Raw genomic sequence first — 52,065 nt, 5'->3', positions numbered from 1 at the left:
CGCATGCAGCAACAAAGACCCAACGCAGCCAAAAATAAATTAATTAATAAATTAAATTTTAAAAGAAAGTACATATGCCAAAAAAAAAAAGAATTATATTTATTTGGTCGTGCCATGCAGCATGTGGGACCTTAGTTCCCTGACCAGGGATCGAACCCATGCCCCCTGCAGTGGAAGTGTGGAGTCTAAACCACTGAACCACCATGGAAGTCCCTAAACATTATGTCTTGAATACCTGTTAGAATAGTTGAGAACAAATGACAGTTTAAACTGGATTCCCAAATATATAAACCAGATAAAAGTGCCTTGGTTCTGACGGATGTGGGGGAAGGTAGGTCAGTCAGCCCAGCAGGAAACAGAGTCTAACTCAGCTGGTTCTAGAGCAGTGCTGTCCAATAGAACCATCTGTCATGATCAGATTTCTATATCTGCACTGTTCAAAGTGGTAGCCACTATCCACATTGGCTACTGAACACTTGAAATGTGGCTAGTGCAATGGAGGAACTGCATTTTAAATTGTATTTAATTTAATTATTGTAATTTAAATTCAAATACCTACATGTAGCCAGTGGTTATTATATTGGACAGCACAATTCCAGAGGCTTTAATATAGGGACTCCTGGTAGAGATACGTGTATGTTTAAAGGAAGCTACTAAGAGGACTTCCCTGGTGGTGCAGTGATTAAGAATCTACCTGCCAATGCAGGGGACATGGGTTCGAGCCCTGGTCCGGGAAGATCCCACATGCCATGGAGCAACTAAGCCCATGAGCCACAAATACTGAGCCTGTTCTAGAGCCTGCAAGCCACAACTACTGAGCCCGCATGTTGCAACTACTGAAGCCCGCGCGCCTAGAGCCCGTGCTCCACAAGAGAAGCCACCGCAATGAGAAGCCCAAGCACCAAAACGAAGAGTAACCCCCACTTGCCACAACCAGAGGAAGCCCGCGGGCAGCAACAAAGACCCAACGCAGCCAAAAAAAAAAAAAAAGAACCTACAAAGAATGTTGCCCCCAAGGACTAAAGGAGAAGAGGAAGAAATAGGGTCGCTGAACCCCAGTGAAAGCTGGAGACATAGAGGAGGAGGTAAAATTCTGATCATCAATTCCAGTGTGTGTGTGTGTGTTTGTGGTTTGGGGAGCTCCATGCCAGAAACGGGGACAAAGGTCAAATGTATATTTCTTATTGCAAATCACAATATCCCAGGAGGCCAACTCACAGATGCTATAGACATGGGTAGGGAGATAAAGCCACTGCCAGAGGCGTGATCCAGAGCAGGGAAGAAATGTCTTGACTCTCTTCACTCTCCCTCTGATCTCCAGGCTGTCCTACCTTTAGCTGAACCCAAGTGGGAGCCAGAGGGCAAGGGAGCCTCCAGGGCAGAGAGCAGGGCAGAGAAGGGATCTGGCGAGGGCAGATGTCAACCAGCCCAGGGTGACAAGCCCCAAAGCACCACCTCTGAACCCCAGGGTGGAACTGTGTCCTAGGTGGGACAAGTCAAACTGAATAAATTCCTGGGGTAGGGGCAGGAGGGAACCCTTGGAAGTCATATGGCTTCCATATTCTTAATGGCTGAGGCAGGAGATGAAAAATAAATTTAACTCTGTGCCAGGGCTTGCCATAAGCTGAGTGACCTCACTGATATTTTCTTGTTTAACCTTATAACAGTCCTGGAGAGATGAGCACCATTACCTTTAATTTAGGATTGGGATGAGGGCAAGTAGTTGGTGACAACTATTGGTGACATTCTTCCAGACTGGAGGAAGGCTGCAGGGGTGTAATACTGAGTACTCCACTAATTGTTCCGGGGCTGGGATGGATCCAAAATCATGTCTTAATGTTCAATGTCTCCAACTTTCATAATCTAGTATTTTGATTCCTACCACCTCTGGCTTTGCAAAGCACACAGATCTGCCCTGTCTCCGTGTGTGGGAATCCCATCAGACCTCCAGGCCCAACCTTGGACTCCTGATTCTCTAGCTGTTCTCAAAGCTCAGCTGAGAAACAACCGAGGGCTTTGGAACCTGAATGAACACCAGTTAAATCCTCTAAATGTTCTAAATTATAGCCCTGGCTCAAATTAGATCAAAAGAAGCTTATATAGATGACTCTAAAGGAATGTTGAAAGATTCGCACTAGGACCTGGTTTTTGTTTTTTTTTTAAACTTGATTTTATGATTTTTAGTTTCCTTTTTTTTTTTAAAAGGGTCTTCGTTTCTGTGCGAGGGCTTTCTCTAGTTGTGGCAAGCGGGGGCCACTCTTCATCGCGGTGCATGGGCCTCTCACCATCGCGGCCTCTCTCGTTGCGGAGCACAGGCTCCAGATGTGCAGGCTCAGCAGTTGTGGCTCACGGGCCTAGCTACCCCGGGGCATGTGGGATCCTCCCAGACCAGGGCTTGAACCCACGTCCCCTGCATTAGCAGGCAGACCCCCAACCACTGCGCCACCAGGGAAGCCCTAGGACCTGGTTTTGAATGCAGATTCTACCCCCTTACTAGCCGTGTGATCTTAGGCAAGTCACTTAAACTCTCTGAGCCACCATGGCCCTCTCTGTAACTGGAGTAACACCGATCTCACATGTCAGTTCTGGTCCTCTTCTGTTAATCAACACTCACTCTTGAGGTGAGCTCATCCAGACCCACAGCTTTAAACACCAACCAAATGCTGATGGCCCCCAAATTTACACCTTCAATGTGGGTCTCTTCTGGGAGTTCCTTACTTGCTCATAGAGAATTGCTTACTTGAAACCTCCACTTGGGTGTCTAATAGGCATATCAAACTTAGCATGTTTGATCAATTCTATATCTTCTCCCCCAAACCTGCTCCATCCCCAGCCTTTCCATATCAGAAAACGACAATTTGGTTCTTACAGTTAGTCAGGCCAGAAACCTTGGTGCTGTCAGATCCCCTCGCTCACACCCCCATATCCAATATGTTAAGAAATCCCATTGGTTCTACCTCAGAAGATAGTCAGCAGCTGACCACTTCCCTCTCATCGCCCATCATCCTGGTTCCCTAACCCTAAACCTAACCCTAATCTCTCACGTGGGTGCGGGAGCTCCCACCCTTGCCACCCCCCCTGCCACCCCCCATAGTCTGTCTTCTCGGCAGCAGCCAAAGGCCCTTTTCAAAGACAAAGCCCCCCAACGGCTCTCCACTGCAGACACACTGGCTTCCTTGTGGTTCCCAGAACAGCCAAGCATGATCTGGTTATAGGGCCTTTGACTTGGCTTTGTCCTCCATAAGAGCAAACACTATAGATTTGTCTAGATTCTGTCTCACCTCAGGAGACTGTCACCTCCAGGGGGACAGGTGACAGGTTCATAATTATAAACTATGCCTGACACATGGTTAGGGTTCAACAAGTATTTGTGGAATAAATGAACAAATTAAATAACCTTGTAGGTGGATCCCTTATTCCCACTTTAAAGGTCAGGAAAACTGAGACTCAGAAATGTGCCTAAGGGAATTCCCTGGTGGACCAGTGGTTAAGACTCCATGCTTCCACTGCAGGGGACCCGGGTTTGATCCCTGGACAGGGAACTAATCCTGCAAGCTGAGTGGTGTGACCAAAAAAAAAAAAAAGAAAAAAGAAAGGTGCCCAAGTGCACACAGTTAATGACATGGATTCAGGCTAGAATGTCTGCCTTCAAGGCCCAGGTCCTTACTCATGACTGATGCATTGTCGGTTGATGTCATGGACATCAACTTACATGAGGGATGTTCTCACATGAAAATTAATTTTATAAGTGAGTGCCAGGAAAACACTGACTCCTCTGAGGAACGACTGTGTTTCTTCCTCTTTGACTAGGAAAACTCACCATGTAAATTGTCCCTTTAAGGGCCAGCCCCAGGAAGCTCATAGTCAAATGTGAAGTGGGTTACTCTATTTGCTCTTTCTTAGGCTTGGAATTTTTCCTCTCATTTTTGTTAACTTCACCAGTTTTTTAAAATTTTAATTGAGATATATTGTCTTATAACATGATATTAGTTTGAGGTGTACAACATAATGATTTGATATTTGTATATATTGCAAAATCATCACCACCCTAAGTCTAGTTAACATCCATCACCACACGTAGTTTTGTCTCTTGTGATAAGACATTTTAAGATTTACTCAGCAACTTTTAAAAAGGCAATACAACATTATGAACTGTAGTCAACATGCTGTATATTACATCCCCAGGACTTACTTATTTTATAACTGGAAGTTTGTACCTTTGACCCCCTTCACCCATTTCACCCACCCCTGACACCCCCGCCTCTGGCAACCACCAATCTGTTCTCTGTATCTATGAGGTTTTTTGTTTGTTTTTTATTTTTAAGATTCCACATATAAGTGAGATCATCCAGTATTTGTGTTTCTCTATGTTTCACTTAGCATAATGCCCTCAAGGTCCATCTGTGTTGTCACAAATGGCAAGATTTCCTTCTTTTTTTATGGCTTAATAATGTTCCTGTATATAAGTATATACATCTCTCTTCCTCTCTCTCTCTCTCTCTCTCTCTCTCTCTATATATATATATATATATATATATATGTGTGTGTATATAACACTTAGGTTGCATCAGTGTCTTGGCTATTATAAATAATATTGCAGTGAACATGAGGGTACAATGTATCTTTTTGAGTTAGTGTTTTCATTTCCTTTGGGTAAATACCCAGAAGTGGAATTGGGTAGTTCTATTTTTAATTGTTTGAGGAACCTCCATACTGTTTTCTATACTGGCTGCAACAGTTTATATTTCCATCAATGGTGCACAAGGGTTCCATTTTCTCCACATCTTTGTCAACACTTAGTTCTTGTTTTATGATAATAGCTATTCTAACAAGTATGAGGTGATATCTCATTGTGGTTTCGATTTGCATTTCCCTCATGATTAGTGACGTTGAGCATCTTCTCACGTGTCTGTTGACCATCTGTATGTCTTCTTTGGGAAAAAGTATATTCAGATCCTCCGCCCATTTTTATTTTATTATTTATTATTTTTTAATTTTTAAAAATATTTATTTATTTATTTATTTATTTGCCTGTGCTGGGTCTTAGTTGCAGCATGCAGGATCTTTTTTTTTTTTTTTTTTTTTTTTTTTTGCGGTACATGGGCCTCTCACTGTTGTGGCCTCTCCCATTGCGGAGCACAGGCTCCGGACGCGCAGGCTCAGCAGCCATGGCTCACGGGCCCAGCCGCTCCGCGGCATGTGGGATCTTCCCAGACCGGGGCACGAACCCGTGTCCCCTGCATCGGCAGGCGGACTCTTAACCACTGCGCCACCAGGGAAGCCCATGCAGGATCTTTAGTTGAGGCATGTGAACGCTTAGTTGCAGCATATGGGATCTAGTTCCCTGACAAGGGATCGAACCCGGGCCCCGCTGCATTGGGAGCATGAAGTCTTAGCCACTGGACCACCAGGGAAGTCCTTATTTAAAAATTTTTTTTGGCCACACTCCATGGCTTGCAGGATCTTAGTTCCCCAACCATGGATTGAACCAATGCCCCCCTGCAGTGGGAGCATGGAGCCCTAACCACTGGACTGCCAGGGAATTCCCCACCTATATTTTTTAAATTTATTTATTTATTTATTTATTTTTGGCTGCCTTGGGTCTTCATTGTTGCATGCGGGCTTTCTCTAGTTGTGGTGAGCGGGGACTACTCTTCATTGTGGTGTGTGAGCTTCTCATCGCGGTGGCTTCTCTTGTTGCGGAGCATGGGCTTTAGGCACCTGGGCTTCAGTAGTTGTGGCATACAGGCTCAGTAGCTGTGGCTCGCGGGCTCTAGAGTACAGGCTCAGTAGTTATGGTGCATGGGCTTAGTTGCTCTGCGGCCTGTGGGATCTTCCCAGACCAGGGCTCGAACCCGTGTCCCCTGCATTAGCAGGTGGATTCTAAACCACTGCACCACCAGGGAAGTCCCCGCACCCATTTTTATTTTTTTTTTTTTTTTTTTTTTTTTTTTTTTTTTTTTTTTTTTTTTTTTTTGTTTTGCGGTAGGCGGGCCTCTCACTGTTGTGGCCTCTCCCCTTGCGGAGCACAGGCTCCGGAGCACAGGCTCAGTGGCCATGGCTCACGGGCCCAGCCGCTCTGCGGCATGTGGGATCTTCCCAGACCGGGGCACGAACCCGTGTCCCCTGCATCGGCAGGCGGACTCTCAACCACTGCGCCACCAGGGAAGCCCCCCGCACCCATTTTTAAATCAGATTCTTTTTGGTTTTACAATGTGGTTGTATGATTTCTTTATATATTTTGATATTAAACCCTTATCAGATATATGATTTGCAAATATTTTCTCCCATTCTGTAGGTTGCCTTTTCATTTTGTTGATGGTCTCCTTTGTGCAGAAGCTTTCTAGTTTGATGTAGTCCCACTTATTTATGTTTGTTTTTGGTGTCAAGTCCAAAAAGTCATTGTCAAGACCAATGTCAAGGAGCTTATTGCCTATGTTTTCTTCTAGGAGTTTTACGGTTTCAGGACTTACCTTCAAGCCTTGATCCATTTTGTATTATTTTTTTGTGTATGGTGTAAGAGAGGGGTGCAGGTTAATTATTTTGCATATGGCTGTCCAGTTTTCTTAACACCATTTATTGAAGAGACTTTCCTTTCCCCACTGTATATTCTTAGCTTTGTTGTAGTAAATTAATTGACCATGTTTTGTGGATTTATTTCTGGGCTCTCTATTCTGTTCCATTGATCTATGTGTCTGTTTTTATGCCAATGCTATACTGTTTTGATTATTTTATCTTTGTAATATAGTTTTAAATCAGGAAGTGTGATGTCTCCAGCTTTATTATTCTTTCTCAAGACTGCATTGGCTCTTGGGGTCTTTTGTGGTTCCATGCAAATTTTAGGATTGTTCGTTCTGTTTCTGTGAAAAATGCCACTGGAATTTTGATATGGATTACATATAATGTAGATTATTTTGGGTGGTATGGACATTTTAACAATATTAATTCTTCCAATCCACGAGCATGAAATATCTTTCCATTTTTGTCTTCTTCAGTTTCTTTCATGAATGTCTTACAGTTTTCAGTGTACAGATATTTCATTTCCTTGGTTAAATTTATTCCTAGGTATTTTACTCTTTTTGATGCAGTTGTAAATAAGATTGTTTCCTTAATTTCTTGTTCTGATAGTTTGTTATTAGTGTATATAAACGCAACTGATTTTTAAAAATAAATTTATTATTTATTTATTTTTGGCTGCGTTGGGTCTTTGTTGCTGCACACGGGCTTTCTCTAGTTGAGGCAAGCAGGGGCTACTCTTCGTTGCGGTGCGCAGGCTTCTCATTGCAGTGGTTTCCCTTGTTGTGGAGCACGGACTCTAGGCGCATGGGCTTCAGTAATTGTGACACGTGAGCTCAGTAGTTGTGGCTCACGGGCTGAGCTACTCTGCGGCACATGAGATCTTCCCAGATCAGGGCTTGAACCCACGTGCCCTGCATTGGCAGGTGGATACTTAACCACTGTGCCACCAGAGAAGTCCCCACAACTGATTTTTGTACATTGATTTTGTATTCTGCACTTTTATGAGCTAATAAGAGGCCCACAGAAGGGGACAGGTGGGATTCAGGGCCCACTGATCCAGCTTTCACAATGCCTCCAGGATCCCTTGCTGTTTGACTCCATTCTCTCCACCCACAACATTGTCAGCATCCTAGGGCTGGTTCTTCTCAGAGTTGTAGGATGTGTCTTTAATCATGGCTGGTGGGAAAGAGAAGTCATTTCCCTTATATTTTGTTTTTGTTTTTGTTTTAAGGAAGAACTTTTGAACCTCATGAAGCTTGCATCTCAGTGGCTAGAATGGGGTCACATTCTCTTTCCTGATCTAATCGTGGATGGAGGTGGTGGTAGTTACTTTAGATTAATTAGACTTTCTCCTGGAGCTGAAGGAGGGGGTCAGTGTCCCTGATGTGCAGTGGCCCTGATGAACAAACTGGGGTTCTATTAGAAAGGAGGGAGGCAGGATGGATGACAGGGTTGGTTCGTCTGGGTGCTTTCTTTTCATGTTTCAGTGCTTTTTTGAATGTCTGGTATTTCTTTAATGTCCGTTCATACTTTGGAGTGAGCTAATAAATAGCTAACTGGGGTTTTAGCTACTGGAGTAGGGCTTCCCAGTTTGAAGACTGAACTTACAAATTTTTCCTTTTTTTTTTTTCTTTTGAGAAAAAACCCTTGAATTAGCATCAGACTTTTCCTCAGCAAAATCAAGTATTCAGATCCTAAAAGAAAATGAGTCAATGACTTCTAGGTTCTAAAGAAAATATTTTTTAGCCTACCTATAATTCTATATCAAACAAATGTGAGAATAAAATAAAGACATATTAGGGTGCAAGATTATTTAGAAAGTTTAACTTCTCAGGAAGATCACTGTCTTAGGAAGTGACTTGAGGATGTGCTCCAGCAAAAATGAGGAGATAAGCCGGGAAAGAGGAGGATGAGAGGTATAGGAAACAGGGGATCTCACTTGAGAGAGAAATAACCACCAGTCCCAGCATGAAGCTGTACAGCCATAGGGAGAGGCAGGGGGACAGATAGGCCACTCAGAGCAAGCAACTAGGAAAAACAATTAGAAATTCTAGGAAAAATTAAAAGATATATAATTAAGGGTGGGTAATCATAGTAAACTATTGGTTGTGCACTGAACAACATTTATATAATCTTAAAAAGGAAATAAAATTAATAGTTTTCCATTTTTAGACTCAAACTCTGGACCAGACAGTGCTGATCCTGAATTTCTGAGATGATGGAAATATTCTACCTCTGTGTTATCTAGTATGGTAGCCATTAACCATATGAGGTTTTTGAGCACTTGAAATGTGGCTGGCTAGTTGCTACCAAGGAGCTGAATTTTAAATTTTTTTTTTTTTTTTTTTTTTTTTTTTTTTTGCTGTGCCATGCAGCTTGAAGGATCTTAGTTCCCTGACCAGGGATTGAACCAGTGCCCCTGTAGAGGAAGCATGAAGTCCTAACTACTGGACTGCCAGGGAATTCCCTAAATCTTTTTTTTTTCTTTTAATTTGAAGTATAGTTGATTTACAGTGTTGTGTTAGTTTCAGGTGTACAGCAAAGTGATTCAGATATGTATATTCTTTTTTTTTTTAATTTATTTATTTTAGTTGTTTGTGGCTGCGTTGGGTCTTCATTGCTGTGCGTGGGCTTTCTCTAGTTGCGGCAAGCAGGGGCTACTCTTCTTTGCAGTGTGTGGGCTTCTCATGGCAGTGGCTTCTTTTGCTGTGGAGCACGGGCTCTAGGCGCGCGGGCTTCAGTAGTTGCAGCACACGGGCTCAGTAGTTGTGGCTCGTGGGCTCTAGAGTGCAGGCTCAGTAGTTGTGGTGCACGGTCTTAGTTGCTCCGTGGCATGTGGGATCTTCCTGGACCAGGGCTCGAACCTGTGTCCCCTGCATTGGCAGGCAGATTCTTAACCACCATGCCACCAGGGAAGCCCCAGATATGTATATTCTTTTAAAAATTCTTTTCTGGGCTTCCCGGTGGCGCAGTGGTTGAGAATCTGCCTGCCAATGCAGGGGACACGGGTTCGAGCCCTGGTCTGGGAAGATCCCACATGCCACGGAGCAACTGGGCCCGTGAGCCACAACTACTGAGCCTGCACATCTGGAGCCTGTGCTCCGCAACAAGAGAGGCCGTGACAGTGAGAGGCCCGCGCACCGCGATGAAGAGTGGCCCCCGCTTGCCACAACTAGAGAAAGCCCTCACACAGAAACGAAGACCCAACACAGCAATAAATAAATAAATAAATTTATTTAAAAAAAAATTCTTTTCCATTATAGGTTATTACAAGATATTGAATATTGTTCACTGTGCTATACAGTAGGTCCTTGTTGTTTATCTATTTTATATATATCAGTGTGTATCTGTTAATCCCAACTCCTAATTTATCCCTCCCCCATCCCTTTCCCTTTTGGTAACCATAAGTTTGTTTTCTACATCTGTGAGTCTATTTCTGTTTTGTAAATAAGTTTATTTGTATCATTTTTTTAGAGTCCACATAAAAGTGATATCATATGATATTTGTCTTTCTCTGTCTGACTTATTTCACTTAGGATGATAATCTCTAGGTCTATCCATGTTGCTGCAAATGGTATTATTTCATTTTTTTTATGGCTGAGTAAGATTCCATTGTATACATATACCACATCTTTTTTATCCATTGAATTTTAAATCTTAATGAATTTTAATGAATTTAAATTAAAATAGTTCCACATGGTTAGTGGCTGCTCTAGACAATGGACAGTGAAGCTCTAGACAATGCAAAGAAGAGAATGCAAGTATTAGCTACTTTAAGCATTATAAAAGTAAATGTAGGGACTTCCCTGGTGGCGCAGTAGTTGAGGGTACGCCTGCCATTGCAGGGGACACGGATTCGAGCGTGGTCCGGGAAGATCCCACATGCTGCGGAGCAACTGAGCCCGTGCGCCACAACTGCTGAGCCCTTGCACCACAACTACTGAAGCCCACGTGCCTACAATCCAGGCTCCACAGCAAGAGAAGCCACCACAGTGAGAAGCCCACGCGCTGCGATGAAGAGTAGCCCCTGCTTGCCTCAATTAGAGAAAGCCCACACACAGCAACGAAGACCCAACGCAGCCAAAAAAACCCCAACATTTGAGTACTTAAAAAAAAAAAAAATGAGGCAACAGGCCCAAATGGAGTCACTTGTGTTAAGCTGAGTCACCAAAACCAAAACTTAATACCTAGCCTAATTGCAGTTTCAGCTGCTCCCCCAGGCATAGAATTTTAAATTAATCAGTCTGGAGCTTCTTTTTTTTTTTTTTTTTTTTTGTGGTACGCGTGCCTCTCACTGTTGTGGCCTCTCCCACTGCAGAGCACAGGCTCCGGATGCGCAGGCTCAGCGGCCATGGCTCATGGGCCTAGCCGCTCCGTGGCATGTGGGATCTTCCCGGACCGGGGCACGAACCTGTGTCCCCTGCATCAGCAGGCAGATTCTCAACCACTGCGCCACCAGGGAAGCCCAAAGGAACTTCTTTTTTTTTTTTTCAATTTATTTTATTTATTTATTTTTGGCTGCATTGGGTCTTCGTTGCTGCACGTGGGCTTTCTCTAGTTGTGGAGAGCGGGGGCTACTCTTTGTTGCGGTGTGCAGGCTTGTTGCGGTGTGCAGGCTTATCGCGGTGGCTTCTCTTGTTGAGGAGCATGGGCTCTAGGTGTGTGGGCTTCAGTAGTTGTGGCTCGCGGGCTTAGTTGCTCCGCAGCATGTGGGATCTTCCCGGGACCAGGTCTCGGGCCCACGTGCCCTGCATTGGCAGGCGGATTCTTAACTACTGCACCACCAGGGAAGCCCAGTCTGGAACTTCTTGATAAACACTAGTGAAGTAATTTCCTTGAAAAGACCCTTACCTTTCCTGACTGCTGCCTCTAAGGGAAGATGTCCTCACCTAAAATAATCCTTCTTTTCTTTTGCTGATCACCTCCTCATCTCACCCCACTTCTGCCTATAAAAGCCTTCCATTTGTACAGCCCCTCAGAGAGCCTTTCTACTTGCTAGGTGGGATGCTGCCCAATTAATGAGTCATTTAATAAAGCCAATTAGATCCTCAGTTGAATTGTGTTGTTTAACAGGTCGCTGGCACTGTTCCCAGTGCACCCCGTGTCCTAGCTCACTGAATCCTCAGGATGAGGCTAACCCTTCTCACAGATCAGCAACCTGAGGCACAGGAAGGTAACATTTGTTGCCCAGGGTCACACACTCAGTCAGTGGCTGAGCCTGGGTCTGGCCCCAGGAAGTCTGGCCCCAGAGTTCCCTCCCTTAACCACTGTGCCGCCACACATGACAGCTGATACTGAAAATGACCATGGAGAGTTATTATACTTACAGCAACAAAAACAACTTTAGTTACAGTTACAAAGAGCCTAAAAAGAGGGATGTAGCTGACCCGGGAAGTGGGACAGGGCCAGTGGGTCAAATGCTCTCCTACTGGAGCTAGAAACTAGTAGATTAATGGCAGGCAGGACGGATACATAAAAAAATAGCAGAATTAGCATATCGTTGAGGGATATGGACCCACGAGAAGAGCTGAGACTAAAACAAATTAAAGGGATTAAAAAATGGTTCCTTTCCAGGACCATGACTTGGGAGGGAAAGGGGAGGAGTATTACCATTCATGACAAACACTCTGTGCTTGTAATATGCGATACTTCGATAAAAATTAAGAAACCATTATGTTCAACGATAGATTAGTACATAAACACCGCTCTGACCAGAATGAAATTCCCCGGGGTTGGGGGGTGGCCAGCGGCTGCCTGACTTGTCAATCCTGTTCCTAGAGAGGGTTGTGGATGGGAGGAAAAGGCCCCAGGCCTTGGGGGATCAGATGGGACAACACAACGCACCTCTTTTAACATCAGCTATTGTTTATTAGGCTCTTACTAAGGGATTCCACACCCCCACACACACTATCTAACTTAATCCTCCCAAGAACTTTGAAAAATAGTATTATCATCCTTATTTACAGATGAAGAAACTAAGGCAAAGAGATGACATGACTGACCCAAGGCCACACAGGGCCATGGAGGTCTGCCCCTCAGAGACCTGCAGGAGGTCAGAGCTGAAAGTCCAGACCCTAGGGAGGGAAGAAACATCTTCATGGAACATGAGTCGGTTGCCCCACTGTTGCACCTGCAGACCTCTGATGACCTCCTTCCTGGAGGTCTGTGGTCTGGGTGAAGCCTTCGCAGTTTCAGGCACACCCAGTGCTCGCAGTGCCCCACCCCTGCCTGGTCCCTTTCTGGTCCTTGCCTTCAAGGCAAGGTCACCCTGCGCCCTCTTCCTTCTCTCAGCCAGAGAACTCCAAGTCAGCCAATAAACATCACGGAGTGCCGACTGTTTACCAAGCACTTTCAGTGGTACAGCAGCCAACAGACACACACGCATGCTCTCGCGGGGCTTACGCTCCAGTGGGGGTAGAAAGACAAAACAAAATAAGAAAGTAAATGAGAAGTGCCATAGAGAGAAAGCAGAGGTGGGAGCTGGGTAGTGCAGGCCAGGGGGAAGGGGTACAATTTTAAATAGCCAGGCAAAGCCATACTAAGAAGGTGACATTTGAGCCATTTAGCTATCTGGGTGAAGAGCCTTCCAGGCATGGCCACAGATGACACAAAGTCCCCAGGGCTCGGATTCTCCAGGGATGAGATGGAGGCCTTGGTGGCAGGAGCAGAGGGAATGAGGACTGGAGGGGAGGGTGGGTCAGACTGGGTGTGGTCTTGTGGTCCATTTTGAGGACTTGGGCTCTGAGTGGGGTGGAAGCTGTCTCAGAGCAGGGGACAGATGGGATCAGATGTTTGATCTGGGTCCCACTGGCTGCTTTGTGGCTAAGAGCCCGAAGCAGGTGAGGAAAGACAAGGCTTAGGGCAGGGGGACAGCAGTGAAGGTGGAGAAGAGTAGTCAGATTCTGGATCTTTTAATTTTTTAACATGGTTTTTTTTTTTTTGGCCCCCTCTCACAGCTTGTGGGATCTCAGTTCCCTGACCAGGGATGGAACCCGCACCCTTGGCAGTGAAAGTGCAGAGTCCTAACCACTGGACCGCCAGGGAATTCCCAGTATGTTCCTTTATTTTGAAAAATTTCAAACACAGAAAAGTCACAAGAACAATACAGTTAATACCCATAGACCCTTCACATGGCTTCACCATTTCTTTTTTTTTAAACGTGTCCTTTAGTTAGATGCCCGAGCACATAATAGACAGGTGATGGAATTACATTTTCAGTACGGCATCTGGATACATCTTTAAAACTCTGTAGTTCTCAGAAGGTTTGTCTGGGTCCTCTTTGTTCCTGACTTTGGGGAAATACAGGACCCCATTCAGCGTTTTTGTTAAAGACCACTAACTAGAAACCTTTTTTTCTCTTCTTTTATGAGCACCTGAGGAGAGATTTGAGGTTTGCAAGATATGCATTCTTGCTTTTTCATTTCAAAGTTGAGTGCTTCTCAAATATCAGGTCAGGTGCTAAATAAATAGAGGGAAATGGTGGCTCAGGAAAATGTTAAGATTTATTAGATTACTGGTTTGTTATAAAAGTGTATAACACAGGAACAGTGAGATGGAAGAGGCGTATAGGGCAAGGTCTGGGGGAAAGGGGCGGAGCTTCCACGCTACCCGCCCCCCATCCCTCCTGCATCTGTGTGTTCATCAACCTGGAAGCCCCCTCACTTCATATTATTTTGCCACATATGTGTTTTCTCTTCCATTTTTAAAATTTTTTATTCTTATTATTGTGTGTGTGAAACATTTAAGAGGAACTTGCTGCATAATGCACCATCACTCCTACATTCTTCAAACATGTATTTCCTGCAAACTAGGAATATAATCATAACATACTTATCAAAATCAGGAAAGTTAATGTTAATTCAACACTATTATCTACTCTACAGTCTATTCGAATTTTTCCAGTTATCCCCACGGTGTCCTTTATAGCATCTTTTTTTCCAATCTAGGATACAATCCAGGATCCCATACTGCATTTATTTATCTATTTATTATTTATTTATTTATTTAATTTATTTATTTTTTAAGGTCAAGTCTTTATTTATTTATTTTTTGGCTGCATTGGGTCTTCGTTACTGCGCTTGGGCTTTCTCTAGTTGCGGCGAGCAGGGGCTACTCTTCCTTGCAGTGCACAGGCTTCTCATTGCGGTGGCTTCTCTTTTTGCAGAGCACAGGCTCTAGGCATGCAGACTTCAGTAGTTGTGGCGCATGGGCTCTAGAGCGCAGGCTCAGTAGTTGTGGCGAACGGGTTTAGTTGCTCCGCGGCATGTGGGATCTTCCCGGACAAGGGTTTGAACCCGGCTCCCCTGCCTTGACAGGCGGATTCTTAACCACTGCGCCACCAGGGAAGCCCCCCCATATTGCATTTTTAAAAATAAATTTATTTATTCATTTATTTTTGGCTGTGTTGGGTCTTCGTTTCTGGGCGGGGTCTTTCTCCATTTGCGGAGAGTGGGGGCCACTTCTCATCGCGGTGCGCGGGCCTGTCACCGTCGCGGCCTCTCGCGTTGCGGAGCACAGGTTCCAGACGCGCAGGCTCAGTAGTTGTGGCTCACGGGCCCAGCTGCTCCGAGGCATGTGGGATCTTCCCAGACCGGGGCTTGAACCCGTGTCCCCTGCATTGGCAGGCAGACTCCCAACCACTGCGCCACCAGGGAAGCCCCCGGAAGCCCCCGGAAGCCCCCGGAAGCCCCCATATTGCATTTAATTATCATGTCTCTTTACTCTTTTAAGATGTGGAAGAATGTCCCAGGCTTTCTTTGTTCTTCCTGACACTGACATTTTTGAAGAGTATGGGCCAGTTGTTTTGTAAAATGTCTTTCAGTTTGGATCTGCCTAATATTTCTTAATGATTAGATTGTTTTGCATTTTTTGCTAGGACAGAAGTGATGTTGGTTCCTTCTCAGTGCATATCATATCTGAAGCCTCCTGTTGTTGGGTTGCCCCATCATTGGTGATGTGAACTTTGATCACTTGGCTTAAGATGGTGTCTATTACTTTTCTCCACCATAAAGTTGCTACTTTTCCTTGGTGATGAATACATAGCGTGTGGGGAAAGACTTTAAGACTAAAAATATCCTATATGCACCCCACACCTCGCTGCTCCAATTTCACCCAATGTTGTTGTTGTTGTTTTTAATTTGGCTATGCTGGGTCTTAGCTGCGGCATGCGGGATCACGTTCCCTGACCAGGGATCGAACCTGGGCCCCCTGCATTGGGAGCGTGAAGTCCTACCCAATGTTTTTAAACATCCATTCTTACCTGAATCCATTATTATTATGGTGATTGTAAATTGGTCATTTTAAAACTCTACATTCTTCTACAATTATATGTTAGGTTTCCACTTGTAGAAGAACTTTCCCTACACTCTTTCCTCCCTTCCACCCCCTCCCTTCCTCCTTCACTCTGTGTCTCTCTCTAACGTTTTCAGAATCAGTATGAACTCATGGGTTCTTTTTTTATTCAACGCTTTAGTTGATCACAGCCATTATTCATTCTGATGCTCAAAGTGTCCCTGCCTTGGCCATCAGGAACTCCTTCAAGCTGGTTCTTTGTCCTTTGACATGTTTCCATCATTCTTTGAGCACTGCCTTACTTTTCTGATGCAACGAGATGTTCCAGGCTCTTCTTTTCTTCCCCCTGCTTATTTATTTATTGAAGTATAATTGACCTACAACACTGTTAGTACCAGATGCACAACATAGTGATTTTATATTTCTATACAATACAAAATTTATCAACATGATAAGTCTAGTTACCGTCTGTTACCCTACAAAGTTATTACAATGTTATTGACTATATTCCCCATGACTCTTTGATTTTTGTAACTGGAAGTTTGTACCTCTTAATCTCCCTCACCTATTTCATGCACCCCCCGCCCCTCTGGCAACTACCAATTTGTTCTCTGTATCTATGAGTCTGTTTCTGCTTTGTTATGTTTGTTCATTTGTTTTGTTTTTTAGATTCCACATATAAGTGAAATAATGTGTTGTCTTTCTCTGTCTGACTTATTTCACTAAACGTAACACCCACTAGGTCCATCCATGTTGCCATAATGGCAAGATTTCATTCTTTTTTATGGCTGAGTAATATTCCATTGTATGACACTTAGGTTGCTTACATATCTTGGCTATTGTAAATAATGCTGCAATGAATATAGGGGTGCACATATCTTTTCTTTCTTTTCTTTTTTGTTTTTGGCTGTGTTAGTTCTTCATTGCTGCACACAGGCTTTCTCTAGCTGCAGCAAGTGGGGGCTAATCTTCGTTGAGGTGCGCAGTCTTCTCATTGCGGTGGATTCTCTTGTTGCAGAGCACCGGCTCTAGGCACGTGGGCTTCAGTAGTTGTAGCACGTGGGCTCAGTAGTTGTAGCTCATGGGCTCTTGAGCGCAGGCTCAGTAGTTGTGGTGGATGGGCTTAGTTGCTCTGTGGCATGTGGGATCTTCCCGGACCAGGGATCAAACCCATGTTCCCTGCATTGGCAGCCGATTCTTAACCACTGAGCCACCAGGGAAGTCCCCTCATTGCAGTTTTGATTTGATTAGTGATGTTGAACATCTTTTCATGTGTCTGTTGACCATCTGTATGTCTTCTTTGACAAAAATGTATATTTGGGTCCTCTGCCTATTTTAAATCAGATATTTTTGTTGTTGTTATTGAGTTGTATGGGCTCTTTATATATTTTGGATGTTAATTCCTTATCAGATATGATTTGCAAATATTTTCTCCCATTCTGTAGGTTGCCTTTTCATTTTGTTGATGGTTTCCTTTGTTCAGAAGCTTTCTAGTTTGGGGCTTCCCTGGTGGCACAGTGGTTGAGAATCCACCTGCCAATGCAGGGGATATGGGTTTAATCCCTGGTCCGGGAAGATCCCACATGCCGCGGAGTAACTAAGCCAGTGTGCCACAACTACTCAGCCTGCGCTCTAGAGCCGTGGGCCGCAACTACTGAGCCCACATGCCGCAACTACTGAAGCCCGTGTGCCTAGAGCCCGTGCTCCACGACGAGAGAAGCCCACGCACTGCAATGAAGAGTAGCCCCCGCTCGCCGCAACTAGAGAAAGCCTGCACGCAGCAACGAAGACCCAACACAGCCAAAAATAAATCAATAAAATAAATAAATTTGTTTAACAAACAAACAAAAGAAGCTTTCTAGTTTGATGTAGTCCCACTTATTATTTTTGCTTTTGGTGTCAAATCTAAAAAGTTATTGTCAAGACCAATGTCAAGGAGATTATCACCTATGTTTTCTTCCAGGAGCCTTATGGTTTCAAGTTTTACATTCAAGTCTTTAATCAATTTTGAGTTTACTTTTGTATATGGTGTGAGAAAGTAGTCCACTTTGTTTCTTTTGTATGTAGTTGTACAGTTTTCCCAACACCATTTATCGAAGAGGCTGTCCTTTCCCTATTGTATATTCTTGACTCGTTTGTCATAGATTGACCATATACATGTGGGTTTTTTTCTGGGCTCTCTATTCTGTTCCATTGATCTATGTGTCTGTTTTTATGCCAGTACCATACTGTTTTTTTGTTTTTGTTTTGTGGTACGTGGGCCTCTCACTGTTGTGGCCTCTCCCGTTGCGGAGCACAGGCTCCGGATGCGCAGGCTCAGCGGCCATGGCTCACGGGCCCCGCCGCTCCGCGGCCTGTGGGATCTTCCCGGATCGGGGCACGAACCCATGTCCCCTGCACTGACAGGTGGATTCGTAACCACTGCGCCACCAGGGAAGTCCTATATGCAGTCTTACAAACATTTTTGTTGATTTTCTTTTTAATTAAAAAAAATTTTTTAACCTCCAATTACTTTGCAGCCAATTATTCCAACTTTTCTGTTTGCAACAGCAAAATGTTGAAACAACCTAATGTCTGACAATGAAATGTTTTCCTTCCTTCCTCCCTTCCTTCCTTCCTTCCTTTTGTTCAGTAAAAAAAAGAAAAGCAAGGAACATTATGTATAATAAAATCTAATACTGTAAAAAATACATGTGTATATGCATATATACCCTGTTACCAGGGTCTATCTGGTGGTGTTGGTTCGGAGCTTTTTCACTTTATGCACTGCTGCCTGGTGGGAGAGGCAATCCACCCCAGCCCCGAGCTTCCCTGCACACCCTTGCTGATATGCCAGCAATACAAGGTCCTGGCCGCTCTACATCCAGGCCGTTTCTCAAGGTTGTGTTTGCAGTGAGTAACGCTGAGGGATGAAGTAATGTCTCCCTTCAGGACAAAGAGCAAGCTTGCTTACCACCTACTCGAAAAGAAGGAAATTCTCCAAGCTCAGTGTTCCTCAGCTGCGGGGCAAGCCTCTCCGTTGTCACCCCTGTGGGACTCAGGGGGGCAAGTGGAACTGAAGCAGACGGCGCTCCTGCTGTTTGCTGAGCAATGAGTAGTGGATTCTTATGTGTGTGACCCAGGAGTCTCACGTCTTTGTCAGACTAACTCGTTAGCTTGTGAGTGGGGTACAATCCCAGGCCCTGACATTGGCCTGTTTCAATCATCTATCATGTACATGCATCATTACTTTTACAACATAAAAATCAGTTTTGATTTTTTTAAAAGAAAGGCAAAAAACCGTACACATACTGAGAGTCAAAGCTTACAAATTAAAGGAAAGTAAGAAAATATCAAACACCCAAAGAAGAAAGTAAAGAACTCTCTACTCATACCTACCCAGTGAAACTTGTCAATACCTCAGTGAATACCTTTTCAGACTGCCTTCCATGTAGATGCCCACATTTTTATTAGTCTTCCGCAAAAATAAGATCATAGCATATACAGTGCTTAATAACCACCTTGATTTAGTCAGGCAGTCCACGACTGGGGGCCATTGTAGTGACCTACCCCCGCAAGCTTCTTGAGAAGTCAAGAGCCCACCAGGGATTTCACACAGCCTGCAAAGGCTTCCACTGCCCCAGCCAGAGTCGAGGGCTTCCTCTTGCCCTGATACTTCCTGGGAGCTCTTGGGGCAGAAGAAGTGTTAGCTTTGGGTGCTGGCCTAACAGCTTGGGGACCACAAAGGCAAAGGAAACCACCTTCCCCTCCCATCTCCTCCTCCGCACCCCCTGGTTCTCAAGCATGCATTTCCACCACCCCTGCTCTGACACATATCCCTATCCCAGCTTCACGGCTTTCCATCCCATTTTCCAGAGGAGACCCGGGAATCCCCATTCCAGACCCCGCCCACCATCCCCACCTGCTTCAGCTGAAACCCCAGAGCCCCTGTCATCATCTCAGACCCTGAAAGAGTGAGTGATGCCTCTCTCATCACAGGGCAATGTAGGAGCAGGGCGGGTGGGGCAGGATGCTGGGGTGGGTGGAGCCAGGGCCACTTCCTTTCCCCTTGGGGCCCCTCCACCAGTCTTGCTTCAGGAGTTGGAGCAGCCTAGTCCCAGCCCTGTGCCCTTATCCACTGAGCTGGTAAGTGGTGTGGCCTGGTGGGGCAGGGGCTTCAGTGGAACTGGGAATGTGCCTCTGGCTTGAGAAGACCTTGATAGATAATGGGAAAAGAGGACGAGGAGCCACTGGGGCTGAATGGGGACAGCGCAGGCCAGGAGGGGGTGGCTGTTGCTGGAGCGGGGCCTGCCAACGCCCAAGGGGGCCTATGGGGTAGATTCGATGGGGGAGCTGCCAGCGTCTTGTTATTTCTGATACTAGTAAAAGCAAGGGTGGAAAAAGCCGTTGAACCACAGAGTTCGGCCCGGCAGGTGGCAGGGAAGTGGGCAGGAGGGGAGGGCCTGGCTAGGTTCTCCCCCGCCGCCCCCAGCTCCTTATGTATTCTATTTCTTCAACTTCCCCACCCTCAGGTCCCAACTCCTGCTCATGCCTGTTGCTTTGGAAATGATCCTGCTTCTCCTCCTCTTTGGGAGTGTCTGGACCCAAAACACAAGCTCAGAGTCTCCAGATGGCACAATTACTTTGCAGAAGTTGGAACCCACAGGGTCCTCTGTTTCTTTGGTCTCAAATATCTATGAGACCACAAAATTCAACTCAATGACATCTAATTTTGCAACAACCGAGGTCGCTACGACAGATGACAACACTGAGCACAAGATCTTCCCGCCTTCCTCAACTCCCTATACAGCCAATGAGGTTTCCTCTCCTGGGACTTCCATTGCTGCCAGCAGGGGCCCTCCTGTAAATGAGTCAATAATCTCCCACAAAGATTCGGCCAAAAAATTATCAATGCCCCTGGAAATCTCTAATGCAACCAGTATACCTGCTGTCCCAGTAATGAAATCTACAGGATTCCACACTACGACTGGTGAAACCGTGGCAACTAGCCCTCTGGAGACCTCCAGTGGGACCAGTGGACCCCCTATCACCACAGCAACTAGCTCTCTGGAGACCTCTGATGGGACCAGTGGACCCCCTATCACCACAGCAATTAGCTCTCTGAAAACCTCCAATGTGACCAGCGGACCCCCTGTCATCATGGAAACTAGCTCTCTAAAGACCTCCGAGGAGACCAGTGGACTTCCTGTCACCATGGCAACTACGTCTCTGAAGACCCCCATGGGGACCAGTCGCTCCCCCATCTTTGGAGTAAAAATATCCAGCCCAACGTCCTCCACAAGCATAAGCAGTAGGTCCTCCACAAATTCAGGTTGGGGGACAAATGGCACCTTGCTGGTAGCTGTGTTTGGGGTCCTGCTGGTGGTCATTATCCTCGTGGCACTACTCCTGCTGTGGCGCCAGCGGCAGAAGCGGAAGACAGGAGTACTGACACTAAGCAGGGGTGGAAAACACAACGGGGTGGCAAATGCCTGGGCTGGGGTAGCCCAGGTGTCTCATGAGGAGGCCGCGACAATAACAGAGGGAGTGTCTGGGGGTAACAATGACTCTGGGGTCCCCCAGGGGGAGGTGTCTGGCCAGCGGCCCACACTTACCACTTTCTTTGGTAGACGGAAGTCTCGCCAGGGCTCCGTGGCGCTGGAGGAGCTAAAGCCTGGGCCAGCCCGCAGCCTAAAGGGGGAGGAAGAGCCACTGGTGGGCAGCAAGGATGAGGCTGCGGAGACCTCTACTTCTGATGGGCCAGAAGAGAGAGACGTGGAGGCCCCTTAACGTTTGAGAATAATAAGACTGGAGTTCAGAATCGTTCCCGCTTTCATCACCTTCCCTCCTGTCATCACATCCAGCCTCATCATCACCCAGCATTTTCACCCAGCACCCTTTGGATTTTCACCCAGCATCTTCACCCTGAATCCTCATTCAGCTCTTCTAGCCAGCAGCCCATGCAGCACCCACACCCAGCGCGTAGATCAGGGCTGACACCCACTGAACCCTTGTAGATTGAATGAACGAACTTTCCTCATCAACCCCTACTTCTCCCCATCACATTTTCTCCACATTTCTGTCCTTGAAACCAGCTGCTGAGTCTCCGTAAAGGCCAAACTTCCTTGACTTACGTTTTCTCAGAGGATTCCCCAGGAATACCAGAGTCTAGGAAGAAGAAGGAAATGGCAACCCAGCAAACTCTCACCTTAGGATTACTCTGGAAAGTACATTTGGCCCCATGGATTAGGACAGTCCTACTGGCTCAGCCCATGAACTGCCTTTAACTCCAGGCCCCAGTGCTCTGTGCTAGGCCATCCTGGAGCATGGGCTGGGTGGTGTCACCCAGCTGTGGTCTCAGGTGTGTCTGAGACAGCCCCTGGACCCTAGGCTGGCCCACGGTCCCAGCCACCACATTCTCCCCCAACTCTGGACCGAGGCAGCCAGAGGCTTCAGCTGTTTCTCCTCCCAAGAGCACAGGTGAGAAGAGTTTCTGGGCAGATGTAGTTCTTAGAAGTCTCGGCATCTGCGTGGGTCCACTCATGCATTCAGTTTGTGTGCAAGAGGCGAGGACTTGGTGATGCTTGTGAAGCGCAGTGGCGAGTACAGATTGGTGAGGGAGGGGGCAGGAAGGGCTGCAGAGGCTGAGGAGACGCCGCCCTCAGGAGGTGCTGAGAACACAGGCGCCCTCGTCTTTGCCCCGATGGGGTGGAGGTGGAAGATTTAATTCCGTCTGTGGCAGGGCTTGACAGAAAGACTGCATGTGTGACCAAGTGTGTTCTTCAGCTCAGCCGCTATGTCCCTTCCTCAAAGCACCCCCCCCACTCCCCCCCCACCACTCCCCCCCCACCACTCCCCAGCGCACACACAAGAGTCCCAGGTCTTGCTGATGCTGTTACAAGTTTAATGTGTTTGTCTGTATCCCCTCTTCCATTCTACAAGGAGGGTCAGTGAGAGAGTGAGCTGTGACAGGCCTCCAGAACCAGGGGCATCCCTGTGGCTCTGGGATGGAGAGGAGGGGACAAGACCCAACTGTGCTGTCTCTGAGACCAGCCCAGGCCAGAACCCAGGGCACTGCATGGACCAGAGGCCGTTGGTATTTCCCCAGGGCAAAGAGGAAATTTGCAAAGAGGAAGTTGTTGAGTCAGAGGAGCAGTGGATGAGAGCAGATGCATTGACCTACAAAAGGAGAGGCCACGGGACTCCATGAGAGCATGACTGCCAGGTGGTTTGGATTGGAGGGGACACCAGAGGCTGGGAAAGGGCCCTCAGGAGGGTCAGTTCATGGGGGTGTGGAGGAGGGATGAGGAGAGAAGGGGCGGAAAGTGGCCACGGATCCGCCCGGAGTTCTGCCACCCATGCCTGGGCGAGCTGGGGTGGAAATCCAGCCTTCACCACGCAAGCCTGGGCGCCTTTTCTTTTTCTTTCTTGGACGTGCCACACAGGCACAAGTGGTCTTAGTTCCCTGACCAGGGATCGAACCTGCACCCCCCACCCTGCCCCCGGCCAAAATAAATAAATAATAAAATGTTGAAAATACGAATTTTGTCCTGACAGTAAAATAACATTTTTCTTCTTTTGCAAAACTACCAGCACATTCTAGTTTCTTAAATAACAGGATTCTCTCTCACACACAACCATATACAGTGTACTATTCTTCATCTTATATTTTAAAATGCATGTTTCTACTTTATTTTCTAAAGTACACATTAAGATCACGGTTACAAATACAGCTTTGTCATCCAGTGCAACCTCCAGATGGAAGAAGGATTTGGATGGGGACGGTCTTGAGAAGTCTATTAATATAGTTCACTTTTGCAGACAGGAAAAGGGCCTCAGAGCATGGTTCTATGGACCTTTCATTTCTGAAAATGGACATTTATGCCTCATTTTCCTCTGCATCCGTATTTCTGCTCCTGTTCTGGGGAGGTTGGGGGTTGAGCCATTAGCTATCAGAAAACCCAGGGTATTTTGGAGACCATCTACATGTCCCCAGCAATGAGCTGCCAATGGGTGCCTGTGTGCCTTAGCCCCCTGGGGTGCTTAGCATCTGCCTGCCCAGCTAGTGGCTTCAGGACAGCCTAGCTGGACCATGCCCCAGATCCCCAAAGCTGCCGGCCATGGAAAGGGCCACATACTCACTCCTGCGTTTGCGCACGCTCTGCCAGAAGCCTGCGCACCCCCGTCCTGTCCCCCGCAACACACATTTTGACTTCCCGCCAAACTCCTCTCAACCATCATGATGTAGTTCAAATGTCACTGCCTTTGCGAAGCCGCCCTTGCTTCCTCCATCCCAAACAGATAGAGTATTTCTCCTCCACTCTTACAGCACCTTGCGTGACAGTACAAACAACTGGACTGTAATCATGTGAAGGTGTCCCCCATTCATTAGGGTGTAGCCCCTTCAAGTCCACCTGTCATCTTTGTGGCTCCAGAGGCCAGAGCCTGGCATGTCTACCTACTATGTGTTTACTGAATGGAGAGGTAAATGGATTAATGAATGAGCAAACAATGGTTTTCAAGTAAACCATGGCAAGGTCAGACCTGTCCTTTGAATGAAACTGGCATCCAGGAGCATGGCCTGAAGGCAGTGGGACCTGAGATGGGAGCATTAGTCTAGTTCAAGTTAGATAGAGTGCGAGTCTGGCCTAAGGTGAAAGAAGAGGTCAGGCTTGAAATATATTTATTCAGAGAATAAGATTTTTAGAACTAATTGACTATTGAGGTGATGGGGGAAGAATGAGGTTAGACTCTTAAAGTTTCTATCTTGGAAAATGGAGGAGATGCTGACATCACTATGTGGAAATGCAAAGAGGTGAGCAGTTTGGGGGGAAAACATGAGTATTTATTTATTTATTTATATTTTGGCCACACCGCGCGCTTTGCAGGATCTTAGTTCCCCGACCAGGGATTGAATCTGGGCCACAGCAGTGAAAACGCTGAATCCTAGCCACTCGACAACCAGGGAACTCCCCATGAGGGGTGTTAGAAGTAGAGGCCTGGAAGTTGCAAGGGAAGTCAGAGCTGGAGATATAGATTAAGGAGTCATCTGATGTTAGATAGCAATTTAAATAACGGCATTGGTGGATAAATGCATAAACTGTGTAGAATGAGAAAAGGAGAGAGCTGTGGAGAGAAGCTTCATGTGTTAGTCAGGGCAGGCTAACTGCTGTAACAAACAACCCCCAGTTCTCAGGGGTAGAGCTCAAGAGAAGCTTTTCCCTTGCTTATGTAACAATTTAATGTTGGCATTTGGAGGGTGACCTTCCATGAGGTCATTCAGGGACCCAGACTCCTTCCATCTTGTGGCTTTGTCATTCCCAGGGAGGATCGTGGGAAGACTAGAGCGACATGCATCACTTTTGGTCACATTCCATTGGACAGAATTCAGTCATATGGTGGCCTCCATGCAGAGGAGGCTGGGAAATGTAGTTTAGCTTGTGCCCAAGAGGAAAAGAGGAACAGTCCCGCCACACTGAGGGGACACCACAGTTTGAGGGCTGCCTGTAGGAAGAAGGACCTGCAGGAAACAGAAAAGAGCCTTTAGGAGAGAAACCAGGAGAAAATGAGGTCTGGGGGGAAAAAGGGAGAAATAGTTTGGAGAAGGGCTGTCAGGAGCTGACCTGGACTAGAGTGAGGCAAGCAAGGCAGTAAGGTGCAAAATGGAGCTTGAGAGTGAGGCCTTCTTCAGTTTTGTGCCCCAGGACCCTTGCTTGCCTCACCCAAGTCCAAGTCCTGGCAGGGTCACATGCTGCAGAGGCAGAAGTGGGAGAAGGCTGGGAAGAGGCCAGTGTCTGGCAATCAGTGGTCCCAGAGACTTTAGCAAGTGGTTCTGATGAAGAAATGGAATCCCCAGCACTTCTGGGACAGGAACTTGCCTGAAGTCACAGTACAATAATTGGCAGTTTCCTGGTTTTCTTGTTCAAAAGCCCGGCTCTGATCTACTCAGGGCCCTTAAAGTACCTTGGGAAGAAGGAAGAGAAGGAAAGTGCCTATTTGTTGAGTTTCTACTCTGTGTCACCCGCAGAGTTTTTTCACTTGATTCTCAGTTGAAGCCATGAGGTTGGTATTATCCCATTTTACAGCTAAGGAAATGGAGGCGCAGAAAGAGGTAAAGAAGTATTTGAGATAAAAAAGAATGGAAGTAGGATTTCCCCAGTGCACCATCAAAAACACTCTCCAGCCATCACAGGGAGCACACCCTGGGGCAGGGTCAAGGAGGTTGGGTGAGTGGAGAGAACAGGGCGGCGGCTCAGAGAGGAGAGGACTTCTGAGGTATGTGACTGAGTGTCCTGGAGGCCAGAGGGAGCCCCAGAGAACCAGGGCAGGGCCGGTCAGGGCTGGTCAGACCGGCCCCTCCCCCTCCCCCTCCCCCCCCCACCCCCTCTCCCAGTCTCCCGCCTCTCCAAACACTAGACCAAGCAGTGGGCACACCAGTCGGCCAGCTCCAGGCTGTCATGGACCCTGAAGGTAAAGAAGCCTCCCAGACCTCTCTCCCCTGTATCCCTACATCACCACCTGCCCCTCTCCTGCCCATCACCCATCCCATCTTATCTCCGTCCCCATCCCCCCCCTTCCCCAAGACCAAGTCTTCGCTGGTCTCTAACTACTCTCTTACCCCTCCCCCATCCCCTCCAACCTCTCTGAACCCAAGCACTCCTTTCTGCCCTGCAAAGACCTCTTCTCACCCTTCTTTATTCTTCTACGATAGGTCCCCAAGTGAGCTCTGGGGAAGAAAGGGGCTTGAGCCCCAAGAAATTCAGGGGTGGCCTGGAGTAGGCCACGTCTCCTGGGGGCTGAAGGGGCCAGGCAGTGGGAGGCTGGGCCTGGAGCAGCTCTGGACTTTGCCCCTCACTAGCAACTCCGGAGGAGTGAGGCAAAGTCCTGTCCCATCTGCCTCGGGGTGGGGGAAGGGAGCCTGAGTCCTGTGATCCCAGTGATTCCTGTGCATGTGGGGAGTGACGTTGTGAAGGAGGCTGGATGCAGGATGATACGGGCCAGGCTCTGGAGTCAAAAGGCTCCTGTTTGAATCCCGGATCCACCAGGAACAGACTGTGTGTCCTTGAGCAGGTCACCTGATGTCTCAGAGCTTCATTTCCTTGAATTGCAATATCTGCAAAATGACAGTAATAGTTCCCTGCTCACCAGGTTGGGCATGTGGGCGGGAAATGACATGAGCATGGAGGGCTCCCTGCAGTTTCACCTTCCCCTCCCCGGGCTTCCCCTTCCCCAGCTCTGACCTTCCTCCCCTGGTCTAGGGCTTCTGCTGGCCCCATACCCAGCCCCTCTGGCTTAGCCGTGGAACCAGCTTTTGGGGGTCCAGACTACTTCTTGGTTTAGAAATGATCTCAGAGTCAGAGCCTGGGTTCAAGTCCCATCCCTGCCACCTGCTAGCTGTGTGACCTCAGACAAGATGCTTAGCCTCGCTGTGCCTCGGTTTCCTCATTGGTCAAGTGAAAGCAATGTATTCCTTTGGGTTGTGGTGAGGATGAAACGAGATCATATACGTCAAGCGCCGGCACAGAAATCACTCAGTAGTTACGCTGGAGTCACATCCATCACTCCAGTCTGCCTCTCCAGTCCTGAGCCTGCCCCAGGTTCCAGTTCCATTTTGGGGACATGTCCCTGGCGTGTCAAAATCAAAGTCCTCCCCTACACCAGTTCCATTTCCATTCGTGCCTCACCAGCCTCCTACTCGGACTGGAAACCTCAGGGTCACCTTTGACAGCTCACTCTCCCTTGAACCCCAATATCCAGACAGTTGCTGCATCCTATGGATTTACCTCCACGTCTTTCTGTTCCCACCTCCCTCTGAGGGAGCCTTCCTCTGCCTGGCAGGCTTCACGCACGTGATGACACTGATGTTTAACTCTGGGCCAAGCCAGAAGCGTTGGCTCTGGGATCACTGACCTGCGGGAGTTAAACCAGGAGGGAGTAGTCGAGTCAGGGGCTGAGGCAAAGGCTGGGGACGTGGGGCAAAGGAGGGGCGAGGACAGAGTTGGGGCAGAAACAGACGGCAGGCTGGTGGCCAAGGTGTGAGGGGGCGGGGCCAGGTCTGGAGGCATGGTGTGCAGGGAGCGGTCCCCTCACAGATGCCCTTCCCTTACATTTTACCCAGACTCACTGCTTCCTGGTCCAGGCTGTTGCAACAGCCTTGCAACTTATATCTTTCAAAAACGCTAGGCACAACTTAAACATTTAAACTCACAAGTGCATTTCTGATCAAGTGACTTCTGATCAAAAGTCTTACGGATTTTCCATTGTTTATTGAACGAGAACCTAACTGTTTCCTATCATTCAGGGCCTGCTCAGTCTGGCCCCGTCCTACCACTCAGCCCTCTCTCTCGCTACCCTCCACGTGCAACTTCGCCTACATATACCCCAGGTCTCCCACTGCTGGGCCTTTGCTCTCTCCCATTCTCTCTGCTTGGGGGGCCTTCCTCTCACCTGTCCAATGCCAGCCTATTCTCAGAGCCAACCTTCCTGAATCTTCTCTTACTGCTCTTGTACCTTAACGACAGGTCATCTCTCTTTGCTCTGAAACCCTGTAGATCATTTTACCACTTGTGTGACGGGCAATCACATCTGGCTCTATTTGGAGGTCATTTCTCCTCTCTAGGGAGAGAAGGGGAAAAGGAAAGAACATTTATCTGGAAGCTGGGGTGCTAACCAGCCTCTGTCTCCCTCTGGTGTTTGCCAAATGGATCAACAAATAAATAGATGGGAGAACAAAATTGCCGGGAGTCAGACACCTGGGTTCAAAGGCATCTTGCTGGGCATTGGCTCAGACACTTGACGTGAATCGCCCATTCCCTCCTCGTTGTAGCCCTGTGACTTCCTCGTGAAACTGACTCTCAGAGAGGTTAGGAAATTGCCTAAGGTCACCCGGCATGTAGGTGATGGAGCTGGGATTCAAACCAGGCGTTTCTGAACCTCCAACCCAGGCTGTTCCTACTACACCAGGGACAGAGCCCTGGATTCTTGGGTGTGGCTTGTAGAACTCTGTGAATAGTGATATAATAAATATATAATAATTTTAAGTATAAGTTTGTGCTCAGTGTGGTGAGGTTGGGTACATGAGGGGACTCTGGGGCCAGCCCGCCTAGGCTTCTGATCCTGCCTCCACACTTCCCAGCATGTGAACTTTGGGCAAATTACTTGCTTCTTCAGTGCCTCAGTTTCCTTATCTGTAAAATGGAGATAATAATGGTACGTACCTTATGAGGGTTGTTGTGAGGATTAAATGTGTTAATATATAGAATATGCTGGGAACAGTGCTTGGGAAGGACCATAAAAGTGTTAGCTGTTATTATTATTACACATGATGTCACTCCAGATTCTATTATAGACAAGTGGTAGCAGGCACCAGAGTTTTAAGAAAAACTTATAAAGGCAAAACCTTTAAAACTGACGTCTATCTATTTAATTATTTTTCCTGTAAATTGGGGAAAACAATCATTACTTGGTTTTAGCTGGAACACTTTGTCAGCCTCGTACAACATCACTGTTGCTGCAGGCATAGGCCACATGGTTACACGTGGTTACACATCAAATTAAGAACAAAAACTTGTGATCTTTGTTTTAGGTGCATTTGCAGACCCTGACTTTGTGCCCGTCCATCAAAGGCATGAATAAGTGTTTATTAAATGACTGAAGGAAAGATGCAGGGATGGAAGTTCTGATTCTGGCCCAGTCTCTCCCGGTACAGAGCCACTGGCCAGTTAGGGCAATATAGAAACACAGTAAAAGTCAGTCAACAATCCAGACAAGAACGGCACAAGTGCCAGTGGGGGAAAAATCTTCAAATATTCTGCCAGAGTCAGTTTATCTATACCTTTTTACATTATTTGTAAAGAGACAAATGCAGGAAATTTCCCCAGATGCTTTGGATCCCCTCAAAAACAGAGGCACCAACTTTAATAAAATTCTGGAATAACCTATTAAGAAAGGATTGCCTTGAGAGATCAAGGTTACACCCCACAGGGTAACACTGTAATCTCTGAAGTCCAGGCACCTTGAGAGAATATTTACATATAACAACGGCAAGAATAAAAAGGGGACAGGGCGTTACAGCTGTTTCCTCTGTGCAGCCGCTTCTCCTCAGGCAGCTGCAAAAACAGCCCCACTCCTCTCTGCAGTTCCTTTCTCCACAGTGGCTAATTAGGAGAGCCTTTATTTTCAAAGCTACCCACAGGAATCCCTTTTGTTGGAAATGCACAAGAGAGTTGGGGCCTAAAGAAAACCAGATGTATTTATTTTTCACGAACATTCTGCATTTACAATAGGTGATCAGAACAGCTGATCTTGCCTAAGTGGGCAAGAGAGTAACCCCTGGGTGAAGGCTGTGTGGTTCTAAAACCACCTTCTGTGTGTGGACAGGGAAGACCAGGGTCCACGTCGATCATTTTCTTTTCTCTTTTTCTTTAATGTTTTGAATGCTTTTTTTTTTTTTTTTTTTGGTTTGTTTTTTTGCCTCGCTGCATGGCCTGTGGGATCTCAGTTCCCCAACCAGGGATAGAACCCATGCTCCCTGCAGGGAAAGCACAGAGTCCTAACCACTGGATAGCCAGGGAATTCCCATTTTCTAGCTCTGCTCTTTAGGTAATTTCCCTTTGCATTTCTGAGCCTAGGTTCTCTGCCTCCAAATGGCCTTTACCATGAAGAAGGACAGGTAGGATTTGTGACATCGTATATATAGCAAGTGCCCGGCATCTGGTAGGCAGCAGTGTGTGGTAGCTATTGTTCTCTTCCTGCGGTTCAGAAGCTCTCAACTCTGCTACAAATTAGAATTAAATTACCACATTCCAGACCAGTTATATCAGAATCTCTGTGGGTGGGACCCAGACATTGCATTTGGCAAGGCTCTCCAGATAATTCCATTGTGTAGTCAAGGTTGAGAATCACTGCTCTATTCATCCTAAAAAAACTTTCCTTGGGACTTCCCTGGTGGTCCAGTGGCTAAGACTCCATGTTTCCAATGCAGGGGGCGTGGGTTTGATCCCTCTTCAGAAAACTAAGATCCCGCATGGCATGCGGTGCGGCCGAAAAAACAAAACAAAACAAAACAACTTTCCTTGACCCTATCTTAAGTGAGGGCCCTCTCTCTCCTTTTCTTATTTACCTATTTATTTTACTTTTTTATTATAGAGAATTTCAAACATACACAAAAATAGACAGAAAAGTATGATGAATCCTCATGTACTCATCATCCAGCTTCAACAACCACCAAATTTTGGCCAAGCCAGTCCCATCCATACCCTTTTTTTTTCTTTTCTGTTTTTTTTTGGCTGCGCCACACGGCATGCGGGATCTTAGTTCCTCAACCAGGGATCGAATCTGTGCCCCCTGAAGTGGAAGCTTGGATTCTTAACCACTGCACTGTCAGGGATGTCCCCATACCCTTTCTAATTTCTACCTTCCAAGATTACCTTAAAGTAAAACCAGCTGTCAAGTCTTTTCATACATAAACATCTCATTTTATTATTTTTTATTATTTTTAAAAGATAAGGACTTTAAAATAAATAAATAAATAAATAAATAATTAATGGCTGCGTTGGGTCTCTTTTAAAATTTTTATTTAATTTTATTTATTTATTTTATTTTTGGCTGAGTTGGGTCTTCGTTGTTGCGCACAGGCTTTCTCTAGTTGCCGCGAGCGGGGGCTACAGTTCATGGCAGTGCGCGGGCTTCTCATTGAGGTGGCTTCTCTTGTTGTGTAGCATGGGCGTTAGGCGCTCGGGCTTCAGTAGTTGTGGCACGTGGGCTCCGTAGTTGTGGCTCGTGGGCTCTAGAGCACAGGCTCAGTAGTTGTGGCGCACGGGCTTAGTTGCTCCACAGCCAGGGCTCGACCCCTGTCCCCTGCGTTGGCAGGCGGATTCTTAACCGCTGCGCCACCAGGGAAGGCCCAGGACTTTTCCTTTTATCACAACCATAACCCACTTCAAAAAAAATTTCCTTAATGTTACCAAATACCCAGTCAGCATTCAGATTTTCAGTTGTTTCATAAAAGTTCTAATTTGGTTTCAATTTGTTTGTTTGAAGTAGTATCCAAATAAGATCCATACATTAGTTTTTCCCCAGCTCTGCCGCTGGTTAGTATGCATTTTGGACTCTTTTAATCTTTTGTTTTCCTTGCAATGTATGTGTTGAAGAAATTAGGTTATCTTCTGGAGAGTTTCCTATGGTTGTACCCCGTGGTATAGTTTAACATGTTCCTCTGTCTTCTGGTTTTCTTGTAATTGGTGGTTGCGTCTAGAAGTCTGATCTGACTCCGGTTCAGCTGTTCTGGCAAGAGTATTGCATAGGTTGGGGGATGTTCTATCAGGAGCACCCAGTATCTCATTGTCTTTCTTCTGATGTTGGCTTTTGATCCAATACCTGGATTCACTGGGTTATTAGGGTTGCAATATAGTTTCCTGCCTTTTGGCAGAGCACTGGTTCTTGTTCGTTTGTTCAAGTGGACAATTCAAAGCTTTTTAGTAAATTTATTGTGTTATGCCACCATCATCATAGACCATTTCCATCACCCCAGTAAGATCCCATGTCATTTAATTTCCAGCCCCAGACCACCACTATTCTGATGTCTGTCTCTCTTAATTTGCCTTTTCTGGATGTTTCATATAAACGGAGGGATACAACATATGGTCTTGTGTGAACATTGGTTGTTAACCTTTCTGTGCATCTGAATCCCAGGTGGAGCATTTCCAAAACCTGGATGCATGGGAACCACCCCGGAAAGGTTCTGATTCAGTTGATCTGGAATGCACCTGAGCAGCAGAGTTCAAAAAGCTCCCCAGGTGATTCCAACGTGCCGCCCAGGCGGGGGGTGGGGTGGGGGGTGGGGGGAGTCCCTGCTTTCTCAACTTCTGCTGAGAGGAGTTGTTCATACCCCTCCCCCACTTCCTCACCTCCTGTCTGTTCCTTGACCATGACAATGTGGCTTCTGCCCCTACCACAAGGCATTAAGACTGCCCTGGCAAAGCCCTCCCAGGGGCTAAGTGCAATGCTCACTCTCAGCCTTCTTCTTCTTCTCCTTCTCTTTTCTCTCTCAGCCTTTCTTCTGCTTTGCTTCTGCTCACACCCTACTTGCAGCCCTCTTCTTCCAGACACCCACTCCCTCCTGGTGGGACTTCTGTTTTTGACAGCCACGCCTCTGTGTGTCCTTCAAATCCTGGTGTTTCCCATAGCCCTCCTCTTTCACCCTGCCCTGGTGATCTTACCCACTCAGTGACCATCTGCACATGCTCGTGGCTCCAAATTCTCCATTCCTCACCCCAAATCTCCTCTGAACCCCAGAACATTCTTCTACCTGTCCTCTGTGCACAGCCACCCACGTTTCCTGATGGCATCTTGACCTTAACATCTGCAAGACCAAAGGCATTCTGTTTATTTATTTATTTATTTATTGGCCACACTGCGTGGCTTGCAGGATCTTAGTTCCCCGACCAGGAATCGAACCTGCGCCCCTGGCAGTGGAAGCGCAGAGTCCTAACCACTGGACCTCCGGGAAATTTCCCCGAAGTCATTCTTTTTCCCCAGCTCTGCTGCTCTGTCATACGCTCTGACCCTCCCGGAGATCCAGTTTCTGTACCTGTAAAATGGGAATGAGTCTCTGTGGTGAGTTCCAAATGAGAGAGTGTCAGGGAGCTAAGGTGCCTTCGACTGGCCAGGGGCACACCCCGTGCGGGTTGCTGATTGCCGCCAAACCCCTCCTCCTCCCCAGCCTACCCTGAACAATTCCTTATGTCAGTTTTCAGCTACCCAGGATGGAAACCCCAGCCTTCTACATCTTATTAGCTGCCAATTCCAGCAGATTCTACCTTAGAAAAAAACTCTCCCATTTGTCCCTGCTTGCTCTTCCTTTCATTACTGCCCCAATTCGGGGCTTCATCAGTTTCTGTCTGGCCAATCGCCCCAGCCTCCTTTTGTCTCCCAGCCCATCTCCATTTGGTGACTGAAGTGACCTTTCTAGAACAAAATCATAATCATATCATTCCCTCATTTAAAATTCTGTGATGGCTCCCGGGGTCTGTCCAAATTCCTCAGGTAATTGGTTTAGTCCCTTTTTCATTCTGGCCTCAGGCCCAAGACATTTCTCCCATAAATCCTACTCAGCACCCCGTCACCTCCTCGCTCTATTTTCTTGCTTTTGAACCTTGAACACTTGCTCTTTCAGTCCGAAATGTCTTGCCCTCCCTCTTCCCCACCCCCCCACCCCTGCCTGGCAAACATTACTCATCCTTCAAGGCCACTAAAACTTCCCCCTTCCCCAGGGACATTTAGTCATTTCTTCCTCTTTGCTCCCACGACTCTTGATAAATGCTTCAGTCATCTCACCAGCAAACACACCTACAGTGTTCCTGAAGGCTTTGCAAATATTAACTCCCTTAATTTTCATAACAAGCCTATGAGGTGATCAGTGTTATTATCCCCGTTACAGTTGGGACAACGAAGGCCCCCGAAAGGTTGAGTCTCTTGCCCAAGATCACTTAGCTAAAAGTGACAGAGGCAGTATTGGAACCCAGGCCGAGTGGCCCCGGAGTCTGGGCTGTGATTCCACAGTGCAGCCTCTCTGCTCAGAGAACTATCATCAAACACTTAGTATTAAACTAAACAATATGAAATTGCCAATATTTGACTGTTGACCTATACAAGCAGCACATTTGTCTGGGTCAGCGTGCTAGGCACTTGGGATACAGCAGAAAACTCAGTGGACATTTTGGCCCCAGACAGAAAACACCAGCAGAGGATGACATTGGGGGATAAACAAGGAGCTGGGTGAGCATGTGACCTGATTTAGGGGGTCTGTGAGAGCCCCCGGCTGAGGAAGTGATATCTAAGAGAAGGTCTGAAGTTGAGTGAGAGGTGAAGGGGCAGTTTGGGGTGAGGGTGAGGAAAGGGACTTCTAGGAGAAGGCTCAGCCTTGGAACAGCATAAGTGAAGGCCTGAAAGCTAAGAGAAAGAGCTGCTCTCTCTGTCACCTAGCAATGAAGGCCTGGCACAGAGCAGGTGCTTAACAAGGATTTATCCAAAGAATCAATGAAAAATGGAAAGAAGTCAAGAGAGCTGGTGCTAATACAATGAAAGTGAGGCTTTAAGCAGGGGAGTGATCTGCTTAAATTTCTTTTTTTAATGGTTTGATTTTAAAGTCAGGTTTAATGAGGTATAACCACAGACAGTAAAATTCACCCTTTTCTGTGTAAAGCTCTATGAGTCTTGACAAATGCATCAGTGTTATAGCCACCATCACAGACAAGATCTAGACTAGTTCAGTCACATCCCAAAACTTGGAGCTGCCCGCTTTGCGGCCAGCCCCTCCACCCCCCGCTCCCCAGGCAGCCACTGGTCTGTTTTCTGTTGCTATCTTTTTTTTTTTCCTTTTCCAGAATATAGTCATATAGATGGACACAAATAGCATGTCACCTTTTGAATCTGGCCTCTTAGAATAATACATTTGAGATGTGTGCCTATTGGGTATATCAGTAATTGGTTCCTTTTTTTTTATTGCCGAGTAGAATTCCATTGTATACATGCATCACAGTTTGTTTATCCAATACTCACCAGTCCAAGGATTCAAATTCACTTTAAAAGCAAACAGTGAATCTAAAAAAAAAAAAAAAGAGTGGATATATGTATAACTGATTCACTTTGCTGTACACCTGAAACTCACACAACATGTGAATCAACTATACTCCAATAAAAATTTAAAAAAAAAAAAGCAAACGTCACGGCACCTGATCTGAATGGAGTGGGGGCCTTTGCATCCATCTCTGCTGTTCGTTCACTGGCCTTTTGCCTGGCGGTACCGTGAACGGTGGAGGCAGGGACTACATTTTTCTCCCTATCACCGACTTTGTTCCCAGCATCTGGCCCACAGCTGGCTCTGAGTGAGAATGAAAGCCACGTGGGGCAGCTGGGCGGGAACTTGGGGAAGGAGGGTCAGGTGCGATAACTGAGGTCTGTGGCTGCTGGTGGGGCACAGGCTCTTGTCTTTGGGGAAGAAGGGCTGGACAAGAAGGGCCCTCCTTCTGAGAGTAGAGCAAGCCAGAATGTCTGGCCTTAACTTCAGCTTGGAGCAAAAGTGGGGGAAACAAAACTAAACTAAATAATCCCCCTTCACATGCTATCGAATTGTCTACCCCTCCCCCGGGCAGCGAAGCCCACCTATGGCACCGCCCACGAGGCTGCAGGTCTTCTCTTGGCCGACAGATGGCGATGTTTCACTGCGCCTGAGCTCGGCCTCTGCGGTCACCCCATTCATTTCAAGAGGCAGCGGCCCATCAACGTGGCACGCCGGCGGGAAGGACCTCAGAGACCACCTTGTCCTTAACACTTATTTTACAGGCAAAGGGCTCACCCACACTCCTGAAGCTCTGTCTCGCAGAGCAGGGGCTCAAACCCAATTTCCCCGTGCTGTTTCCTCCTTATACAACCCCATCTCTAGAGAGGTGACAGTTTTTTTGAAACATCAGGTGAAGGAGAGGTTTTCAAGCTAGAGGGCAAAGGTGGAGGAACAGATGGCCATGGCCACAAGGCCTGGCCAGTCTCGCTCTGCTGTCAATATGCTGTGCGACCTCAGCTGACTTGCCTTTCTTCTCTGGTCCTCAGTCTCCACATCTGTTAAAAAGCTGAACTTCCAGCTTTAAAATTCTTGGTGCTATAGAGAAGGCAGGGAAGGGAAAGACACACAGCTTACATTCTCCTGAGGGCTTCAGCTAGTAAATAACCGATCCTTCTATGCAAGGCAGACAGAAAGGCAACAGAGTGGGTTTTTAAATTTATTATTTTTAAAATAAATTTTATTTATGTATATATGTATGTATGTATTGGCTGCGTCGGATCTTCCTTGCTGCGCGCAGGCTTTCTCTAATTGTGGCGAGCGGGGGCTACTCTTCTTTGTGGTGCACAGCCTTCTCATTGCGGTGGCTTCTTTTGCTGTGGAGCACGCGTTCTAGGCGCGCAGGCTTCAGTAGTTGTGGTGCACAGGCTCAGTAGTTGTGGTGCACAGGCTTAGTTGCTTCACGGCATGTGGGATCTTCCCGGACCAGGGCTCAAATCCGTGTCTCCTGCATTGGCAGGCAGATTCTTAACCACTGCACCATCAGGGAAGCCCAGAGTGGCTTTTAGGTGGCTGCATTTCTCTTCCACTGGTGAATAGCTGTTGGTCTAGCACTAGGTTTACCAGATAAAATACAGGGCACTCAGTTAAATTTGAATTTCAGATAACTGACAGATAATTACGAATAAGTATGTTCTAAATATAGCCTAGAATATATTTATACTAAAAAAACTTTGATGTTTGTCAGAAATTTAAATTTAACTAGATGTCCTGTATTTTTATTTGGTCAATCTGACAAACTTGTTCAGCTCACAAGGCCCACCCAGTGCCTCAGCCCCTCTCCTGGTACCCCCAGGTCTTCACCCTGATTGGCTAGTGCCCAATTCAGCCTGTTGTTAGGTATTTTGACAATCACCCCTGACTACCAGAAAGGCAGCCAAAATGTTAACACTGCTCTCTTTCTTTCCCTCCCAGGCCTGGCGCTCCTGCTGCCCCCTGCCACTCTGGCCACCTTGGCAGAAAGCTGGCTCCGAGAGGACTGCCCAGGCCTCAACCACATGGCCTTGGTCACGGGGGCAGCCCCCTCACAGGCGGTGCTGTGGGCCAAGTCCCCCGGGGTGCTGGCTGGGAGGCCCTTCTTTGATGCCATCTTTGCCCAAGTCAACTGCCAGGTCTCCTGGTTCCTCCCCGAGGGATCAAGGCTGGTGCCTGTGGCCAAGGTGGCCGAGGTCCGGGGCCCTGCCCACTGCCTGCTGCTGGGGGAGCGGGTGGCCCTTAATATGCTGGCCCGCTGCAGTGGAGTTGCCAGCGCTGCCGCTGCTGCTGTGGAGACCGCCAGGGGGACTGGCTGGGCCGGGCACGTGGCAGGCACGAGGAAGACGACGCCAGGCTTCCGGCTGGTGGAGAAGTATGGGCTCCTAGTGGGCGGGGCCGCCTCCCACCGCTACGACTTGGGAGGGCTGGTGATGGTGAAGGACAACCACGTCATGGCAGCCGGTGGTGTGGAAAAGGTGTCTGTCTGTCCAGCTGAGCCCCTGCCCTGGCCCTGCTCCAGCCACCCCGCCAACTTGCCCTTCCCCTTACCAGGGACCCCCCAACCACTCCCTGGAAAATAGTGATGGCCTGGGGGTTGGGGCATGCAAGACTCCTTGACCCCTCAGTGGTTCCATCTGTAAAATGAAAGGTTGGACTTGCTTCTTCACCAGCGTTCTTCTGCTGGTCGGGATGATATTCAAGGGAAAAGGACGAACTATTGGGAACCCAGTGTTGGGCAGGTCACTCTAACTCCCTGGACCTGTTTCCCGTCTGTGAAAATGTTCTTGAAGACCCTTTCCAGTCTTAATATTCTGAGTCAATTGAACTCAGGTCCAAATGCCAAATAGTGCTGAATTTGGCCATTTTCTTAACCCACAAAAGTGGTAATTTCACGTGGTTTCACCTAATATGTGAGAAGCCATTTCGATGCCTGGTTTCCTCATTAACCCCAAGCTCATTATCCATCTGGAGCCTTTCGAATGCCGGTCCCAGCTCACTTGCCCAGGGCCGGGTGCCACCCGTTCTCACTCTCACCCTTGCCACCTGACAGGCGGTGAGGGGGGCCCGGCAGACCGCCGACTTCTCCCTGAAGGTGGAGGTCGAGTGCAGCAGCCTGCAGGAGGCTGTGGAGGCGGCCGAGGCAGGAGCAGACCTCGTCTTGCTGGACAACTTCAGGCCTGAGGTGAGGCAGCATCTGCTTCCTGGGAAGGGGAAGGGGCTGGGGCGGGGGCTTTCACCTCTCGCTGGCTTGTGTCCCGCAGGAACTGCACCCCACGGCCGCGGCGCTGAAGGCCCAGTTCCCGAACGTGGGCGTGGAGGCGAGCGGGGGCATCACGCTGGACAGCCTCCCTCAGTTCTGTGGGCCCCATATCGATGTTATCTCTTTGGGGATGCTGACCCAGGCTGCCCCGGCCCTCGATTTCTCCCTCAAGCTGTTTGCCGAAGGAGCCACTCCAGTGCCCTACGCCCGCCTCTCCTAAAGCCAAGGAGGCTACACTGGCAGTGGGATAACACGGTTTCATGCGACTCTCACGATTTCACTTCTTTAAGTCCAGTGGCCAACAGAACACTCTTGAGTTAGCCTGGGCTAAAGTCCCAATCTGGCATGTACTGCTTGTGGGACCTCGAAGGACTGACTTCACCTCTGCTCACCTCAGTTTCCTAATCTGTAAAATGGGTCTAGCCAACCTTATGGATTTCTTTGGATGATAATTAATGCAGAGCAAGTGCTTAGTAAATGTTAGAAATTACCATTATTGGGCTTCCCTGGTGGCACAGTGGTTAAGAATCCACCTGCCAACGCAGGGGACACAGGTTTGAGTCCTGGTCCCACATGCCACGGGGCAACTAAGCCTGTGCGCCACAACTACTGAGCCTGTGCTCTATAGCCTGCGAGCCACAACTACTGAGCCCACGTGCCACAACTACTGAAGCCTGCGTGCCTAGAGCCCGTGCTCCACAACAATAGAAGCCACTGCAATTAGAAGCCTGTGCACCGCAATGAAGAGTAGCCACTGCTTGCCGCAACTAGAGAAAGCCGTGCACAGCAACAAAGAACCAAAGTATCCAAAAATAAATAAATAAAATAAAGTTATTAAAAAAAAAGAAATTACCATCATTCATCTGTTCTAAGAAGCACTTCTTTTCCCCCACACACTGAAGTCATATTTGGTGTGTGGGAAAATATGGTGTAATCTAGGGTGTCTAATGGTCACTGTCAGCCAGGCATCAGTTGTCATGTAGCCGTGTGGCCTGTGCCTGTGGCTTGTAGATCCGACATGATAACAATTTATGTGGAAATAAGTCCAAAAGAACTCTTTATATAAAATAGAAATTGTAAGTGATAAGAAAGCACTGGTTTGACAATTTTCTTTTTGAGTAATAGTATGTGTGTTTTACAAACAATGGCAGCTTATATTTGAGGATATGTGACACCCGGTTTGATGTTCAGCTGGAACATTACACTTGGTTGATGCCCATGTTGTACTGGTTACTAAGTATTTCACCTCTTGCCTGTGGCTGCTGTTACCACCTTTTTGGTTGGAGGTGAGAAACCTGCTTATTCCTCACTCCTGGGGTCCCAAACAGACTCCATCACACATCCCTCCCAAAATGAAACCCCCATTGGGTGCTGAAGGCCCTTAAGGATTTGGTTCCATGGGAATACCATTAGTTAGGAGAGGTACAGAGCAGCTGGGGCCAGAGCCAAGGTCAGTTAGGGAGTAAGGGAGGGTGGTGGGGGTCTGTGCTCAGACGTCAAACTTCCTTCCATGTTGAGTCAGGACTCAGAAGTCTAAGCAGTGGATCTAAATCCAGTCCCCCAAATATGCATACACACACACACCCCTGAGGTCTTGCCCACCTGTGTGGCCCCTCCTACCCTCACCTCAAGCCTAGGGTTCGCCTCTCTCTAACCGTTCTGGGTGGATCTGGGAGAAACCAGAGCATGAGGGCTTCCAAGGGTGAAGGTGGTCCCCAAGGTGACTCCTCCTGGAAGGGCTCCAGTCTGGAGCTGCCTCTCCCCTCCCAGAACCTACTCTCTCCTCTGCCCTTTGCCAGGAGGAGAGAAAAATGGGTCTCATCCACAGAGGTTCCTCCTTCAGGGGGAGTCTGGGGGTGCCAGTCTGCCCTGAGGGAGCTATTCTACCCCTTTGCTCCTTTCTCAACCTTGGAGACCAGCGACGGGCCAGGGGCAGATGAGCTACCTCAGATGTGAAAGCTCCAGACCGACCAAGACCTTCACCCTTCAAGCACCAAACATATGCTGAGGAGTTCCCCGGACTCCGTGCTTTCACTGCTGAGGGCCTGGGTTCAATCCCTGGGTGCAGCCAAAAACAAAACAAACAAAAACCCCACAACAACGCTGGGCAGAAGTGGACACTGTGTTTGGTGATGTCCTGAACTGAAGGGGCCATTCTCACAGGACACAGCCCAGAGATGCCACCTGGGGCTGTACCTGTGCTCTGTAATACACACCTTCACCCCGGGGCCCTCCTGTCCTCTCTCCAGGGAAAACATGGACACGCTCAGCTAGGCAGCCTTCCCTGCTCCAGGGAATTTAGATCTCTGAGTCCCAGCTCCTCAGATCTGAAGGGGAATTAACTGAACCTTCAGAGAACTAGGGGCACTTCTGGGTGTCAGGACAGGACAGGGAAGTGGGGATCCAGGAAGAGCAGGGAACTGAAAGGCAAAACCTTTGGGATCCAGGAGGGAATCAGAGCCTAGTAGAGGCAGAAGGGAGATGTGTACCAGGAGTCTCAAACTCAAATGCCTCTAGGACCCAAGCAGATGTGACAGATGCGGGAGGCTAGAATAAGACATAGGGGCCCATGTAGCCAACTGGAGAATGCAGGCTGCACCCACAGCATCCCAATTAAAAAAGGAAAAAGCAAGCTCCCAGGCTGAGTCTCCAGCTCACCCTTGATCACAGAAATGAACCTGCCCTACAGGAAGATCTCAGATTTGAGCCCTGGGTGGGGATTCCCTCACCAGTGGAAAAGAAAATGGATCCTGGGCAGGCAAAAGCAATCTATGCCCTCCTTGCAGGGGATGGATTTCCAGGCAGAGGAGACTGTGTGGGCAAAGGTTCAGAAGTGGGAAATGGCTAGGATTGTTTGGTATAAGATTTGAAGCTGGGATCAGGAGAGGCGAGATGACTGGATGCTGGGCTGGGTCCAGACCACAAAATGGTAGGTCAGAGGACTTGGACTCTGTCCCGAGAACAGTCGGATTGAAGCTGGAAAGTGAGATAAGCATACTTGCAGGAAGATCTATTTGCGGGGGCCGGGGTGGCTGCAGGCAGACCAAGAGGAGGCTGATGCAGCCACTCAGAGGGCTTGAATGTGGGTCACGGCAATGGGTTGGCAAGAAGGGAAGGTAGGCAAGGGAAACAGCATCTGCAAAAGCTCAGAGGGCAGATGGAGCCTGATGGGTTCAGCGCAGTGGGAAGAGTTGGGTGTGGCTGTGAGGGTGGGGAGACGGGGGCGGGGAGTGGCAGAAGAGGAATCTCACGTTTCACCTGGTGTCTATCTGGCTACACTGCCTTCTTGCCTGACCCGCCTGGGACTAGGCGTGGACGATTTCCCCAGGCTGCCCCACATGCAGCATAAAGCCCATGCCCATTAGAGCAAATGTGCCCATCAAATCAGGTACAAATCAGGTCAGCATGTAACGCATCATCACGACCAGCTGGTGGGTGAGAAAGGAACACACATTTGACCAAGGGCTCTTGCTCAGCACGTGTAGGTCTCTTTCTCAGTTAATGCTGGTGAGGGCAGGGATGTTAGTGTCTCCATTTTACTCATGAGGAAACTGAGGCTTTATGAAGTTAAGAATGCTGCTCAGGGTCATAGATCAATAAAATGGTGGAGCAGGATTCAAAAATAAGTATTTGTTGAATGTCTAATATGTGCCAGGCCCTATTCTAGACACTGGATATACAACAATGAGTAAACAGTGAAAAAGCCCTGTCCTCATGGAGTTTATATTCTAGTGGGGCTCTGTAGGAGCCTGGGGGTGTGGAGTGGGGAGGGGAGAACAGACAATGAAAAAAATAGCTAAGAATACCATCAAATCCCCTATGGCCACCAGAGGACACTTCAGTCACACCACCTTCCAATCTCCTCTGATTCCATCTTCCTTCCAGGTTCCAAAGATATTAGCCAAGGAAGCTATGAATAGTGTAAAGCATCTGCTCAAGAAGGAAAGCTGAGGAGGGGTGAGCAACAGTCTCATCTTCCACCCACTTTTCCGGCTTCATCTCCTCATCAGATCCCCATCCAACCGCCCAAGGTATCTCAGTGACTTCAAGGCCCTGTGTACTCCGGAGACGACCAAGACTCATTCACTCACCAACCCATCCACCCCCCCACCCTCACCCTCCTGCTAACATTTACCCACCTGCCCACCCCTCTTCCACCTATCCTCTTGCCCACCCACCCCCGCCTTGCATCCACCCATCCCCCTTCCCACCCCTCCACCCACCCACCTACTGGGGTACTCAGTCTAGAGGGTCAGGGAAGACAAGAGGTCAGACCGGGTTGGCAGAGTCAGTGAACTCAATGGGCACGAGCTTTAGTGAGCCAAGGCCAGTGAAAGCTGAAAGCATTTAAAAATGGCAAGACATTATTAGCAAACCACACTATATCTGAAAAAAATTCAACTTTGGACCTTTGAAAAATCCCACTGTGCTATTATGCGGTGTTGACACGTATACTAATTTATCGCTAGCCCTTCAAGACAATACAGTCGGTAAAACTCCATAAATGTTTCAGTACCTCCGTACTTTGTTCTAATCGCTTCCCGAGGAACAGAACATTTTGGCAGTTAGTAAGTAACTGCTTTTAAGACCTGCTTTCTGAGGCCCGAAGTAACTCAGCTTGTAAGACCAGACTACAAAGATCTGAAGAGAATCTGATCGTGAAGCTGTGAATAACATCTCGCTGTGCACATCAGATTTACCCCAGATAATGTGGGCTTTCTTTATTCAGGTAGGTAGTGCTCTTTGGATCCCTGGACCTAGTATAGCACACTTAGAAAATGATCAGAGGCAGAGATCCTCACGTATACCTCTAGTTTGGTGGGTCACTGGCTAACCTATTTCTTCTCCCAGCTCTTGAGCTAGAATTTTTCGAAGACTTAGCACCAGCAAAGAACCATCCTATAAGTCACTTGCTTCTTGATATTTGGCTGCTTTTTAACCAAAGGAAAGATTCTCTTTTGGAATACTACATCAGTATATAAAGAACAATGCTGGTTTCTTAAAGGCTGGATAAAAATCATGCTTCCCACATTAAAAAAACAAACAATAAAGGCCCCTTAACTGTAATCTCACCAAGAACCAAAAATATCTTATTTTTTGCATGATTTGCTTTGTTTTCTCAGAATATTAGAAGCCAGAAGGGGAATTCATTGAGACTTGGCAGCTTTTTAGGTAAAGGACTGTACTAATGTATTTTTGTATTATTGGTATAGTAATTACCCAAATGCATGGAAGATTTCAAGGGCTAGACTAAGTCTTGCATTTTAAAATTCCAATCTAATTCATTCCAATGGATTAAAAGTCCATCAGGGGAAAGATAGAAGATGCAAAAGAACTGTTTCAGTGACCTATCTGAGGCAGCAATTCAGTGATTCTCTGTGTATGATAATTAAAACAGAACCAAAAAAGGTCCATACATCTTTTCTGACAGGTCACTGATTCTCTCCTGTGTTTTCACTTGTTAATTATTGCTTGCCAGATGTGGTGAATTTCACCTTGCTCAGCACCAGATAGTTTTCTGTATGGTTTGTTAGGCAGGTCCAAAGCAGTGCTCAGTCTAGTGGATTATTTTCTACTACTAAGCCAAGACTTTCCCAAGTGCACTGCCCAAGGCCTTGTGACATTTTCCAGTCTGGCTGGTGGGAAGAGGCCCTGGCTTTGTGTGAGGCCCTGGGCACTGCTGCCTTAGCTCTTTCACATGGCTCTTCTCTTGGCCTCAGGTGGTTTTCTCACACATGTGTGTTGATCAGTTCTTTGCTGAATAACACGCGAGAGGGACCCTCAGCAGATCTTGGGGTTCTCTCTTCTCTGAGCCCGCAGTTTGGAAACTCTCTCAAGCAGAAAGCTGGACAATCTTAAAAGGACAAGTCCCCTTTCCTTCCTCCTTCCCTCCTTCCCTCCCTCCTGCCCCCTCTCTCTCTCTCTCTCTCTCTCTCTTTCTTTTTTATATTTTGGCTGTGCCGCATACCTTGTAGGATCTCAGTTCCCTGACCAGGGATTGGACCCGGGCCATGGCAGTGAAGGTGCCAGATTTCAACCACTAGGCCCCCAGGGAACTCCCTCCTTTGTTTTCCTTTCCCTCTGGGATTTCGTTGTTTTCACGACTGTCTTTCGTTGCCTGGCGTTCAGTGTTTCGAAAACTGTTGTTCCATGTATTTTGTCTGGTTTGGTGGTGGCCGTGGAGGTTGTTTCAGGCAGAAGGGTAAACCCAGTCCCTGTTCCTCCACTTGGTGCAAAGGGGAGTCCTGGTGGCGTCCGTGTTCCTCGATGCTCCTCAGGTGGTGCCAGTGTGAGGCACCTCACGGACCTCTTTCTTCTGCCTGAAATGCTTCTCTCCATTGCATAGAATCTTTCATTATTTCCTCCCCTCCGTTTTCTCTGTTCTCTCTTTCTGGAACTTCTATTAGGTAAATATTGAATGAATTGATCCTTTATCTCTTAATGTTGCTTACCTGTTTTCCATTTCTTTGTCATTTTCCTCTACCTCCTGAGAGATGTTTAAAAACTTTTTCCTCCCACACCTTCCTTTGATTTAGAAGGAACTTTTTCATTTGGGCAATCAAATTTGCAATTTCCAAATTATATTAGAATTTCCAATTACAAAAGACATTATGATGCACTGCCTTCCTAGAAGCCTCTGCTGGTTTCCTGGTGTATTATCTTATTTATTTGTTTCCTCCAAGGCTGGTTGTCTTGTCTCTTCATCTTAATCCTCTTTTGGTGCCACTGAAAATTAGTAAGAGGAGGCCCACATTGTTCTACTTGGCAGCTGAGTGGTTCTAGTTCCCCAGCAGCCCTGTCCCTGGACAGGCTGCAAGCTCTGTGGGCCCGTGTGTTAATTGATTAAAATGCTTCACTTAGAAGCATCAGAGGGTTTTGTCCCCCTCCCCGCCCCCACCCCAGGTGACATTTGGCAATGCCTGGAAACATCCCTTCACAACTACGGGGAGGCAACTGGCACCTAGTTGCTACAGGCCGGAAATGCTGCTAAATATCCCACAATGTACAGGAACGCAAAGAATTATCTGGCTCAAATGTCAACAGTGTGAAGGTGGGGAAAACCCTGATTTAAGATCATCTGAGAGCAGGCCGTCCCACCTCCAACCACCAAAGGCCAACACAAAGAGGGACCCTCCACACCCACTTCAGGGGCCTTCCCAGGCACTTGTTCAAGTTTGTTTTTTTGTTTTTTGTTTTTTTTTTAATATTTGTTTATTTATTTTGGCTGCGCCAGGTCTTAGTTGCGGCACGCAGGATCTTCCTTGCGGTATGCAGGCTCATGGTTGCAGCATGCGGACTCTTAGTTGCGGCATGCAGGATTTAGTGTCCCGACCAGGGATCGAACCCAGGCCCCCTGCACTGGGAGTGCGGAATCCTACGCATTGGATCACCAGGAAAATCCCTCAAGTTTGTTTAGAAGAGATCTCCGACCAGTGTTTCCTGAGCCACATGTGGCCCACAGGCTTGTTTCTTTGGATTTTATAGGTTGATAGATTCATATACATATATATAAAGTGGTCTTAACATTTTGGTTGATTTTACCTAAAAACCCAAATTTCTAGCTTCTGCTGGAAAATCAGAAGCATGGACATGATTGGTGGAGCCGAGTGGCAGCTGCCCTTACAGACAGGTGTGAAGTCTTTTCTCACCTCTGTCCCCTGGTCCACATCACTCTTCACCTATATCTCTGACTTGGCCTATTTCTGCATGTGAATTCATGACCCCTGTAGTTGTTTGTTTTTTTTGGGGGGGTGTCGTGTTTTAATACTGGGGTAAATACTGACTCTGTAATCAAGGATGACTATGGAGATGTTCTGAGATGATCTTTTTTTTTAAAAATAAGTTTACTTACTTATTTATTTTTGGCTGCATTGGGTCTTCGTTGCTGTGCGCGAGCTTTGTCTAGTTGTGATGAGCGGGGGCTTCTCTTCATTGTGGTACAGGGGCTTCTCATGTGGTGGCTTCTCTTGTTGCAGAGCACGGGTAAACGGGCTTCAGTGTAGCACACGGGCTCTAGCACGCAGGCTCTGTAGTTGTGGTGCTTAGATGCTCCGCAGCATGTGGGATCTTCCCAGACCAGGGCTTGAACCCATGTCCCCTGCATTGGCAGGCGGATTCTTAACCACTGTGCCACCGGGGAACTCCCTGAGATAATCTTTTAGTTAATCATCTTGTTTTCTCTCCCACTGGTACTATTACTTTAGAATAACGGCAGGATGTCTGTAGGAGGACCATATCTGCCACAGTCAGAGGCAGAGACTTGGGGAATCATCAGGGAGGCCAGGAGCTGAAGGTATGGGTGTCACTGGGATTGCCCAGGAAGACTGTGTCGAGGGAAAGCAAAAGCTGAAGAAGGCAGAGAGCAAAAGAATCAGAGAAGATGGCAGACAGAGGGAAGGGAAATCAGATGTACGTGGAGTCCCAGAAGCCAAGGGAAGAGAACATCTCAAAAAGGGAATCAGGACTTCCCTGGTTGTCCAGTGGTTAAAACTCTGTGCTTCCACTGCAGGGGCCGTGGGTTCAATCCCTGGTCGGGAACTAAGATCCCACATGCTGCATGGTGTGGCCAAAAAGTTAAAAAAAAAAAAAAGAATCAAAACGTCTAATGCTGCCCACAGGAGGCTGAGCGGTATCCTTTGATTAAAATGTGTAGGTCATGATTTGGGGGAAAGCAGTTTCTAGAGAGTGCTGGAAGTGTATAGAAGCCTGTGGCAGGTTGCAGAGTGATGGGAAGATGAGAAAATGTAGACTGCTAGGACAGACAGCTCTTTCCAGAAGTTTGGCTGCAACGATTTGAACTTGGTTATAGAGGAAATCATCTGTTTTTTGGTGATATTTTGAATGGTATAACCTGACAAGCACATCCCTGCTGTGAAACATCTAGAAATGCTACATAAAATCAAGCAAACATCCTTTACAAAGCGCAGCTGGGTTTCAAGAAACTAAGGGGAATCCCTGGAGCCACACAGGAAGAGGAAATTGAAAACCAAAGCTAGGGGAGCTCATGGGCAGTTGTAGATCTTGGCAAAATGAAGGGTTTGGGTTTTATATCCACCAAGATTTTGGAGGCCTTACCTGGGGCATTGAAAACTGAGACCCTAATATACAGCTCAGCCCCTTAAAGGGTGACACCTCAGTGGAAAAGCAGACTAGGAAAAAAAAAAAAATCTTTCCATCAGCCCATAAAGCACAAAAGAACCTCGTGGGTCTCACCCTGAGATCTAGAGGCAATAGAAAGTCTCCCCTGAGAATTCATAACCAAAGGTGTGCCCTCATGTGTAAATTTGGGGTTCAAATTTACACCATTTGCATAGTCTTGGAAGCCCAAATAAAATGAACGAATAATGTGGTCCAGGGTTGGTTATTCCCCTGAAGCATCCTTGGCAGGAGCAAACACAGAAGCTCGCTAGAGAGACACCCTGGAACTAGTCACCTGGATTCCCACTAAGGCCCTGTTGAAGCTGAGTTCACAGCCCCAACTTAGAAAACATAAGAGGAAGCCATCCGTCATGAAGGAGAGTGAGCAGACACCCTAGAACTTGGAACTCCAGAATTATTGAGTAAAGGACCATACAGGAAGTGCGTTTCATTTTATTGTATTTTTAAAATTTTTACAAATTTATTTATTTATTTACTTATTTTTGGCTGTGTTGGGTCTTCATTGCTGTGTGCAGGCTTTCTCTAGCTCTGGCGAGCGGGGGCTGCTCTTCGTTGCGGTGCACGGGCTTCTTATTGTGGTGACTTCTCTTGTTGCAGAGCATGGGCTGTAGATATGCGGGCTTCAGTAGTTGTGGTACGTGGGCTCAGTAGTTGTGGTTCACGGGCTCTAGAGCTCAGGCTCAGTAGTTGTGGTGCACAGGCTTCATTGCTCCACGGCATGTGGGATCTTCCCGGACCAGGGATCGAACCCATGTCCCCTGCACTGGCAGGCGGATTCTTAACCACTGCTCCACCAGGGAAGCCCAGGAAGTGCGTTTTAAACGCCAAAAAGCATAAAGGAAGAACTCAACATGAGAAAGTGATAAGATGGTGTGTGTTTTTTGTTTTTAATTTTTGGCCGCACCCCAAGGCATGTGGGATCTTAGTTCCCCAGCCAGGGATTGAACCCACGCCCGCTGCAGTGGAAGCATGGAGTCTTAACCACTGGACCACCAGGGAAGTTCCAGTAAGATAGTGTTCAAAATGAAGAGGAGATGTTTAAAATAAAGAGGAGAAAGGGTAAAACAAATGTATCTATGAATCCGTCTACTTATTCATTCATTCTCCTTTCTTTGGGCTCCTGCTGTGTTTTAGATCCTGTTCTGGGTCTGGGGATATAAAGGTGACTTTGGGGACAGCAAGCTGGACTTTGCCTCAGGGAGATCACATTCATCCATGCATCGGTGTAGGTATCCATCTTTCATTTTATTGTATCCTTAGATGTCACAGCTAGAAAATTCCCAATAGAGCATCTGTTCAACTTTCAACTCTCTTGTTGTAAAGAGAAAGAATGTGAGGCCCAGTAATACAAAAAGTACTTTTCTCCAAGAGTGAGTGATAGAACCAGATTGAGAACTGGGGCCTTGTCCCTGGTGTCCCTTCCCCACCATCCTGCCTCCGGTGAGCCCTTGGCATGCAGGCCTCTAAGCTCTGAGCGTGGTATCTCAGTTCTGTGTCCCTGAGGGACTGTTCATGCTTCCTGGGCAGAGTCCCCACAACCCAGTCCTGTCAGCTGATGGTGAGAACGAGCAGTGACATAGTTACCTGGCTTGTGAGTGACAGAGGTGGGACAGCAGCCCTGATCTTGTATCAGTTATGTCTTCCTGTCTTATCTCAACTCCCTCCACCCCCACCCCTGCCACTAGAGAGACTGAGATCTCCCTGAGGGCGGGGCCAGGTCTGACTCCCTCCCTCCTCAGGACCTGGCTCAGGGAAGATGCTGGGAACACAGGCTGAATGAGTGCAGCCGGGGGTGGGGGGGTGGATGTCCCTCAGCCAGGGGGCTTCTAAACCCCTGGCTGCTCGTCCAACTCCTGGCATCCAAGGGGTGAGAAGGGAGGTCCAGGCCCAGGTGCTCCCCGGCCCTCTGAGCAGGAAGAGTGGAGTGTTGGCCTCTGCCTGACAGCATTTTCGGGGTGTGGGTGAACTTGGTGGCGGGGGCGGGGGGTGGATTCCTGGCCAGCATTAAGTAGCACAGGATGGCTGCTCCCCATGCAGGGCTCTCATGCATCACAGCACTTCTCAGGGGTGGTCTCAGGGAGGCACCAGAATGTCTAACACTTTCCTAATACTTGCTGAGCCTTTTGACAAAGAGAGAGCAGATCTCTGGGTCAATGCCTCCACCAGGAAACAATGTCTACTTAGAACTATATACCTTTGTTTACACTGTATTTATTTCCATGTTTTACCTTCTATTTCTGACAAGTGATATTTGGTTTTCCATTTACATACAGAAGTGATACAAAACAGATTCCTTGTAAAATGAATTTATTAAGCAAATAGTAAACCAATTTAAAGAAAAATATAAAGTACAGGTGGTAACTGACATGGCAAAATCCTAACGTTCAGGACTGAGGTTCTGAGAAGTCAGAGCCCAGGGAATGGAAACTCCTTCGCCTCCCCCCAACACCTGGCTCTGCGCCCAGAGGGGAGGTCAGCTGATACAGATATAGGGGCTCCACTTTTGCGGGGTGGAGCCTCATAAGTAAGCCTGTCTTGGGGCAACTCTGTCTCTCTGGACAGTACACTCCAAGAAGCTGGGAGGGAAGACGGCCAGGGGCCACGTTCTGGGAGAATGTTCCTTTCCACACTGGATCAAACTCAGATCTCCTTGGCTTGGGCTTCCCTCACCGTGGAAGGGTAAGATCCAGAGGGCTGAGATGCGGCCGCCTCAAGAGGACATGCTGCCCGCTGGCCTTTTGCGACTCTGGGTCCCAGGTGCAGGCAAGAGATGGCCTCTTGTTGTGAGGTGGGGGTCAAAGCCACAGTTTATATGTAATAAGATGCTCTTTTGCCTGATCTTGACCTCTCTGTATGTGTTTTTCTGGAGGGATGATGTGGCTCTGGGAAGCTGAATTCCTGTCATCTCCTGCTAGCACGGCTGACACTTGTCATCACCACACTCTGTTCTTCAGCCTCCTTGGGACCCTCACTCCAATGTCGGCATCTTAGGTACACACTGAAGGAGGGTGGAAGCTGCTGTGTTGATGCTATTTCCTGTCTTCTGGTACCTTGAGTTCTTAATCTGGAATGTGATCTTGGCAGTTTCTGGCCCAGAGTTGGCCCCAACTCCAGTTCTCTAAGCCACCGCCCTGGGCAGCTAAGAAAAGGCACCTCTGAGCTTGCCCCACAGCGCAGGCTCTGTCCACACCCAGGTTGCCCAGGCCCAGATCCAGGGGAGCCGAAATCCAGAAGTAAAAGGCCTGAGAGGGGCATTCTTTCCCGGGGCCTCAGGGTCTTAGGATCCCTCTGAGGTTGGGCCTCCCCCAGGGGTCTCTGGGAGGCCAGTCCTCCAGGCCCTGGGGATTCAGAAACTCACGCTGGTCCGGGCTTCACGCCTCCAGAAAGCTGAGATCTGCTCCAGGGTGACCCGAGGCTGGAGGCCCCACTCAGGATCAGGGCTTCCTGGCCGCAGCCTCCGGGCCTGGGGGCTCCCTGGATATGCACTGGTCTCTGGCCTCTGTTCAGGCTCAGCCCAGCTCACCAGGCCTGGGGTGTGGGGCCTCTCCTCCCAGACCTGGGGCCTCCAGAAGGTGCTACGGGTTGGGGCATTTGGTGGGGTCTGGGGGACCAAGGAGCTGGGAGGGGAGTATGGGGCTGAAGGGGCAGGTGGGGCTGTCACTCGTGCCTCCAAGGCACCTCCCTGGGTGGGCGGGTCTGGGGCCCGGTCCATCAGCAGGGGGACCGCGGAGCCATACCAATCCTCGGAGCGCTCTCGGGGGGTGCCCGTGGGCTCAATCCACAGCTCTCCTCCCGGGCGCCAGACCAGGGTGGGTGCGCAGATGCTGGGGTCTGGGCGGAGGGAGCGGCGGAACAGGCGTTCGGCCAACACGGCTGTGGTCAGGAGGAAGACAGCAGCCAGGGCGGCCAGGGCCAGCATGATGGGGACACAGGGCCCGCAGGGCAGCGGGGGCCATGAGGAAGCCTCTGATGCAGGGGGCCCCTCCACGTGCCCAGAGGGCTGCTCTGGGGTCGGAGGCATCTGGAGAGACGGGGTCAGGAGAGGAAGCACATGAGACAGGGTTGGCATGATCAGGAGAGAGAGGGGCCAGGGGAGCAGGGCTCAGCAACATTTGGCTGGAGAAACAGACCCAGGCAGACAGAGGAGCCTGGAGGACCCAGAAACGGCGGGAAGGAGCCAGATGGCCAGAGAGATGGGGCCCACCTCAGTCTGCAGCCAGGACCTCCTGTTCAGAATCCCCAGGCCCTTTCTGGAAGCTGCATT

At 47.9% G+C, this 52,065-nt stretch overlaps 3 protein-coding genes across 3 annotated transcripts; 2 read left to right on the top strand and 1 right to left on the bottom strand.

Annotated features, from left to right (window-relative positions):
• Window positions 1–19,819: 19,819 nt before the first annotated feature.
• Window positions 19,820–21,579, top strand: SPN (sialophorin; the record flags this gene model as incomplete). Its single annotated transcript, XM_079719184.1, has 2 exons — window positions 19,820–19,935; window positions 20,322–21,579. The coding sequence occupies 2 exons, from the start codon at window positions 19,820–19,822 to the stop codon at window positions 21,577–21,579; spliced, it is 1,374 nt and encodes a 457-aa protein (XP_079575310.1).
• Window positions 21,580–26,246: 4,667 nt separating this feature from the next.
• Window positions 26,247–38,862, top strand: QPRT (quinolinate phosphoribosyltransferase; the record flags this gene model as incomplete). The annotated part of the gene is made up of 4 exons (XM_079718661.1): window positions 26,247–26,259; window positions 37,322–37,857; window positions 38,433–38,564; window positions 38,644–38,862. The coding sequence occupies 4 exons, from the start codon at window positions 26,247–26,249 to the stop codon at window positions 38,860–38,862; spliced, it is 900 nt and encodes a 299-aa protein (XP_079574787.1).
• Window positions 38,863–51,147: 12,285 nt separating this feature from the next.
• Window positions 51,148–51,822, bottom strand: LOC307062626 (transmembrane protein C16orf54; the record flags this gene model as incomplete). The annotated part of the gene is made up of 1 exon (XM_079718380.1): window positions 51,148–51,822. One exon carries the CDS (start codon window positions 51,820–51,822, stop codon window positions 51,148–51,150), a length of 675 nt encoding a protein of 224 aa, XP_079574506.1.
• Between the last annotated feature and the right edge of the window lie 243 nt (window positions 51,823–52,065).

This window comes from Hyperoodon ampullatus, assembly GCF_949752795.1.
Source record: "Hyperoodon ampullatus genome assembly, chromosome: 14".
In the NCBI taxonomy this organism is placed as follows: domain Eukaryota; kingdom Metazoa; phylum Chordata; class Mammalia; order Artiodactyla; family Ziphiidae; genus Hyperoodon; species Hyperoodon ampullatus.
Note: the sequence above shows the minus strand (reverse complement) of the source record. Positions and strands in the feature narration are given on the sequence as shown.